Source organism: Pristiophorus japonicus, chromosome 16 (genome assembly GCF_044704955.1).
Source record: "Pristiophorus japonicus isolate sPriJap1 chromosome 16, sPriJap1.hap1, whole genome shotgun sequence".
In the NCBI taxonomy this organism is placed as follows: Eukaryota; Metazoa; Chordata; class Chondrichthyes; family Pristiophoridae; genus Pristiophorus; species Pristiophorus japonicus.
This window is the reverse complement of record NC_091992.1, coordinates 16,052,794-16,124,882: the sequence shown is the minus strand read 5'-3', so window position 1 is coordinate 16,124,882 and position 72,089 is coordinate 16,052,794. Positions and strand designations below refer to the sequence as shown.

Sequence of the window (72,089 nt, the reverse complement as noted above, 5' to 3'; positions counted from 1 at the left end):
GAGCCTGCTGAGTGCATCGCCGCAGTTTTCGGTGCCTGGTCTGTGCCGAATTGTGTAGTCATAGGCAGCTAACGTGAGTGCCCACCTCTGTATGCGGGCCGATGCGTTTGCATTTATGGCCTTGTTGTCGGCCAAAAGGGACGTTAGGGGTTTGTGATCTGTCTCCAGCTCAAATTTCCTGCCAAACAGGTACTGGTGCATTTTCTTTACCGCATATACACATGCGAGCGCCTCCTTTTCTACCATCCCGTAGCCCCTTTCTGCCTGGGACAGACTCCTGGAGGCATAAGCTACCGGCTGTAACTGACCCTTGGCATTGACATGCTGCAACACACACCCGACACCATAGGACGACGCATCGCACGTTAACACAAGTTTCTTACATGGGTCATATAGCGTTAACAGATTGTTGAAACATAACAATTTGCGTGCACTATTAAAAGCCATTTCCTGGCTGTCCCCCCAAACCCATTCGCGACCTTTGCGTAGGAGCACGTGTAGCGGCTCTAGCAGCGTGCTCAATTTGGGAAGAAAGTTACCAAAATAGTTCAGGAGCCCCAGGAACGAATGCAGCTCCGTCGTGTTACGGGTCTGGGTGCTCTCTGGATCGCTTCCGTCTTGGATGCAGTAGGGCTGATCCCGTCTGCTGCTACCCTCATCCCCAGGAATTCTACCTCTGGAGCTTGGAAGACGCACTTCGCCTTTTTCAGTCGCAGACCTACCCGGTCCAGTCTGCGTAGCACCTCCTCCAGGTTGTGGAGGTGTTCTTCAGTATCGTAACCCGTAATGAGGATGTCGTCCTGAAAAACCACCATCCCTGGAATCGACTTGAGGAGGCTTTCCATATTTCGTTGGAAGATCGCGGCTGCCGAGCGAATCCCAAACGGACATTTGTTGTACTCAAACAACCCCTTGTGTGTCGTGATGGTGGTCAGCTTCTTCGACTCACTCGCCAGCTCCTGGGTCATGTAAGCTGAGGTCAGATCCAATTTTGAAAAAAGTTTGCCACCGGATAGCGTCGCAAAGAGGTCCTCCGCTCTCGGTAGCAGGTACTGGTCTTGGAGTGACACCCGATTGATGGTGGCCTTGTAATCGCCACATATCCTGACCGACCCATCCACCTTGAGCACCGGCACAATCGAGCTCGCCCAGTCACTGAATTCGACTGGCGAGATGATGCCTTCCCTCAACAGGCGGTCCAATTCGCCTTCTATCTTTTCCCGCATCACGTACGGCACCGCTCTGGCCTTGTGGTGTACTGGTCTGGCGTCCGGGTTTATGTGAATCACTACCTTGGCCCCATGAAAGTGCCGATGCCGGGTTGAAATAATGAGTCAAATTTGTCCAGGACCTGTGAGCATGATACTCGCTCCACAGAGGAAATTGCATTGACATCGCCCCATTTCCAGTTCATGACAGCAAGCCAACTCCTCCCCAGTAGTGCGGGACCGTCCCCTGGGACAATCCAGAGTGGCAGTCTGTTCTCCGAATCTTTGTGGGTCACGACTACCGTGGCGCTGCCTAGCACCGGAATGATCTGCTTAGTGTAAGTCCGTAGCTGTGCGTCAATCGGCGATAATTTTGGCCTCCTGGCCTTGGATGCCCACAACTTTTCGAACTGTTTGATACCCATCAGGGACTGGCTGGTATCCGTGTCTAACTCCATTGATACTGGGATGCCATTGAGGAGCACTTTCATCATTATCGGTGGCGTCCTGGTGTATGAACTGTATACGTGCTCCACATGAACTTGCTGAACTTCAGCTTCCAGCGATTTCCCCCAGTGTCCATTTCTGCAATTTCTGCAGGTATTTTGCTCATCTCTGCAAACTCCGGCTGAATGTATGCCTCCACGCCTCCACGCCTCCAGCATGAGTTGCGGTTTGAAACAAAAGGTCCCTTGCCAGTCGATCGTCCCTGACTGCCCCTGTTATTGTCCTTGAGTGCACCATTAACAGGTGTTGATGGCCCCATTACTGGCCGCATTGTCCCTTGCAATGGCGTGAATCGCTTTTCAGCTTGCCATTGTCTCTGTCGAACTCCCCCTCTGGGTTCGACTACATGCTGGGGCATGCCTGACTGCCCTTGTCTGCCTGGAGAACTGTGTGCTGCTTTAACAATGTTGAATCTCTGTCCCAACCATTCCTTAACACGGTACCTCTCGTCTGTTCTGCTAGTGGCCATGCTCGCGTGGTTTAAATCCCAGTTTCTTGTCGCCATTGATACGTCCGTACTACACAGTATAAATGCACACGAGGCCCATGCTTGAGAGAAGGTCAGTCTGTGACCTGTCCTTTATTCCTTAGCACTCAAGAGATGATGGTGGGTGGAGCTTCCCCTTTTATACCTGAAGGTCCAGGTTAGGAGTGTCTCCTACTTAGTGGTCAGTGTTCTCACGGTGTACAACTTAGGTCAGTTTATACATGGGTTACAATGCTGGTTGAATACATGACAGATAACTTCTCTAAGCAAAATTTAGATGAATATTTGAAAACAATAGGTCACTTTTGCTGAAAGCAATTCGAACCAATTCTGTTGCTTGCTGTCGACTGTAAATAAGAATTCTATAACCTCCAATTTTAAATGTAATTTGTACTTGCTAGTGCTCACATGAGGGGACACACGGAAGGTACACCACAGCTTTTTATAGCCCCGACCTGCGATGTTTTCTCGCAGGTTGGGGTGGCCCGGCGCTCCAGCTCTTTTTAAAGTGTTTTGTGGCGGAGCAGCGCTGAGAGATTGTGACGGAGGTGCAGCGAGTGTTTGTGATGGAGGAGTGGCGAGGGGCGGAGGTGTGGCAAATGAGGGTACAGAGGAGCCAAGGGCCCAGGGGCAGCACGGGCCAGCCCACACTTCGATACGGATGCGCACTAGGTCCGTGCTGCAGAGCAGGTCTCCAGTCGTCCTGGTTAACCCTTGCCACTGGATAAAGACCTAGCTCTGTGAAGCCCGTGTGGTGGCTGATGTGCAACAGTCACCCCACGTTAAAAAAAATCCACGCACAGGCATCTTCCACCCCCTCAATTGGAGTTCAGAACTGGAACATCGAGTCCTTCATTGAAACACCTGTGAACTCATGTGGAAGCAAGTCATCCTCGGTCGAGGGACCGCCTATGATGATGACACCACAGCACACTGAACAGCTCGCAAGGCTGGTTACCCAGTACTGCAGCATTTCCTCTGATTGGTGCTGGGATGCACCAAAACTGGAATATTGGAACTTTTCCAACTCTTCCCAGCTGAAGCAGATAGACTGGAGGTGATAGAATTTTTAGATGAAAATGGAATGCAGCATTGTTAAGCCTGAGATCTACGAGCAGGAGTCGATTCAAACATCCACATCCAATTTTCAGCAGTCCACAATTGGATTGAAGGAGTCACATTGGGCTTGTTTGCAGAGCTAGAAAAGCCCAGACCATAGTGCCATTGCTGCCATTTCCCGATTAACCTGTTGCAGGTTGAGCGTCCAAAATCCAGAGTTCCGGAATCCGGAATGTTGCAGAATCCGGACCGGTTGGTGGCAGGGTCGTCCGGAATCCGTAAAATGATCCGGAATCCAGACCCTGCCGACCTCGGGGCCCCGCCGCTGCCTGACCTCGGGCCTCGCCTCCACTCGCCACCGCTGCCCTTACCTCGGGGCCTCCTCACCGGCCTGCCACAACACTTCCTTGGCGACGGGGCCCGCCCGAACACCTCCTGGGATGGCGGGGCCCCGCCCGAACAGCTGCACCTCGGTGGGGCCGGCCCAAATACCTCCTGGGGTGGCGGGGTCCCGCCCGAACACCTCCACGACGGTGGGGCCGGTGGCCCAAACAACTCCTCGGCGGCGACCCCCATCCCCGCCCTTCTGACGTTCCGAAATCCGGAAATACCGGAACCCAGCAGAAAGACGTTCCAAAGTCCGGAAAAACACGAAAAGCAGCTCGACCTCGGTCCCGAGGTTGCCGGATTCAGGACAGTCAACCTGTACCTTCCTTTGTTACCTCTACACCTGACTATTCCAATTCCAATTCTGCTGGCCAGTGTAATGTATTTACTTCATGGGTTCTTTGCTGAAGAATTCATAGCGACACATTGCTATTAAGAACGAGTTGGTTTATTAGCAAAGATTTAACAATCACACCACACATTACCAGTTCATCCACCAGGCTCACAACCACCTGCTTCATCGTGGATCCCCTGAGCCCAACTGACTGGGGTTTTATTGAATCTTGTGAACAATACGTGACTGGCTTAAGCCATTCACAACTCAGTAGCTCTACAAACCTGTGAGCATACTCGCAGATGCGTACATTACAGCTGGCCTCCCACCTTGCGCCCTCTGTAAACTTGAGCTCATCCAAAACTCAGCTGCCCGTGTCCTAACTCGCACCAAGTCCCATTCACCCATCAACCCTGTGCTCGCTGACCCACATTGGCTCCCGGTTCGGCAACACCTCGATTTAAAAATAGTCACCCTTGTGTTCAAATCCCTCCATGGCCGCGCCCCTCCCTATTTCTGTAACCTGCTCCAGCCCTAAAACCCATGATCGTATTAAATGGCGGAGCAGGCTCGAGGGGCCTTATGGCCTACTCCTGCTCCTATTTCTTATGTTCTTATGTAAATCTCTGCGCTCCTCCAAGTCTGCTCCCTTGCACATCCCTGATTTTCTTTGATCCGCAATTGGTGGCCGTGCTTTCACCTGCCTGGGCCCTAAGCTCCAGAATTCCCTCCCTAAACCTCTTCATCCCTCTAACTCTCTCTCCTCCTTTAAGACACTCCTTAAAATCCACCTCTTTCACCAAGCTTTCGGTCGCCTGTCCTAATATCTCCTTATGTGGCTCGGTGTCAAATTTTGTTTGTTAATCGCTTCTGTGAAGCGCCTTGGGACATTTTACTACATTAAAGGCTCTACATAAATGCAAGATGTTGTTGATAGTTCTCTGTTCCTCTTTGGAATGGCACTGCTGAAAATGGCAAAGTCATTCTCTCATGGGTGTGAAACCTTTCATTGTAAAAGAAGTTTTGTTATAAAGCACCTCATTTATTATAATAAAATTTGCTTCAAGTGTTTTGTTACAATCCCTATAAATGGTGCTTCATTTAATCAAATAACTTCTCATTTCGTTCGTATCTCATTCCAATTTTGCCCAATTCCCCTACAAATATTTCTAATGCCACTGAGGGAGCTTTTGTTCAGTATTTTATATTCTATGCCTACAATAGATTAAGCATTAGTAATTATTGCAGTAGCAATTACCTACTTCCCCACCTAAAAAGTTCATTTACTATTTCATTATTCCCATTAGTAGAATGATATAGTGAGATGTATTAAATAAACCAGACTCTCCCATGAGCAAAACCCTCTTCATTCATACAACACAAGACCATTTCTGATGACTCGCTTTCCCCATTAAGTTTGACAAAATACAGATTACTGCAGATCTTGCTTAGAAGTAACACTTATAAGTGGCTTAATATGAACTTTGTCAACAATCCCAAAGCTTACCTTTGATAAGTCGCTCATTCAAGTGCCTTATTTTTTAAAATATTCTCAGCATATTTTGCACTTCTTCTTCTGAGGCAGTCCCTCGGAGTGGAGGATGACTTGCTTCCACACTAAAAATGAGTTCTCAGGTGACTGATGAGTCCAATGCAGGACCTTTAGTCTCTATCACAGGTGGGGCAGACGGTGGTTGAAGGCACGGGTGGGTGCTTGGGTTGTCGTGCGCTCCTTCCGCTGTTTGTGCTTGGCCTCCGCGTGCTCCCAGTGAAGAGACTCGAGGTGTTCGGTGCCTTCCCCGGATGCTTCTCCTCCACTTTGAGCGGTCTTGAGCCAGGGATTCCCAGGTGTCGGTGGGGATGTTGCACTTTTTCGTGGAGACTTTGAGGGTGTCCTTGAAGCGTTTCCTCTGCCCACCTGGGGCTCGCTTGCCGTGTTGGAGCTCGGAGTAGAGCGCTTGCTTTGGGAGTCTTGTATCGGGCATGCGGATGGGGAGACGACGATTGAGGAGGATTCTTGCAATGACTTTCCCTGTGGCAGAAAACAGGGAAACTCCTCTGTAATTACCGCAATCGGACTTGTCCCTTTTCTTGAAAATGGTCACGATTACGAAGTCGCTGAGATCCCCTGGCATGCTCTCCTCCTTCCAAATAAGAGAAATTAGTTCATGTATTCACACCAATAGTGCATCCATGCCATGTTTTAGTGCTTAGGCGGGTATTCCATCTGCTCCTGAGGCCTTGTTGTTCTTCAGTTGTCGGATGGCCTTTTCAACCTCATGCCGTTCTGGGGTTGTGCTGAGATGGTGGCGGATAGCATGCTGTGGGATGGAGTTGAGCACACTCGGGTCGAAGACAGAGTCTCGGTTAAGGAGATCTTCGAAGTGTTCCTTCCAGCGGGCACTGACTGCCTCTCTGTCCTTGATGAGTACCTCTCCGTTCTTGGCCTGTAGTGGGGTAGGGCCTTGGGTGCTTGGGCTGTAGGTGGTCTTGACTGCGCTAAAGAATCCACGCACGTCGTGGTTGTCGGCTAGTTGCTGGATCCCCTGCACTTTCTCCACCCATCATCTGTTCTTTAGGTCACGAGTTTTTTGTTGGACCTCGGCTTTCAGACGTCCGTAGAGTTGCTTTCTTGCTCTCGGGTTGTGTTGCTGTTTGCGCTTGCGGCTTATTAGCTCCTGGATCTCCTGGTCGTTCTCGTCAAGCCAGTCTTCACAGGTGCTGATTATGGAGGCCTTGAGGGCAGACCAGGCGCTGTGGACACTCTGAGTCTCTGGATCTCTGGGACTCATCAGGTTGGCAGTGAGGCGCTGGCTGAATAGGGCTTTCTTAGCAGGGTCTTTGAGTGCCTCTGCGTTGGTTTTCCTGCGGCATTGTTTCTGTTGCCTTTGCTGCTTTGGGGCTACATTGATGGAGATGACAGAGCGGATTAGGCGGTGGTCCATTCAGCAGTTGTCAGCTCCTGTCATGGTGTGGGTGATGCGCATGTCCTTGTGGTCCCTCGCTCAGACGATGGCGTAGTCCAGCAGATGCCAGTGCTTGGATCGGGGGGTGTTGCTATGAAGCCTTGCACTTGTCTCTTGGACGGAACAAGGTGTTGGTAATGACAAGGCTATGTTCTAAGCATTTCGTCAGGAGGAGGGTACCATTAGAGTTGGTTTTCCCTACTCCCTCTCTGCCTCCCCATAGGTCTGTGCCCTTTCCAACTCTGGTGTTAAAATTGCCAAGGAGGATCAGCTAGTCGCCCGTTGGGATTCGGGACAGGGATTGTAGAATTCCTCTTTGGTCTCGTCTGTGGCTTCCAGTGTTGGGCATTCGCGCTGAAGACCGTAGCACACTGGTTCCGGGCTAGGGTGAGCCAAAGGGTCCTGAGGCGTTCGTTTATCCCGCAAGGGTAGTCTCTGAGACGGCCCACTGGTTCATTTTTTATGGCAAAACCCACCCCATGGAGGCGGCGTTCTTCTTCCACTTACCATAAGAATTAAGAGCAGAAGTAAGCCATTCGGCCCCTCGAGCCATTCAATGAGATCATGGCTGATCTTCGACCAAAACTGGTGTGGAATGATTTACCGCCCCGTTGTCACTGTTGCTATGGTCACCACAGTCTCCCCCCGGGCCTACCGCCGGAGTCAGGTGATAAATCCCTTTTTACCTCTAGATCGGAGGTAGAGAATGGCCATTTTAGGAGTGTGCTGGGCGGAGCGTGCTCTGAACATGCTACACCCAGCATCAGTTGGCCATCCCGTGCAAGAGGAGCCAGCAGGTAAGTTTGTATTCAGCCAATGAAGCACTTTCGAAATGTAGTCACTGTGGAAAACGCGGCAGCCAATTTGCGCACAGCTGGCTCAGTCAGCACCGCTTCTGTCTTTGAGTCAGCAGGTTGTGGTTTCAAATCCCACTCCAGGACTCAGTCCACAAGTGTGACCCCGAGCTTCCGGTCGCCTGTCACTTTCATTCTCCACTCCACTCCCATTCTGACATCTCGGTCCTCGGTCTCCGACTCTGTTCCAACGAAGCTCAACGCAAGCTCAAGGAACAGCACCTCATCTTTTGTTTAGGCACTTTGCAGTCTTCTGGACTCAACATCGAGATCAAAAATTTCAGAGCATAAACGCTGCCAATCCTTGGCTCCCTCCCCCCCCACCCCCCTCAGAGCCTGTTTCTTGCTTTTTTTCCTCCTTGTCTCTAATGGCAGTTGGTCATTATCCCACCATTTCACACCCGCCCTTCACTACTGTTTTGCTAACTCCTGGCATTACCATTTGAATTTGGGCCGTCATCCCTTTTGTCTCTCTAATCTCTCCTGTTTTCCATCCTATCACAGACCCTCCCTTTTGTTCTTTCTTCCCCTCCCCCTTTCAGTGCTTGTTAAGAATCTGCTCTTTCCGAACACTCTCCAGTTCTGACGAAGGGTCATCGACCCGAAACGTTAACTCTGCTTCCTCTCCGCAGGTGCTGCCTGACCTGCTGAGATTTCCAGCATTTTCAGTTTTTATTCCAGATTCCAGCATCCGCAGTATTTTGCTTTTGCTGAGATGGTAGTTTTATTCTTCCCGGGTGATGAAGTCCCAGCCCTGACTTGCACTTTCTCAAGAGCTTCAGCAGACCACGGGGAAGTAAGTTAAATTACTCTAAAAATGATAGAGCAGCATTAATCTCGATGAAAGGTTGCCAAAGTGAGTTTCCCTTGGAGTGCATTGGTGATGCTGTAGGTCTAGGTATGGGAATCCTGCAGCTTCTGGAGCTCCATCTAGTGGTAGAAATGTGCAGCTACAGACATGACCACATGACAGGTAGCTTTATAAAAGGGGAAAACCTAGCAAAGTGCCACCCTAGAGGCACGACATAATGCTGATGCCAAAGTGAGAAGTGCGTGACATACATACTTAATATAGAGGGACTGCCTGTGATGATGATATTATAGTTGGGGAGCTGGCAGGAGAGCGAAATTGGACTAGGTGGCTCATGTGGAGTAGAGTATCCACGCAAACTTGCTTGGCTGAATGGCTTGTTCCTATCTTGTAACAGTTTGCGATTGTATGAAATAAGGGAAGCATCATAAACTCAACAAAGGAGGTTCAAAACATTAGGCAGGGAGGGGGAAGAGAGTGAGTTCCCTTTCCACAACTTCAGATTGTCCAATATAAAAATAGGACAATTTTCTGAATGAAAAATTTCAGACCTTTTAATTCTTTGGGAGGGTAAGAGACATTGTCAAACATGTGGCACATGATGCTGGAGCAAACCTTGGTTCACACAGCACATTGTGTGTGTGTATATATAGTCTACATGCTCAAAATAATAAATATCTATGATGAGTAACACACTTTAGTTGGTGCTAGTTTTCACTTCTATTCTTTATAAAAGGAATATGTTAAGCAAAATCATATTTGTTTGAAATAGAAGGTGATTTTACATCTATGGTGCAGCCTCGATTATCGAGTAACACGAAGGATGTGATGGCTAATTAAGAGTCCCAAAATTATGCTCCTGCACGCATGCTACAGCAATACCCTAGGCATGGGGACAAAGACAAGAACCTTACAAATAACAAAAAAACATCATTAGGCTATTGAATGAGTTGACATATTTTGCAAGGCGTTGTCCTGTGAAAATTGTTATAGAGGAGAGAAGACTGAGAGGAGATTCGATAGAGGTACTTAAAATCATGACGGGGTCAGATAAAGTAAAGAGAGAAATACAAAAGCAAAATACTACCGGATGCTGGAATCTGAAATAAAAACAGAAAATGCTGGAAATCTCAGCGGGTCAGGCAGCATCTGCGGAGAGAAACAGAGTTGACGTTTCAGGTCAGTGACCCTTTGTCAGAAGTCTGATGAAGGGTCACGGAACTGTAACGTTAACTCTGTTTCTTCTCCACAGATGCTGCCTGACCTGCTGAGATTTCCGGCATTTCCTAGATAACGAGAAACGGTTTCCAATGGCTGAAAGGGTCGATAACCAGAGGGCACAGATCGAAGGTGATTGGCAAAACAGCCAGAGGCGACACGAGGACATTTTTTTATGCAACATAAGAATTTGGAATGCACTGCCTGATAGGGCGGTGGATACAGATTCAATAGTAGCCTTCAAAAGGGAATTGGATAAATAATTGAAGGAAAAGAAATAGCAGGGGAAAGAGCGGGGGCAACGGGACTAACTGGATAGCTCTTCGAAAGAGCCGGCGCAGAAACAACGGTCACGCTCCCTCTTCTGCTGACCTATTCTGTGGTTACAGATAACCAGGAGGGCAGATTGCCCTGCATTATGCCCTGCATTATGAAAGATTAAAGGCAATTGAGAAAAGCTGGAAGATTGAATGCTTTGCCTTTATTTCTTTTTCAGTCTGAACATACACAGCAAGTGAAATCAATGCATTCCCATTCAATCAGCGGCCAGCACTAGTGACATATTGCAAAAAAACTGTTATTATTGAACTGCCTGCTAATCAGATGTTGCACCACACACACAAATTTGCTTTACTTCTACCCATCTTAATGTAGCTTCATTTAGCCATAACCAAGATTACTTAATCCCTCTGCAGATATAAACTCTTTAAGATGACATGATCACATAGAAAATGCTGTTATTTCCTGTTTAAGTGGCTCAAAATTGTATTTTAGTGCATAAACCAAATGCATCAAGGTCAATGGACTAAACATTCTGTATTTTTGATGCCTACTGTATCTATCCTGTCTTACAGGGAGGTTATCAAGAGGTAATTTAGGGCCAAGAGAATGAAATGCAATTAGATTCCTTCCTCGGTAATTTAGGGAGCACACAAGGCACACTGGGGGAAAAAGATGACTATTTGCTCACGCCCTGGCTCCAATATCTGGGAGCTGCACTGGCCGTGTTGGTGATGCAAGAACGATATCCATTTTTCTAACATCGCAGGTACAGCAGGCATCTAAATGCCGCATTTTGTTTCAAACTACTGAGTAACCTAGATGAAGGTCCAAGGTCCATAGTGCAGGATCCACACCAGCGGTGTAAAGAATAGGAGGGAACGAGCTTGGGTTTGTGTTTGAGTAAAATACATCTTATTGCAATTATATAGGGCCCCGGTGAGGCCGCACCTGGAGTATTGTGCACAGTTTTGGTCTCCTTACCGAAGGAAGGATATACTTGTCATAGAGGGAGTGCAATGAAGGTTCACCAGACTGATTCCTTGGATGGGGGGGATTGCCCTAGGAGGAGAGATTGAGCAGACTAGGCCTATATTCTCTAGAGTTTAGAAGAATGAGCGGTGATCTAATTGAAACATACACAATTCCTACAGGGCTTGACAGGGTAGATGCAGGGAGGATGTTTCCCCTGGCTGGGGAGTCTAAGAGGTTACAGTCTCAGAATAAGGGGTCGGCCATTTCGGACTGAGATGAGGAGAAATTCTTCACTCAGAGGGTGGTGAATCTTTGGAATTCTCTACCCCGGAGGATTGTGGCGGCTCAGTCGTTGAGTATATTTAAGACATTGATTTTTTGACAAGGCAAGACGATAGATTTTTGGATATTAAGGGATATGGGGACAGTGCAGGAAAGTAGAGATGAGGCAGAATATTAGCCATGATCTTACTGAATGGCGGAGCAGGCTCGAGGGGCCAAATGGCCTACTCCTGCTCCCAATTCTTATGTTCTTATGTTTCAGAAACCTGCAAATTGTAGGAGAATGGGACGGCCGAGGACAGTGAAAGGGTCCACAGGTATATGGGAAAGACTGAGCAAGAGTAGGAAATAGTGAGAGGAGTCAAGATTTCAACAATTGACAGTAAATGACTCTGTTCACTGTTATATATCTGCATATCAGGGTAAAACCTGCCATATGCACCCTTTACCCCAAACAAGGCACTTTCTTTTTTAAAAAGCTGGCCAGTGCTCCTGGCATCGTTCTATGCATTTCAGTGAGCTGCAGTGCTGATTCACCCCGTGTCATAATCAGTGGCACAAAGGGCCCAAGTTTCCCTAAAGAAGAAAAATGGCGTTCACTTACCTGGACGCCCGTATTTTTTTGGCCCCTCAGCGCTGAAAATAAAAATGCAGAGTTTTCTCACCACATGCACCTTTGGTGCTGGCGCTACCCGATCCGAATCGGAGGGCGGAGCCTCCAATGTGTGCTGAATCCGCACAGCGCATGCGCTGGAAAAAAAAACGGGCATCAAATCGCGCATGCGCATCGCGCTCCATAAAAGTGTTTTTAAACCCACTGGGCAGTTGCGCACCATTTTTTTTCTTGTAAACTCACTGCACATGCAGAAGGAAAAAAAAATACCGATTTGCGCATGCGCAGTAGAAAGTATTAATAAAAAACAGCACGTGTGGGGACTGTGTGGATCACCGTTGAGAATCCATTGGTGGCAGAGGTGTGTTCGCTGGTAGGAAATACAGCTTCGATCATGAGATGGCTGCAATGGAAGGGCGCAGAGAAGACGAAAAGGGCCAGGGACGGAGAAGGGGTAACTGTAAGAGCGAAGAGATTTCGCGCGGAAGAAATTGAGCCACTGGTAGACTTAATTGAGAGTAGATGGGGAGTTCTTGAGAACAATGGGAGCTTTGGTAAAAGTAAGCTTAAACCGTCTGCACTCGCAAAGGTTTGGGGCCCGGTCGCAGTTGAGTTTAATGGAATGTCCATCACCCCGAGAACTGGTGCGCAGCTGAAAAAGAAGTGGCAGGACCTTGGACAAGCAGTGACTGTAAGTAATACGTTAAACTTACATTTATTTGGGCTTTACATAAGAATTAGGAACAGGAGTAGGCCATCTAGCCCCTCGAGCCTGCTCCGTCATTCAACAAGATCATGGCTGATCTGGCAGTGGACTCAGCTCCACTTACCCGCCCGCTCCCCATAACCCTTAATTCCCTTATTGGTTAAAAATCTATCTATCTGTGACTTGAATACATTCAATGAGCTAGCCTCAACTGCTTCCTTGGGCAGAGAATTCCACAGATTCACAACCCTCTGGGAGAAGAAATTCCTTCTCAACTCGGTTTTAAATTGGCTCCCCCGTATTTTGAGGCTGTGCCCCCTAGTTCTAGTCTCCCCGGCCAATGGAAACAACCTCTCTGCCTCTATCTTGTCTATCCCTTTTAATTATATGTATATTTATGCACTGAAATAACATCTGTAAATGTGATCCGTGTGTGTGTGTGTGTGTGTGTGTGTGTGTGTGTGTGTGTGGTCAGAAGGACCCTCTCTTAAAAAGTTCCATTTTTATCTTTGCAGAAGATGGTATCACTGACCAACCGAGAACGGTCACAAACTGGAGGAGGTCCGCCAAGTAGGCTGCAACTTACAGCCGTGGAGCAGAGGATAGCATCAATGATTAAATGCCACAGGAGAAGACCAACAATCAATGCGGAAGCTGGTCCCAGTTTTCCAATAGAGGGTAAGCCCTGCAAATGGCACAGTCTTGGTTGGCTAAATGTTACGTACTGCGTGTGCTGCCTGCGCTGCTCCTTCCTCAATGCTGCTAACCAAGCATCTATCTTTTGTTTTGCAGAGGTTGAGCATTAGGAGGAGACAGTGGGTACACCTGAAGTTGAAGGAGAGAATGTTCAAGAAAACGTCATGCCAGATATTCCAACTCAGGAGAATGATGGGCAGCAAGAAGTCATAGACAACCAGGTGGTTACCCTGGATTTGGAGGTGCTGAAGCCCTCGAGGATTCCAAGCCCTTTCATGAGCGAATCAAGCGAGAGGACTTTTCTAGATGTGATGCCTGAGGCTGCGGGTACAAGTGCCATCTAGTGCCAGTCAGCAATGAGTTCCCCAATCCCATGCTGTTGTGTTGAGCAGTAGGGATCACATCGGGGTACAAGAGTGCAACTGGCAGACAGAATAATATGAAGCCATTGCTAAGCAGCATGGAGGAGTAACTTAATATTGGTCAGGGGTCAGTGGTGTATATTGACCCCCAGACATAAATAGATTTGGTTGGTCCCATGTGTACATCATTACTCCACAAAGGGGTTTTCCTCATGGTGAACACAGAAGGTGCTTCACTAAAAATTAATTAACATCTTCATGCTGCTGCCTCGGTTAGTTCACCAACACTGCCTCTCACCCTCCTGCCCCCGCCACAACACAAACAAAAAGAAGAGACCAGGTTAGGACCTAAAATTTGCATCATGGCAACGTGCCTTTGCATTTTGTAACTTGGCCTTTGTATTTCAAAATGCAAACTACAAATAAGATTTATTCTATGCCTTGCCCTTTGTAAAAACAGAAGAGTCCCGAAAACAAAATGGGGAAAGAAAGAAAGACTTGCATTTATATCGCGCCTTTCACGACCACCGGACGTCCCAAAGCACTTTACAGCTAATTAAGTACTTTTGAATATATTAACCCCAAGAGTTAAGCTCTTGCCAACCATTTAGACAAATGTGGCGAAATAAGAACATAACAACATAGGAAGCAGGAGTAGGCCATACAGCCCCTCGAGCCTGCTCTGTCATTTAATACGATCATAGCTGATCCAATCATGGATCAGGTCCACTTCTCTGCCCGCTCCCCATAACCCCTTATTCCCTTATCGGTTAAGAAACTGTCTATCTCTGTCTTAAATTTATTCAATGACCCAGCTTCCACAGCTCTCTGAGGCAGCGAATTCCACAGATTCGCTCATCTCAGTTTTAAATGAGTGGCCCCTTATTCTAATATCATGCCCCCTAGTTCTAGTCTTCCCTATCAGTGCATCCACCTTGTCAAGCCCCCTCATAATCTTATACGTTTCAATAAGATCACCTCTCATTCTTCTGAATTCCAATAAGTAGAGGCCCAACCTACTCAACCTTTCCTCATAAGTCAACCCCTCATCTCCGGAATCAACCTAGTGAACCTTCTCTGAACTGCCTCCAAAGCAAGTATATCCTTTCTTAAATATGGAAACCAAAACTATACACAGTATTGCAGGTGTGGCCTCACCAATACCCTGTATAACTGTAGAAAGACTGCCTTGCTTTTATACTCCATCACCTTTGCAATAAAGCTCAAGATTCCATTGGCCTTCCTGATCACTTGCTGTACCTGCATACTAACCTTTTGTGTTTCATGCACAAGTACCCCCAGGTCCCGCTGTACTGTAGCACTTTGCAAATTTTCTCCATTTAAATAATAACTTGCTCTTTGATTTTTTTTTTGCCAAAGTGCATAACCTCACACTTTCCAACATTATACTCCATCTGCCAAATTTTTGCCCACTCACTTAGTCTGTCTATGTCCTTTTGCAGATTGTGTGTGTCCTCCTCACACATTGCTTTTCCTCCCATCTTTGTATCATCAGCAAACTTGGCTACGTTACACTCGGTCCCTTCTTCCAAATCATTAATATAGATTGTAAATAGTTGGGGTCCCAGCACTGATCCCTGCGGCACCCCATTAGTTACTGATTGCGAACCCGAGAATGAACCATTTGTCCCAACTCTCTGTTTTCTGTTAGTTAGCCAATCCTCTATCCATGCTAATATATTACCCCCAACCCCATGAACTTTTATTTTGTGCAGTAATCTTTTATGTGCACCTTGTCAAATGCCTTCTGGAAGTCCAAATACACCACATCTACTGGTTCCCCTTTATCCACCCTGTTCGTTAAATCTTTAAAGAATTCCAGCAAATTTGTCAAACATGACTTCCCTTTCATAAATCCATTCTGACTCTGCTTGACTGAATTGTGGTTTTCCAAATGTCCTGCTACTGCTTCTTTAATAATGGACTCCAACATCTTACCAACCACAGATGTTAGGCTAACTGGTCTATAGTTTTCTGCTTTTTGTCTGCCTCCTTTTTTTAAATAGAGGTGTTACAATTGCAGTTTTCCAATCTGCTGGGACCTCCCCAGAATCCATGGAATTTTGGTAAATTACACCCAATGCATCCACAATCCCTGCCGCTACTTCTCTTAAGACCCTAGGATGCAAGCCATCAGGTCCAGGAGATTTATCCGCCTTTAGTCCTATTATCTTACTGAGTACCACCTCCTTAGTGACTGTGATTGTGTTAAGTTCCTTCCCCCCTATAGTCCCTTGACTATCCACTGTTGGGATATTGTTAATGTTCTCTACCGTAAAGGCGGATACAAAATATGTGTTCAGAGTTTCTGCCATCTCCATGTTCCCCATTACTAATTCCCCAGTCTCGTCCTCTAAGGGACCAACATTTACTCTAGCCACTCTTTTCTTTTTTAATATACCTATAGAAACTCTCGCTATCTGTTTTTATATTTCGTGCTAGTTTACTTTCATAGTCTATCTTCCCTTTCTTAATCATTTTTTTAGTCCTTCTTTGCTGGCTTTTAAAAGCTTCCCAATCTTCTGTCTTCCCACTAGTTTTGGCCACTTTGTATGCCCTTATTTTTAAATTGGATACCGTCCTTTATTTCTTTAATTAGCCACGGATGGCTATTTTTTCTTTTACACCCATTCCTCCTCACTGGAATATATTTTTCTTGAGAGTTGTGAAATATCTCCTTATATGTATGCCACTGTTCATCAACCGTCCTACACTTTAATCTATTTTCCCAGTCCACTTCAGCCAACTCTGTCCTCAGACCTTTGTTGTCTCCTTTATTTAAGCTTAGTACACTGGTTTGAGATCCAACTTTCTCACCCTCCATCTAAATTTGAAATTCAACCATGCTATGATCACTCATTCCAAGGGGATCCTTTACTAGGAGATTGTTTATTAATCCTGTCTCATTACACAGGACCAGATCGAAGATAGCCTGCCCCCTGGTTGGTTCCGTTGCTCAAGGAACCTGTCCCTTATGCACTCTATGAACTCTTCCTCAAGGCTACCCTGACCAATTTGATTTGTCCAATTAATATGGAGGTTAAAATCATCCATGATTATTGCTGTTCCCTTTTTACAAGTCCCCACGATTTCCTGGTTTATACTCCGACCAACAGAGCTGCTACTGTTTGGGGGCCTATAGACTACGGCCACAGTGACTTTTTCCCCTTATTATTCCTTATTTCCACCCAAACTGTTTCAATATCCTGATCATTTGAACCAATATAATTTCTCAGTATGGCAGTGATTCCATCCTTTATCAACAGAACTACTCCACCTCCTTTTCCTTTCTGTCTGCCCTGAAATTGTAAACATGCTCTTTATAAATGGATATGTACAGCACACAGAGGAATTCTTCCTTCCATGATCCACTATTTTTGATATAATCCCAGCTTTCCTTGCTTAAAACCCTCATTAAGATCACCAACTCTCTTTGGCAGAGTGAAGTCTATCTCATGGGGGTCCTATGTGGAACCTGCTATAACAAGTTAAAAACTACAATGCCGTTTTGAAAAAATATTGCAAACATAATGAAATAAGCATTCCTTTTCTATCAGGATATTGAACATAGTGAGCAGCATTACACCAAATGTCAACAGTGAAAAACATATCTGGTCTACTGAAACGATTCCATAAGACGAAATCACTGTACAAAACCGGTCTTTTAAATCAGTACATAATAATATGTTGACACTTCAGTCTATATTCAATCTTCGTATGAATTTAATTGTATTAAAATGTAATGAAAATTCTATCAAATGTAAATTATAATTGTAATTATAATTATACGGGATGGCAGAACTGACATATGAAGAAAGACTGGATCGACTAGCCTTATATTCACTGGAATTTAGAAGAATGAGAGGGAATCTCATAGAAACATATAAAATTCTGACGGGATTGGACAGGTTAGATGCAGGAAGAATGTTCCTGATGTTGGGGAAGTCCAGGAGCAGGGGTCACAGTCTAAGGATAAAGGGTAAGCCATTTAGGACTAAGAGGAGGAGAAACTTCTTCACTCAGAGAATTGTGAACCTGTGGAATTCTCTACCACAGAAAGTTGTTGAGGCCAGTTTGTTAGATATATTCAAAAGGGAGTTAGATGTGGCCCTTACGGCTGAAGGGATCAAGGGGCATGGAGAGAAAGCAGGAATGGGGTACTGAAGTTGCATGATCAGCCATGATCATATTGAATGGTGGTGCATAGAAGCATAGAAAATAGGTGCAGGAGTAGGCCATTCGGCACCTACTCCTGCACCTATTTTCTATGTTTCTATGTAACGTAATGTTATAGACATGGCTGTAGTATCTGTAGAAATGACATTTCGATTATATAGTTTTAACTAGATCCTGGGCTCATAAACACAAGCAAGAGTTTTAATATAAACAACAGAGCATAATTCACAAAACATTCGGAAAACAAGAGAGTCACACTTCAGTCAGATATTGCTTATACCATATTGTTTTGAACTGAATCAATATATTGGGACACATGGAAAGCACTGATCCATTTATGTGATTTAACACTGCCCCTGTCTCACCCACCCCTACACCCCAATGTGCTGTTTTGAGCAGCTCTAGAACTTTATTTACATGAGGATTTATAAAACGGAAAAGAAACAAAAATGCTCTTAACTAAATGTGGGGATCTAAGTACAGGAACAGCTGCGGGCTTCGAGTCACATCTGCAAATCTGTTCATTTCATTGAACAGCCGCTAGAATCAGAAACCCACACAGACCTCCGGAACACAGCTCAGTCATTTCTGGCCTCGGCTTAAAAGAATTTAGCAATCGTTTTTCTTCTTCATTTCAGCTGCTCAATGTGGACTTGGAACCAGTTAAACATCTGGCCAATGATTCCTTAAATACTTCTCTCCCTCTGTTTAAATAATGGACAAGTGATGTGACTCAAATTCAGTTTGCTTTTCTGTCACCTCGGTGTTTGACCAATGTAAGAAAAAGGAGACGTCCCCACTATTAAATGCAGAGCTAATGTGACATTTAAAGCCATATAGCTGCAGAAACCATAACTTAACACTTGGCAGCTTCTGAATCATCCTTCATTTAACGCGATGCAGGTGCTCAGCCATCGCAAGACAGAAAATAAATGATTCAAAGCTGAAAGCCTCACTCACCATTTAACAAGTTCCCATTTTGTTTCTCCTGGTTGTTTTTTGCTTGCCATAATTCAGAGTCGTTTCCTTACTCGGATGGAATTGCCTGCATCTGCACAGCAGCGAGTCTGAACAGCCCAGTCTGCAGCACAGGGTAAATCTCCATCAGATTAGCACATCAAATTCTGTCCGTTTTTCCTCTGGTCCTAGTGGAAGATTAGAACAGGAAACAGGCTGGGTTGTACCAACTTAACTTTGTTGCTCTGCTACAGCAACAACAACAACACAGGACCCAATAGCACCGCTTACTGAGCTCGGAGGCTGCCGGAGACGGTGCTTACCTTTCTCAGCAGCTCTTTCTGCTTCGATGACATGTCATTCTGGCTTTTCAATGCTGCAAGGGAGCAAACGGTCCACAGAAAGTGGTACGGGCCGATATCCACCCATTGCAATAATGCTCAGATAATCCGAGATTGCATAGAACATCTCTCCAGAAGGGGAGAGAGGCTGAGAGCAAAGGAGACACTTGGACTTTCTAGGATATATAGCCATTGATTTTAAGACAGCTTTTTAATTATATCTTTTTTTTTGAGAATTTAATTTTTCCTCCTGTCTTGCCAAATCTTTTGGGAGAACAAGTTTGGGATTTAGATTCTAGCAATTTTCCCCACTGTCTAATCTAACCGATTGCCAGAGAACAAGGCCATTTCCTTCGCTGTGGCATGAGGGAAAACAGACATGTCTTCACGATACCTGGCACCACCTGCCTGCATGACTGATAAATTTACCATCATCATCATAGGCAGTCCCTCGAAATCGAGGAAGACTTGCTTCCACTCTAAAAATAAGTTCTTAGGTGACTGAACAGTCCAATATGGGAATGGGAATTACAATCTCTGTCACGGGTGGGACAGACAGTGGTTGAGGGAAAGGGTGGGTGGGACTGGTTTGCCGCATGCTCCTTCCGCTGCCTGCGCTTGGTTTCTGCATGCTCTCGGTGATGAGACCCAAGGTGCTCAGCGCCCTCCCGGATGCACTTCCTCCACTTAGGGCGGTCTTTGGCCAGGGACTCCCAGGTGTCGGTGGGGATGTTGCATTTTTTCAAGAATGTTATCAAATCCACCAGTACAGCAGGGAGAAGAACACGGACTCCGATACTGGGTCACAAGGAATCAGGCATGGCCACAATTGCCCAATATTCCTGGCCGTGAGTGAGGGCCTCCATCACTCGGAAACCCAGTGAGTGAATGAGAAACCAAGTAAGCCCCTTGAAAAGCAAAGGGAATTTTTGTGGCAAGATAGTAAAATGCACTCTGTGTTTGTGAGTCCCGAAGTATTTATTGATGGATTGTGTTGTAGTCGATTATATTTGATCCACTCAGCATGCGTTGCCCCCTATAGACACACATCAGATGCCAAACTTTTAATTGTATTGATTAATGCACCCATTTGAGAATTTGAATAGCCAAGAATGAAACTGAAAACACGCAAATTGTTCACTTCAGATCTCAAAGCTAACCAGATACTTGAATTAATTCAGTGAGTATCACCCTCACCTCTGAGTCAGAAGGTTGAGGGTTCAAGTCCCACTCCAGGAACTTGAGCATAAAAATATAGACTGACAGTGCAGTGCTGAGGGAGTGCTGCACTGTCGAAGGTGCCGTCTTTTGGATGAGATGTTAAATCAAGGCCCTGTCTGCTCTGTCAGATGGATGTAAAAGATCCCATGGCTCTATTTCAAGGAAGAGCAGGGGATTTATCCCTGGTGTTCTGGCCAATATTTATCCCTCAATCAACATAACAAACACAGATTATCTGGTCATGATCACATTGCTGTTTGTGGGAGTTTGCTGTGTGCAAATTGGCTGCTGTGTTTCCTACATTACCACAGCGACTACACTCCAAAAGTACTTCACTTGAGTCGTCCGGTGGTCTTGAAAAGCGCTATATAAATGCAAGTCTTTCTTTAACACTTTATGGCCAGCACCAATATGGAATTAACCCTTTACAGTCAGCGGCAATATTGCATTAACTCAGATGTTAACCCAACGTTATGCACCAAGACAAATAATTAAGAACAAATTTTTTTTTCAGTGAAATATCTTGTTTTATTCCAGTCATCAGAATTCAAACTTTGTAGGAGATCTTTGTGACTCCAACTCACTTGGGAGAACATTCGATGAAGAGCCATGCAAAATCATCTCAGGATTGGGAGAGGGCCAGAGAGAGGAAACGCAGGTGACCTTACTTGACCATCACGAGAGATTCTGTCACAGAGAAAACCACAGCCCAAAACCTCCATCCTCCCAGCAGAGGTGGAGGGGGGGGGGGAGCTGGTGGTGAACAACCGAGAAAATGGGGAAGGGCATTGTTATTTGAATCAATGTGGTGGCTGTTACACCAGAGAGAAAGGAATGGATGTAAATTGTGAAAATTAGAAGAAGTAGTTCTAATTTTTTTTTTAAACACAATTTTTGAAGAAAAAAAAGCCCTAGAAAGACAGACTGGACAAAAGCTGAAGTAACCGGAATCATACTTGGGAGGCACTGGATGGTGATCAGATGGAAGGAAAACTAGAGATTTTCCTTAAACTGCTCCCTGCATCTCCCACCAGCCAGTAGTAGAGCAACACTCACAAAGGCATAGAAGGCAGGCTGGTTTCTCACCTTCTCTCCCCTCAACAGAGAACGATGCATGGAACTGGGAAACCCAAGATAGGGGAAGGGGAGAAAATATCTTTTAAAAAAAGAGGCAAAGAGGCAATCCACCACCCAAAAAGTCCACTTAGTAATAAAAGAGACTTGGATTTATATAGCGTCTTTCACAACCACCGGATGTCTCAAAGTGCTTTACAGCTAATGAAGTACTTTTGGAGTGTAGACTTTGAAATAGTGCCATGGGATCTTTTACATCCACCTGAGAGAGCAGACAGGACCTCGGTTGAACATCTCATCTGAAAGATAGCACCTCCGACATTGCAGCACTCCCTCAGACTGGAGTGTCAGCTGAGATTTTTCAGGCTCAAGTCCCTGGAGTGGGACTATGAACCCACAACCTTCTGACACAGAGGCGAGAGTGCTACCCACTGAGCCACAGCCGACACAATATCAGCCTACCTCTCAACAGAAAGATGAAGAAAGACGTGCATTTATAGAACATCTTATCACGTCGCTTCGACATATCCCAACGCACTTCACAATGGAGACTTTGTAAAGCAGGGACTATTGCCATGTAGGCAAAACTCTGCAGTTCATTTACACACAGCAGGATCCTAGATACCATCATCATCATAGGCAGTCCCTCGAAGCATGGATGACTTGATTCCAGGCCAAAAAAGGATGACTTCACAGATGTTTGTGAAATGTATTCATTCAGGACAGACAGCAGGAATTATTTGAGGGAATAACACAGTGCAGTGAGAAAGGAAATGCAGTGGATGTTGTGTAGATGGATTGTCAAAAGGTGTTTGATAAGGTGCCAGACAGGAGGCCTGTTGATAAAATTAGGGCTCAGTATTAAAGGGAGTGGGGCAGCGTGGATAGGAAGTTGGGTATAGGGCAGAAAACAGAGAGTAGTGGTTAATGGAGGTTCTTCAGACTGGAGGGATATAAACAGTGGAGTCCCCCAGGGTCAGTGTTGGGACCATTGCTCTGCTCAATATAGAGAAATGATCTGGGCTTGGGTATATGGGGCACACAATCAAAATCTCCAGGCAACGGCAAAAAGGGATCATGGCCAACTGTAAAGTGACTTTAAGTGCCTTCATCCTAGATACAGCAACTGGATGAATGGCCTATTGATCTTTTTTTTAGTTGAGCGGGGAACTTTTGGCAAGTTAAGTTCTCGCACTTCTTCAAATTGTACTGACGCATCCCTTGTGCACATACATTGTAACTGAGGTGCGTTAAGTGTACAGCAGAACCGGAGGGCAAGGTCACATATGTAAGGGCAGGATGAGGCGATGGATTCGACAACATGTTATTTCACTGGTCTGGTGCCTCAGTGTGGTGTAGTAGTCACAAACAGGAAATGATACATCTCCTGTACAAGCGTCGTCCATCTCCGATATAAATGGCCAGCAGCTTCTATATGACATGTGTGTGATACAGCACTCAAACCCTACAATCTCAGGAACTAAATATGCTGCACCTCAGAATGCGGAGATACAAGGCCATGCGGTGATTGCCCCGTGCTCCGAGTTGCTACTGCGGAATTGCGCTGAGGCAGATATTTAACAAAAGGTGGCACGAACTTAATTCAAAGAACGTATGAATAGATACTGCATTACGTTAGTAGAATACCTTCTTCTGTGGCGTGCTTGATGAATTTCCGGAGGCCCAAGTTGATCATACTACCATGGAAGAGGCGAGAAGCAGAGACTAATATAGACCAGGAGCTTCCAGAAACTTGATCACAAAATCTAGGCTGACATTCCAGTGCCAGTACTGAGGGAACATAAGAACATAAGACATAGGAGCAGGAGTAGGCCATATGTTTCTATTTTCTATGTTTCTATGTTTCTATAAGACATAGGAGCAGGAGTAGGCCATATGGCTCCTGGAGCCTGCTCCATTTAATACAATCATGGCTGATCGGATCATGGACTCAGGTCCACTTCCCTGCCCGCTCCCTATAACCCCTTGTTCCCTTATTGGTTAAGAAAGGGAGTGCAGCACTGTCAGAGGTGCCATCCTTCAGATGGGACATTAAACCAAGGCTGCTTCTGCCCTCCCGAGTGGACGTAAAAGATCCCGTGTCACGATTTGAAGAAGAGCAGGGGAGTTATCCCCCGTGTCCTGGCTAATATTTATCCCTCAATCGACATCACTAAAACAGATTATCTACTCATTATCACATTGCTGTTTGTGGGACCTTGCTGTGCGCAAATTAGCTGCCGTATTTCCCTACATTACAACAGTGACTACATTTCAAAAGTACTTAATTGGCTGTAAAGTGCTTGGGACATGCGGTGGTCATGGAAGGCGCTATATAAATGCAAGTCTTTTCTTTTTTGTTTGAAGTAGACATGCTAGTCAACAGTGACGACATTTCAAACGTACTTAATTGGCTGTAATTGCGACATCCTGAGGTCATTGAGGGGGCTCGACAGGGTAGATGCAGAGAGGATGTTTCCACTCGTAGGGGAATCTAGAATTAGGGGGCATAGTTTAGGAATAAGGGGTCGCCTGTTTAGAACTGAGATGAGGAAGAATTTCTTCCCTCAGATGGAGGATAAATCTCATGGCCAATCTCAGCTGGCAGTCAGTAACACTTGGCCAGCGTCAGAGGCATTGTTCTGCCCTGCAGGTCCGGGAAACCAAGAGAGATCGGGAGAAATTACACCAAATATGAGAGGTGAACACGAGAGAACATGCAGGAAACAGCTGTTGAGCGATTGGAGGGAGCTGCGTGAATGCTTAAGATTCACACCAGAAAGACTGAGGTACAATTTTACATCCATGTGCTTTTTAGATCACACACTCCTCATTCGATCCCACTAGCCATCAGCCATTTGTAGGCTTCATCCTTCAGTCAGAAGAGTTCGATGATCTGGAATGCAGACATCTTCATCACCATCAATGTTAAATCGCCATTAGCCATCAGAAGGAATGCCTCAGTAGAGCAAGGCTGTTAAGAACATAAGCACATAAGAAATAGGAGCTCTGCCATTGAATAAGATCATGGCTGATCTGATCTTGAGCTCAGCTCCACTTCCCTGCCCGCTCACCATAACCTTTCATGCTCTTATCTTTCAAACATCTGTCTATCTCCACTTTAAACATATTCAATGATCCAGCCTCCACAGCTCTCTGGGGCAGAGAATTTCATAGATTTACGACCCTCAGAAGAAATTCCTTCTCATCTCAGTTTTAAATGGGCGACCCTTTATTCTTAAACGATGCCCCCTAGTTCTAGGTTCCCCCACGAGTGGAAACATCCTCTCTGCATCTACCCTGTCAAGCCCTGTAAGAATTTTGTATGTTTCAATGAGATCACCTCTCATGCTTCGAAACTTCAATGAGTATAGGCCCAACCTGCTCAACCATTCTTCATAAGTCAACCCCTTCATCTCCAGAACCAACCTCATGAACCTTCTCTGAACAGCCTCCAATGCAAGAACATAAGAATTTAGAACATAAGAATTTGGAACAGGAGTAGGCCATCTAGCCCCTCGAGCCTGTTCCACAAGTATATCCCTCTTTAAATAAGGAGGCTAAGGAGGCTAAAACTGTACGCAGTACTCCAGGTGTGGTCTTCCCAATACCCTGTACAGTTGTAGCAGGACTTCCCTGCTTTTATACCCTATCCCCCTTGCAATTAAGGCCAACATTCCATTTGCCTTCCTGATTACTTGCTGAACCTGCAGATTAACTTTTTGTGTTTCATGCACAAGGACCCCCCAGGCCCCTCTGTACTGCAGCATTTTGTAATCTCTCCCCATTTAAGTAATAATTATTTTTCCTACTAAAGTGGATAACCTCTCACTTTCCCACATTATACTCCATCTGCCAAATGTTTGCCCACTCACTTAGCCTGTCTATATCCCTTTGCAGATTCTTTGTGTCCTCCTCACAACTTGCTTTCCCACCCATCTTTGTATCGTCAGCAAACTTGGCTACATTACACTTGGTCCCTTCATTCAAGTCATTAATATAGATTGTAAGTAGTTGAGGCCCCAGTTCCGATCACTATTTACCGTTTGCTAACCGGAAAATGACCCATTTATCCCGACTCCCTGTTTTCTGTTAGTTAGCCAATCCTCTATCCATGCTAATATATTACCCCCAACCCCGTGAACTTTTATCTTGTGCAGTAACCTTTTATGTGGCACCTTATCGAATGACTTCTGGAAATCCAAATACATCACATCCACTGGTTCCCCCTTATCCATCCTGCTCGTTACATCCTCAAAGAACATAAGAACTAGGAGCAGGAGTAGACAATTCAGCCCCTCGAGCCTGCTCCACCATTCAATAAGATCATGGCTGATCTTCTACCGAAACTCCACTTTTCTGCACTGTCCCCATATCCCATGATTCCCTTAATATTCCAAAAACTATCGATCTCTGTCTTAAATATACACAACGACTGATCCTCCACAGTCCTCTGGGGTAGCGAATCCCAAAGATTCACCACCCTCTGAGTGAAGAAGTTTCTTCTCATCTCAGTCCTAAATGGCCAACCCCTTATTCTGAGACTGTAACCCCTGGTTCTAGACTCCCCAGCCTGAGGAAACATCCTCCCTGCATCTACCCTGTCAAGCCCTGTAAGAATTTTGTATGTTTCAATGAGATCACCTCTCATTCTTCTAAACTCGAGGGAATATAGGCCTAGTCTACTCAATCTCTCCTCATAGGACGGTCCCCCCATCCCAGGAATCAATCTGGTGAACCTTTGTTGCACTCCCTCTATGGTAAGTATATCCTTCCTTAGGTAAGGAGACCAAAACTGGACGCAATACTCCAGGTGTAGTCTCACCAGGGCCCTATATAATTTCAGTAAGATGTCTTTACTCTTGTACTCAAATCCTCTTGTAATAAAGGCCAACATACCATTCACTTTCTTAATTGTTTGTTGTACCTGCATGTTAACTTTCAGTGAATCTTGTACAAGGACACCCAAGTCCCTCTCAACACCAATGTTTCCCAATGTCTCACCATTTAAAAAATACCCTGCTCGTCTATGTTTCCTACCAAAGTGGATAACTTCACATTTACATTTCCATCGGCTGCCAAAAATAGAATGATCAGCCATTGCCAGAATTCTCTACCCCAGAGGGCTGTGGAGGCTCAGTCATTGCAGAATCTGTTGCATCTGACCAGGCAACCTTCTTCTTTATATGCAATACCAATGTTATCATAGCAGAGCTCAGATTCATCCTGAAATCTAACCTCTGGCCACTGCTATAAAGCAACTAGGTTATGGTTTTTGAATTGGAACCAGGTTAACCCAAACTCAACTCAGAGGTAGGTGTTGTGTTAAATAGGGCGAATGCCAAAATAAACTTTCAGTACAGTCACAACCAAATCCCCTCTCCCCAACTTTTTTTTTGCCCACCACACTGGTTCCCATTCCCATAACACTTGTCCATCACATATCTGCCTGTGGTCCATTCTTGCCTCCATTTCACCTGAAACGTTAATGGTTTCTGCGCAATATTATAAGGAGACCAACCCCTTGCAAGGGCAATGAAGCTGTTCTCCTGAGGACAGATCCACTCAACGCACCCACACAAATGAATGCACTGGATTATGGAACTGATACTCAGCATGACATTTGATAACTTTATAATGCGGCATAAATAACCAACAGAAAGGCATTCTGCTTTTATAATTAACCGCTCCTTTAAGCTTTCTATATGAAGATAATATATTTGTTATTCCTGCCAAGAACTGAGGCTCCCTTAATGAGATATTCTATGTATTCATTTGCTTTCTATTTTAAGCTCACCAAGTGATGCATGGTGTGGAGTAGCATTTCTGCGATACATTTATTCACCAAGAGCTGAACCTACCCTCGCAATGTACGTTGGGCGGCTCGACTGACCACTGGGCATCATGGCATGTCCAGAAAGACTCCTGCTGACCTGCCGAGTCGAGCTTATCCGCAGCCTGTCCAGAAACATTCCCACTTTACTGGATCATATGCAAGCTGAAGAACTGGTGACCGGTGAAGACAAGCAAATCATCAATTCCAAGATTACAGACACGGAAAAGGCACGAGAGATCCTGGACCTGGTACAGGCCAAAGGTGGAAATACCTGCCAGCTGTTTGTAGATATGCTGCTGAAGTTACATCAAATCTGGCCAGACCAGGTCTCGCTCTTCGGTCAATGTGTTGAATATTTGAGACCCAACAGTCAGAAATACACCGCAGGTATGTTATATGTAAGACTTTGGAGAAGTTTGTCCGAGGTAGTTAGTTTACTTCCTTGGAGATAACATTGCAACCCAAGTTTACTTTGCCTGATGCTTCACTTAGAGTCTCACGTATCCAAGGCAGTGTACTTATAACAGGTATAAACATTGGGCTGTATTTGAGACTTGGTACAAAAGTGCAAGTAATGTTACTGATGCACGTTTAAGTCTCAAACTGGATCAAATGAAAGGTTTGCTCCAGCACTAGCACCAATGGCAGCAGGAATATTATCGAGCTAAAACCTACATTATACAGGCTCAATTTTCCCCAATTATCTGCGCCGTTTTTTTTGCATGAGCCATTTTTTTTTTTGAGTAAATTAAAATCTCCAAGTTTCCCCAAAGTTTCTGCGCCAGCGTAATTCACTTAGGTAGGATTTTTTTCGGCTACGATTTGTTTACCTCATTGGGGGCGTAACCTGCCACCCGTGCCAATTCTGGCCATTTATGCAAGTTTGGCCAGCTCCGATTTTTCTTAAGACGGCGTATGTGTCCCCTCTGAAAAACCTTCTGGGCAGTTAACAAAATCAGCACAGGCAAGAGAATCAGTGCAGCAGATCCAGTTCCACGGCTTGGGACAGCAGCAGCAGAGAGGGTGAGAGAGTGGGTAATTATAACCTCTTACTCACCGGTTCTGTAGTACTGTAACAATCTCCGTTTTGTCTTTAATCTTGAATTAACTTTAATCTGGGGCTTTTGGTCTGGTCTGTCCGCCCTTTTGATCCGGGCTAGGAGCAGCACCGGGCACCGGTGGGGGGGGGGGGGGGGAGACAGGGGGGCCTTTCCAATTCAGTTTACTTTTGGCACGAAGACTCTTTAATATTTTCATGTTGGTAAGTTGCAAGGTACTTGTGCAGGTTGCTGTGAGCTGGCCAGAATGTGTTGTATGTTTCACTTTCCAGCCTCAGCCCGCAGTGTGTCCCTCGTTACCCTGGCAACCCGATCTTTTTGGCGCAGATCTTTGGCTCCACCCACAGAGCTTAAGGACAATGTGCGCCGGACCACGTTCACAAGTTAAAATGGAGAAACTTTCAACTTTTTTTTTGGCGTAGTCGGGCCCAAATAAAACAGGCGTAACTCTTCAAATACGCCAAAAAACGGCATTGGGGAAAATTGAGCCCTACCTGATAGCGAGGGACCAGTCAATTACAAGTAGGATGTTTTCCTTGGATTTCACAGAGGATTACATAGAATATACAGCACTGAAACAGGATATTCGGCCCAAACAGTCCATGCCGGTATTTATGCTTCACTCGAACCTCCTTCCATCCTTCCTCATCTAACTCTATCAGCATAACCCTCTATTCCCTTCTCCCTCATATGCTTGTCTAGCCTCCCCTTTACATGCACCTATACTACTCGCCTTAACCACTCCCTGTGGTAGCGAGTTCCACATTCTCACCCCTCCCTGGGTAAAGAAGTTCCTTCTGAATTCCCTATTTGATTTCTTGGTGACTATCTTATATTGATGGCCTCTAGTTTTGCCCCCTCACCACAAGTGGAAACACACTCTCTGTATCCACTCTATCGAAACCTTTCACCAATTTTAAAGACCTCTACTAGGTCCCCCCTCATCCTTCACTTTTCAAGAGAAGAGAGACCCAGCCTGTTCATCCTTACCTGATAGATATGTGCTCACTTTCTTTGTGCTAGTGTTCTGAATAGCCACTCCTCTGAAAACAAGACAGCACATTTACTGCAACCAACATCAGCCAAGAACTGGTGCCAACGCGCATACATGAATGGTGGTGAGAATGTAAGGGTGAAGTTGAACAAGATCTAGGCTAGAGTAGTGGATCTAGGCTCGAATAGTAAATCTGGTGCTCAATCGCGGCAGTGCAGAAATCAACAAAGCAAGTATACTGCCAAACTAACCAGACACAGTCGAGTACAAGTTATTTTCTTATCGGGACTTTGTATCAAGAGAAGAAAGAATTGACATTTTGACGAAGTAACAGTTCACTCCGTGACTGACGCCCAATTTTACAACAGCCTGGCTCCAAGGCCACTCCACCAGAGCAGAGCAATAGCTGCATTTCAAAAGCTTTAATATTTTTTAAATTGGTGCCTAATTATTTTGTAACAAAAATTCCAATTTTTGCTGCCCAGTCCCACTGCGAAGGCTGGGATCCATGCTAGGCCTGTATTAATGGAAAATTAATGCATGTGTGTAACTTAACTCGCACCAAGTCCTGCTCACCCATCACCCCTGTGCTCGCCGGCCTACATTGGTTCCGGGTTAAGCAACACCTCGATTTCAAAATTCTCATCCTTATTTTCAAATCCCTCCATGGCCTCGCCCCTCCCTATCTCTGTAATCTCCTCCAGCCCCACAACCCCCCCAGAGATGTCTGCGCTCCTCTAATTCTGCCCCCTTGAGCATCCCTGATTATAATCGCTCAACCATTGGTGGCCGTGCCTTCTGTTGCCTAGGCCCCAAGCTCTGGAACTCCCTCCCTAAACCTCTCCGCCTCTCTTTGCTCCTTCAAAACGCTCCTTAAAACATACCTCTTTGACCAAGCTTTTGGTCACCTGCGCTAATTTCTACTTATGCGGCTCAGTGTCAAATTTTTTTAATCTCATAATACTCCTGTGAAGCGCCTAGGGACATTTCACTATGTTAAAGGCGCTATATAAATACACGTTGTTGTTGTTAACCTTTATCAATAGCAATGCTTTTATTACAGATTTCCAGAATTTACAATTATTTTCTTCATCCCTCAGTAAGAGAGAAACCATTTAATGCTACACACTATTGGACAACAACAGCCACTGCTTATATAATTCCTTCACTAATACAGTAACCACACAATACATGGTCCCTATAACACAGTTTATGAGTTTATGGAGACGGCCTTATAAATATGATCTGTTTTTAATCAATTTGAGATGGTTAAATTGGCTGCTTTATAAGCTGCTAACTAGTATTCATTTCCTCAATGAAGCCCTCACACGCCGATTTGTAAACCTGCAATTTCCCGCTATGGTGGGATCCCATACCAGAGTGCTGAGGTGCTGGGTGAGGTGCTGGCACTTAGTGCCAAGAAGGGAGGGAGGACTGGAGGGAGCAGCCAGCCTAATTGCCAGTTACAGAGTGGCACTGGCAGAAGCCTGGAAAACAGGTAACCTGTCTGTTGTCTCGACAAATATTGGCTGAGAGGAATGAAGGAGGGAGGGATTACTTCACCAGACAGAATTTCCGATAATTTCATGTCATCCTACGACCAAATTTAGATAAACTAATCAAAAGGAAGACAAATTATTGGTTAATACTGAAGGACATTTCCCCACTATTGACTTCACATGAAGTCAAATGTTCCTCTCTCTCTTTTCCCATGTTAAGTCATTTTCAATGTTGAGACTCATCAGCTCCCTTCTAACTGGTTTGAGTTCAGGCCAAAATAAAAGGCTATGTTTACAGTTCAAGGCCTGTCATCAATCCTACTCCTTTTCAGAAATCAGCTCCGTTGCAGAAAAGAACAGGAATCACATCAAGAAAAAACTTGTGACAGAAGATCTCATTCTCCATTGTAATTGCGTTCCAGCGGAGTTGGTTGAATGCCATCATCGAACCAAATTCCCGCTGGAAAAGAAAATAAAGGTACAAGAGATGTTCACCCCAGCTTCTTCAAGGGGAGATGGGGTTCCCAGACTTGTCATCATAGAAGGACATCCAGGTACAGGAAAAACCACGTTAGTTAAACGCATGATCTCGGATTGGGCATCATCTCAACTGTACACAAATTTCAAGTTTGCATTCTATGTCTTCTTGGAGGAGTTGAGTCCCGGTGTTGACATCAGCCTCGTGGAACTGATCAGGAAATTCTGTGACCATCTGACCTCTGAAGAGGTCCTCTGCGCTTTAGCAGACGACGCTGTCTTGCTGATATTTGATGGGGTGCAAGATTTTCTCAACCCCCCAAACGCCAGGGAACCGGCTAAGCGTTGCAATCCGTTGCAGCCGATGCCAATGAGCAACCTGGTGGACCACTTGATCCGAGGCTCGTTGCTCGCAAACGGTTCCATTTTGCTTCTGACCAGACCCGAGGGGGTGTCACGTATCCCTGCCTCGCAGCTCGGCAAATTAGTGGAAATAAAGGGGTTCTCGGATTCTTCAAAACTCCAAGTTTGGGCACAGTCCATGGATGAGGCGCAGAGAAATGCCATCGCAGGGGATCCGTTGTTATGGGACATGTGCAGCATCCCTGCTTTCTGCGCGTTCCTCCACTCCACCGTCCTCACCTACATCCATGAGATAGGCTCCATCACCACATCAGAAATTCTGCTGCACTATTTTAGATACTTCATCGCGCACCACGTCAGCCCTTACAGGTACCAGAGTGAGGACCTCACGTTTCTACAGATGCACTGCATTTTGAAGACAATCTCAAGCGACCTCCTCAGCATCGCCAAGGTGGCTTCACGGAGTCTGGGAGGAGATCCGCCCCCTTCGGCGAAGAGTGCCCCTGACATTCCATGCCACCAATCCAGCACCGCCACTAATTTTGTGGCGAAGCATTTAATACGAGACTCATTAACTTTGGTCAGAACGCACTATGCTTTCCCGTGCAAAGCTCTGCAGGAGTTCTTTGCATCCATCGATCTGATCCATGAAATTGTTTCAAGAGGAGGTGACGGCGATTACTCAGACATCCTCTCAGCAACTACAAGCAACCTCATTGCGTTGACCTGCGGCTTTCTCTCCACAAGCTGCAGCCACCTGCTGGAAGGGCTCCTGGACTTTGACCAAAATCAGGCGGATGACAAGTTCTGTAGTTTCTTGGTGCAGTGGATCAAGAGGAGCTACCACGAAGCACCTGAGGAACAGGAAGGAGATAAGCTCTTCACCGTCATGAAGTGCCTCCATGCTAACACCGCATTACAACTGATTCCAAACTTCTTTAGTGGTGTAGGGCCACTGATTGACCTCAGTCTTGTTCGCCGGTCGCCTGCAGACTGTGCTACCATTGCTTACACCTTATCAAATGCCAAAGACACTACACATTTGGATCTATCAGAGTGCAAGATAGGTCCAGAAGGCTATGTGGCGCTTTCATCGGGGATAACGCACTTGCACTCACTCAGGTAAGACATTTGTTATCACTCCAATTCCCAACCAACTTGGGTCAGTGCTGACTGACTGACAGGTGTTCAAATAATCCAGGGGACATGATGGTGAAGACAAACGTAGGTCCACTGCAGTCAGAATCAGGGGAAGTCATAACGGGGAACAAAGAAATGGCGGACCAATTGAACAAGTACTTTGGTTCGGTATTCACTAAGGAGGATACAAACAACCTTCCGGATATAAAAGGGGTCAGAGGGTCTAGTAAGGAGGGGGAACTGAGGGAAATCTTTATTAGTCGGGAAATTGTTTTGGGGAAATTGATGGGATTGAAGGCCGATAAATCCCCAGGGCCTGATGGATTGCATCCTAGAGTACTTAAGGAGGTGGCCTTGGAAATAGCGGATGCATTGACAGTCATTTTCCAACATTCCATTGACTCTGGATCAGTTCCTATGGAGTGGAGGGTAGCCAATGTAACCCCACTTTTTAAAAAAGGAGGGAGAGAGAAAACAGGGAATTATAGACCGGTCAGCCTGACCTCAGTAGTGGGTAAAATGATGGAATCAATTATCAAGGATGTCATAGCAGTGCATCTGGAAAATGGTGACATGATAGGTCCAAGTCAGCATGGATTTGTGAAAGGGAAATCATGCTTGACAAATCTTCTGGAATTTTTTGAGGATGTTTCCAGTAAAGTGGACAAAGGAGAACCAGTTGATGTGGTATATTTGGACTTTCAGAAGGCTTTTGACAAGGTCCCACACAAGAGATTAATGTGCAAAGTTAAAGCACATGGGATTGGGGGTAGTGTGCTGATGTGGATTGAGAACTGGTTGTCAGACAGGAAGCAAAGAGTAGGAGTAAACGGGTACTTTTCAGAATGGCAGGCAGTGACTAGTGGAGTGCCGCAAGGTTCTGTGCTGGGGCCCCAGCTGTTTACATTGTACATTAATGATTTAGACGAGGGGATTAAATGCAGTATCTCCAAATTTGCAGATGATACTAAGTTGGGTGGCAGTGTGAGCTGCGAGGAGGATGCTATTAGGCTGCAGAGTGACTTGGATAGGTTAGGTGAGTGGGCAAATGCATGGCAGATGAAGTATAATGTGGATAAATGTGAGGTTATCCACTTTGGTGGTAAAAACAGAGAGACAGACTATTATCTGAATGGTGACAGATTAGGAAAAGGGAAGGTGCAACGAGACCTGGGTGTCATGGTACATCAGTCATTGAAGGTTGGCATGCAGGTACAGCAGGCGGTTAAGAAAGCAAATGGCATGTTGGCCTTCATAGCGAGGGGATTTGAATACAGGGGCAGGGAGGTGTTGCTACAGTTGTACAGGGCCTTGGTGAGGCCACACCTGGAGTATTGTGTACAGTTTTGGTCTCCTAACTTGAGGAAGGACATTCTTGCTATTGAGGGAGTGCAGCGAAGGTTCACCAGACTGATTCCCGGGATGGCGGGACTGACCTATCAAGAAAGATTGGATCAACTGGGCTTGTATTCACTGGAGTTCAGAAGAATGAGAGGGGATCTCATAGAAACGTTTAAAATTCTGACGGGTTTAGACAGGTTAGATGCAGAAAGAATGTTCCCAATGTTGGGGAAGTCCAGAACCAGGGGTCACAGTCTGAGGATAAGGGGTAAGCCATTTAGGACCGAGATGAGGAGAAACTTCTTCACCCAGAGAGTGGTGAACCTGTGGAATTCTCTACCACAGAAAGTAGTTGAGGCCAATTCACTAAATATATTCAAAAGGGAGTTAGATGAAGTCCTTACTACTCGGGGGATCAAGGGTTATGGCGAGAAAGCAGGAAGGGGGTACTGAAGTTTCATGTTCAGCCATGAACTCATTGAATGGCGGTGCAGGCTAGAAGGGCTGAATGGCCTACTCCTGCACCTATTTTCTATGTTTCTATGTTTCTATGGCTCGTGAGGTGGGGAAGTGGCGAAGAGACACGGTTTGGAGACAGCGCCATAGGGCTAAAGATGTGAGGATAGATTAATGTTCTGGGGTGTTACTTGGTTACTTTAGGGACGAGGGAATACTTGTAAAGAGATTTCGCCTCAGGAGATTAAGCGGCTAGTCTAGGCCTGTAGTAAGGTACATTGATCTGTGGAAGCACCAGGCCCGATTAGAGGCCTGATGGGCCTGGGGCAAATGATCCAAATGGTCCTATAGTTATATCTGTTCATGTTCATTACATTACGTACATGATTCTGATTCTGAGTATGAAAACATAGGCCAGTATATTCAACAATGAAAGCATATATTCTGTATCAAGTAGGTATATATTCTGGTTCAGGTAAAATTGCAATACTAGATTCCTATACATATATGCAAATTTCTTCCAATAACATGTGAAATAAAACAGGCTAGTACATATTCTGTTCTGTATATAGGTACAATAGTGTATATAGGTACGTCTGTATATAGATACATTAGTATATATAGGTACATTAGTGTATATAGGTACTTCTGTATATAGCTATAAACAAGTGAATCTATTTTCCTCGGTCTTGTTTTTCCTCTCTTATTGTCTATTCTATTCAGTCTATTTGGGAGGCCTTATATTTTTTTCCTACATTTATTTGGTGGGCCTGTGTTCTTTGGTGGTCCTGGGGCTGCAGCTCTATCCACCCCGTGGTTAATCCGCCCCTGGGAAGGACCATACTTTGATGAATCTAACAACCTTGTCTTATTCCCTGCATTCTTATGTCCTGATAGGGAACTTTGCTCTTGCAGCATGTGTGTCTGTCTAACTAATCAAATGATATGCACGTACTGTGTTGCAGGGGAGGTCATACTGTTTACACAAATCGGATTCAGTACATGCCGATTTGCAGCAATACAGTCACACCCAAGTAAACATGTTCAGGCCATCGCCACAGCGCCCACAGAAATATGAATAGTTGGATATAAGCAATGCAATTTAATTAGAGATACTGTAAAGCATAACAGTAAATCTCAAAGTGTTTTATGGATTTCATCAAAAACCTCAAGTTTGAATTTTATCCTTTTACTCATCCTTTATCGTTTCTGATGATCTCACTAAAGTGCCAAGGACAGTTAAAAACCATGCTGCAATAACCCTGAATGAAGAATGAGAGAGACGACCGTGATGTTAACAACAAAGGGACTGTTTGGAAGCTGGCTAAATATTCTGTAGCACCATTGCTGGAAGTGAGGTGGTGCAGACTTTGTGTCCCCCACCCCCAGTCAGCTCTCGCAGGTGACAGATAGCCGAGTGTCGTACAGGCCAAAGTAGAAGCGCTCGGCAAAGCGGTCACCAAATCAGCATTTGGTTTCCCCAGTGTAAAGGAGACCGCACAGTTGCAGCAAATACTGAATAGAATAGACAATAAGAGAGTGGTGGAGGCAAAGGAATGGGGTCCTTACAGGAGTGGAATGGGAAGGAATATAATCCAGGTAGGCATGGGAGTAGGCAGGGGCGGATTAACCATTAACCGCAGGGCGGATTAACCATTAACCGTGGGGCGGATTAACCATTAACCGTGGGGCGGATTAACCACGGGGTGGATAGAGCTGCAGCCCCAGGCCCACCAAAGAACACAGGCCCACAAAATAAATGTAGGAAAAAAAATACAAGGCCTCCCAAATAGGCTGAATAGAATTGGGTACTATTGAACCGGGAGACATCATTGAGAAATTTTCTTATAGGAAGTCTCGCAATGTTATCTTGTAAAGTATCTACAGGATGCAAGGGAGGTAGTGCAGGGGTCCCCTGTGGTCATCCCCCTGCAAAACAGATACACCGCTTTGAGTACTGTTGAGGGGGATGACTCATCAGGGGAGGGCAGCAGCAGCCAAGTTCATGGCACCGTGGCTGGCTCTGCTGCACAGGAGGGCAGGAAAAAGAGTGGGAGAGCGATAGTGATAGGGGATTCAATTGTAAGGGGAATAGATAGGCGTTTCTGTGGCTGCAACTGAGACTCCAGGATGGTATGTTGCCTCCCTGGTGCAAGGGTCAAGGATGTCTCGGAGCGGGTGCAGGACATTCTGCAAAGGGAGGGTGAACAGCCAGTTGTCATGGTGCACATTGGTACCAACGATATAGGTAAAAAAAAGGATGAGGTCCTACGAGACGAATTTAAGGAGCTAGGAGCTAAATTAAAAAGTAGGATCTCAAAAGTAGTAATCTCGGGATTGCTACCAGTGCCACGAGCTAGTCAGAGTAGGAATCGCAGGATAGCTCAGATGAATACCTGGCTTGAGCAGTGGTGCAGCAGGGAGAGATTCAAATTCCTGGGGCATTGGAACCGGTTCTGGGGGAGGTGGGACCAGTACAGATCGTACGGTCTGCACCTAGGCAGGACCGGAACCAATGTCCTAGGGGGAGTGTTTGCTAGTGCTGTTGGGGAGGAGTTAAACTAATATGGCAGAGGGATGGGAACCAATGCAGGGAGACAGAGGGAAACAAAATGGAGACAGAAGCAAAAGACAGAAAGGAGATGAGTAAAAGTGGAGGGCAGAGAAACCCAAGGCAAAAAACAAAAAGGGCCACTGTACAGCAAAATTCTAAAGGGTCAAAGTGTAATAAAAAGGCAAGCCTGAAAGCTCGGTGCCTCAATGCGAGGAGTATTCGGAACCCAGGAGAGGGCTCTGAGCTAGTTAGAGTGGGTGAGAGCTCAAATGAACAGGACCCCAAGAAAGAATGCAAAAGGCAGGAGGCAACAGAGCAGAGTAGCACTGGGGTAAGTGTAAACCACAAGGTGATAGGAAGGGACAATATGTATGAATATAAAGGAGCTGCAGGAGGGGTCAAAACTAAAAATCATGGTTTAAAAACTAGTATTAAAACACTCCACCTAAACGCACGCAGCATTCGAACTAAAGTAAATGAGTTGACGGCACAAATCATTACAAATGGGTATGATTTGGTGGCCATTACAGAAATGTGTAGGGTGGCCAAGACTGGGAATTAAACATACAGGGGTATCTGACAATTCGGAAAGATAGACAAGTAGGGAAAGGAGGTGGGGTAGCTCTGTTAATAAAGGATGATATCAGGGCAGTTGTGAGAGACGATATTGGCTCTAATGAACAAAATGTTGAATCACTGTAGGTGAAGATTGGAGATAGTAAGGGGAAAAAGTCATTGGTGGGCGTAGTTTATAGGCCCCCAAATAATAACTTCACGGTGGGGCGGACAATAATCAAGGGAATAATGGAGGCATGTGAAAAAGGAACGGCAGTAATCATGGAGGATTTTAACCTACATATCGATTGGTCAAATCAAATCACACGAGGTAGCCTTGAGGAGGAATTCATAGAATGCATACGGGATTGTTTCTTAGAACAGTATGTTACAGAACCTACAAGGGAGCAAGCTATCTTAGATCTGGTCCTGTGTAATGAGACAGGAATAATAAACGATCTCCTAGTAAAAGATCCTCTCGGAATGAGTGATCACAGTATGGTTGAATTTGTAATACAGATTGAGGGTGAGAAAGTAGTGTCTCAAACGAGCGTACTATGCTTAAACAAAGGGGACTACAGTGGGATGAGGGCAGAGTTGGCTAAAGTAGACTGGGAACACAGACTAAATGGTGGCACAATTGAGGAACAGTGGAGGACTTTTAAGGAGCTCTTTCATAGTGCTCAACAAAAATATATTCCAGTGAAAAAGAAGGGCGGTAAGAGAAGGGATAACCAGCCATGGATAACCAAGGAAATAAAGGAGAGTATCAAATTAAAAACCAATGCGTATAAGGTGGCCAAGGTTAGTGGGAAACTAGAAGATTGGGAAAATTTTAAACGACAGCAAAGAATGACTAAGAAAGCAATAAAGAAAGGAAAGATAGATTACGAAAGTAAACTTGCGCAAAACATAAAAACAGATAGTAAAAGCTTTTACCGATATATAAAATGGAAGAGAGTGACTAAAGTAAATGTTGGTCCCTTAGAAGATGAGAAGGGGGATTTAATAATGGGAAATGTGGAAACGACTGAGACCTTAAACAATTATTTTGCTTCGGTCTTCACAGTGGAAGACACAAAAACCATGCCAAAAATTGCTGGTCACGGGAATGTGGGAAGGGAGGACCTTGAGACAATCACTATCACTAGTGGGGTAGTGCTGGACAGGCTAATGGGACTCAAGGTAGACAAGTCCCCTGGTCCCGATGAAATGCATCCCAGGGTATTAAAAGAGATGGTGGAAGTTATAGCAGATGCATTCGTTATAATCTACCAAACTTCTCTGGACTCTGGGGAGGTACCAGCAGATTGGAAAGCAGCTAATGTAACGCCTCTGTTTAACAAAATTTGCAGACGACACAAAGATTAGTGGGAAAGCTGGTTGTGTAGAGGACACAGAGAGGCTGCAAAGAGATTTGGATAGGTTAAGCAAATGGGCTAATATTTGGCAGATGGAATACAATGTCGGAAAATGTGAGGTCATCCACCTTGGGAAAAAAAAACAGTAAAAGGGAATATTATTTGAATGGGGAGAAATTACAACATGCTGCGGTGCAGAGGGACCTGGGGGTCCTTGTGCATGAAACTCTTTTAGATCCTTGTGCATGAATCCCAAAAAGTTAGTTTGCAGGTGCAGCAGGTAATCAGGAAGGCGAATGGAATGTTGGCCTTCATTGCGAGAGGGATTGAGTACAAAAGCAGGGAGGTCCTTCTGCAACTGTATAAGGTATTGGTGAGGCCGCACCTGGAGTACTGCGTGCAGTTTTGGTCACCTTACTTAAGGAAGGATATATTAGCTTTGGAGGGGGTACAGAGATGATTCACTAGGCTGATTCCGGAGATGAGGGGGTTATCTTATGATGATAGATTGAGTAGACTGGGTCTTTACTCGTTGGAGTTCAGAAGGATGAGAGGTGATCTTATAGAAACATTTAAAATAATGAAAGGGATAGACAAGACAGAGGCAGAGAGGTTGTTTCCACTGGTCGGGGAGACTAGAACTAGGGGGCACAGCCTCAAAATACGGGGGAGCCAATTTAAATCCGAGTTGAGAAGGAATTTCTTCTCCCAGAGGGTTGTGAATCTGTGGAATTCTCTGCCCAAGGAAGCAGCTGAGGCTAGCTCATTGAATGTATTCAAATCACAGATAGATAGATTTTTAACCAATAAGGGAATTAGCAGTTATGGGGAGCGGGCGGGTAAGTGGAGCTGAGTCCACGGCCAGATCAGCCATGATGTTGTTGAATGGCGGAGCAGGCTCGAGGGGCTAGATGGCCTACTCCTGTTCCTAATTCTTATGTTCTTATGTTCTTATTGTTCTTTTATATAATTGTTTATACAGGCTAGATTCACTTGTTTATAGCTATATACAGAAGGACCGATATACACTAATGTACCTATATACAGAAGTACCTCTATACACTAATATACCGATATATAGAACAGAATGTGTACTAGCCTGTTTTATTTCACATGGTATTGAGAGAAATTTGTATATATGTAAAGGAATCTAATATTGCAATGTTACCAGAACCAGAATATATACCTACTTGATACAGAATATATGCTTTCATTGTTGAATATATTAGCCCATTTTTCCATACTCAGAATCAGAATCATATACGTAATGTAATGAACATGAACAAACATAACTATCGGCCCATTGGGATCAGTTTGCCCACAGGCCCATCAGGCCCTAGATCCGGCCCTGGGAATAGGTGGGATTATTACAGATGTTCATGGAAGCCCATTACCAGAAATAGAGCAAGAGAAGTCCAGAAAAAGAAGAGATGGGCCGCATCGTGCATGTGTGTGTGTGTGTGTGTGTGTGTATGTGTGTGTGTGTGTGTATGTATGTGTGTATGTGTGTGTGTGTGTGTGTGTGTGGGGGGGGGCTCTTCCCTTTGTTCTGTTCCTTTCTAACTTCAGTTCACCTGTAATATCCCCCAGTTCTGATGAAAGGTCCCCAACTGAATTATCAACTTGCTCATTCTCTTCACAGATGCTGTCTGACCCGCTGAGCCTTTCCAGCTTTTTCTGTTTGTGTTTCAGATTTCCAGTATCTGCAGTTTTGTTGTTTTTTTAAACAACAACTTGTATTTACATTTATATAGCACCTTTAACGCAGTAAAATATCCCAAGGCACTTCACAGCAGTATTATAAGACGAAACAAATAAATTTGACACCGAGCCACATAAGAAGAAATTACAGCAGATGACCAAAAACTTGGTCAAAGAGGTAGGTTTTAAGGAGTGTCTTAAAGGAGGAAAAAGAGGTAGCGAGGCGGAGAGGTTTAGCGAGGGAGTTCCAGAGCTTGGGGCTCGGGCAGCTGAAGGCACAACCACCAATGGTTGAGCAGTTATAATCAGGGATGTGCAAGAGGACAAAATTTGATTCTGGAAAAAAAAAAGACTTTATTGTACAAGATGAGATCTTCTACAATAGCTGACTGATGAGCTGACTAGGAAGCCTTCAGTATGGGTGGCATTATCCCTTAGGTTTTTGGCACTGTGAAGGTTATCAAGGGCTACTGAATCCCTGTACCCTCTCCCAAGTGCCCTTGTGTCTGTGGCCTATGCAGCATCTACAATGACAATATTGATGAGGGAGTCAAGGGTTATGGGGAGCGGGCGGGGAAGTGGAGCTGAGACCAAGATCAGATCAGCCATGATCTTATTGAATGGCGGAGCAGGCTCGAGGGGCCAAAGGGCCCTACTCCTGCTCCTATTTCTTATGTTCTCATGTGTGTGGGATACTTGTTATTGAATCCTACAGCAGAGGGAGGCCATTCGACCCATCGTACCTGTGCCGGCTCTTTGAAAGAGCTGTTCAATGAGTCCCTCTCCCCTGCTCTTTCCCCATAGCCCCTGCAATTTCTTCCCTTTCAAATATTTATCCAATTCCCCTTTGAAAGTTACTACTGAATCAGCTTCCACCGCCCTTTCAGCCAGTGTGTTCCAGATCATCATAACTCAGAGTAAAAAATTCTCATGTCGCCTCTGGTTCTTTTGCCAATCACCTTAAATCTTATTAAAGCTGTGCTCTTTGTTTCCAGGCCTCTTTAAATGGCTACGATTGGCTCTCTCATGTTCCCCCTCTCTCCAGAGGGAAGCAGCTGGCCTCAATGCAGCGCAGTTCCCCCTCGCCCTCTGCCCCTCCTGCCCCCCCCGCCCCATCCCAGCGTAACTGCTGAGGGCGGCAATTTAGTGAGGCAAAGGATTGAGTCTCCATCTCCGTGTGCTGCAGGACCGGTGGACTGTGCTCTGACACAATGCCGGCCTTGTGTATGTGAGGCAAGCTCTTCTCACTGGGGATTTGACACCGTTCAGAAAGTTCAGCACAGTGCCGTAAAACCAACGGCTTCCTTCTTTGTGTCAGCTGTGGCCCAGTGGGTAGCACCCTCGCCTCCGAGTCAGAAGGTTGTGGGTTCAAGTCCCACTCAAGCGACTTGAGCACACAAACCTAAGCTGACACTCCACGCAGTGCTGAGGGAGCGCCGCACTGTCGGAGGTGCCGTCGTCTCGGATGAGACGTTAAACCGAGGCCCCGTCTGCTCTCTCAGGTGGACGTAAAAGATAAATATTTCGAAGACGAGCAGGGGAGGTATCCCCGGTGTCCTGACCAATATTTATCTCTCAATCAACATAAAAACAGATCAGCTGGTCATTCTCACATTGCTGTTTGTGGGAGCTTGCTGTGAGCAGATTGGCTGCCGCGTTTCCCACATTACAACAGTGACTACACTTCAAAAGTACTTCATTGGCTGTAAAGCGCTTTGAGACGTCTGGTGGTCATGAAAGGCGCTATATAAATGTAAGTCTTTTTCCTGTGCGCAGGTTACGCAGCAACTCATTGGGCAACCTGGGGATCTCTTGCCTCGCCCAGACGCTGTTGGAGAACACCACCATCAGGGAGGTTGAGTGAGTACTAGTCTCCGCATACGCTTGTCTTCATCCACCCTCCTTTAAAAGCAGTGATTGGCGCCGACATGCGGTTTTCCCGTTGTTATGCCTCAAATAAAGCAATGTGACTGAGTACTGTGGACTTGAGTAAGTGTGACCTTGGTCTCTTTATTCTGACTCCAGAGTGCTGGCACAGCATGGGAGACCTGCTTATATGCAGTGCTCCCAAGGGATGTTGGGATCCCTTGGGACTCCAACAGATGCGCCCTCTGGTGGCGGTAGAATGCTGGTTACAAGGTGTTGCATAAATAACACCCGCCACTCGCGATCCTCTTGTACATCGACCAAGTGGCCAGTCATTCATGTGCGAGTCCAGATAGGTCATTCAACCATGGCGGGGTGGGGAGCTGCAATATAACCAAGTATGGTCCTGCCCTCACACCATGTCCACACACTTTGTGTCAGCCATCCCTAGACTTCATCAGAATGCTGCAAAACACATTCAAAGGTTAAAATGTTATTTGTCCCTCTTTTTTAAAAAAAAATTCCTTTACGCCACTTGCCATTGTGACACTGCCTCTTGAGATACAGAGAGAAGAAGGGACGGAGATGGAAACACAGCAGCAAGCACGTCTCCATATATAATCCAAATGTTGCTGTGTTGTCAAAGGTTTGTCCTCAGAAGCAAAGGGAGACTGTGTTGCTGTGCTGAGCGATACGCGATACAGTTACATTGGGAATATATTGCAGCTTCACAGTTTCTTTCAGAGGACCAGCACACAGCATGCTTCAGCAAGCAATACTAGTTTATCAAAATTGCAGTGTGAACACTTCCCAGCACTTGCACTCACATGGTGAGAGTTTTGAAACCCTTGCATCCACATTTGATTTAAGAAAACCTCTCCGACAGTAATGGATAATCAGTAAATTTGTGATTCAGATTGAGAGATGTCAAAGGAAAACACGACCAATGTACACAGAAAGCACTTGAAATACAAGACAGGCCTCTAAGTATCTCAAGGAAAAAAAGCTTACTTAAGGTTTCGGAGGCCCGTAAATTGCCAATTCTCTTCCTGCGAACACCAGCATAACAATATCTGATGTGCGTTTAAACAGGGAATCAGTCATGATTGTCTTTAATGATTCTCTTTTTCTTTCTTTAACCTGAATCAGAAGGTTGTGGGTTCATGTCCCACTCCAGAGACTTTGAGAACAAAAATCAAGGCTGACACTCCAGTGCAGTGCTGAGGGAGTGCTGCGCTGTCGGAGATATCGTCTTTTGGATGAGACGTTAAACCGAGGTCCCATCTGCTCTCTCTCAGGTGGATGTAAAAGATCCCATGGTACTATTTCGAAGAAGAGCAGGGGAGTTATCCCCGGTGTCCTGGCCAATATTTATCCCTCAATCAACATAACAAAAAACAGATTATCTGCTCATTATCACATTGCTGTTTGTGGGAGCTTGCTGTACTCAAATTGGCTGCTGCATTTCCCACATTACAACAGTGACTGCACTTCAAAAAGTACTTCATTGTCTGTAAAGCACTTTGGGATGTCCAGTGGCTGTGAAAGGCGCTATATAAGTGCAGGTTCTTCTTCATTTCCCCTCTCCTCCTTCCCCTTCATGCCGCTGACGTCCCTCATGCCATGCCCGAGAGTTGGTCTGCTGGTGGCCTCCTTCAGTGGAGCCGTGGAGCTGGATGCTAGCTGGTTATAGGAGAGCAGTGGACTCTCCCTCCGATCTCTCCCCTCATCCCCCCCCCTCCCGAGGAAGCCCCCGACAGCAGCGTATGGAAAATTGGAGACACGTGCCGTTAAATTCCGCAGGGAAGCACTCTCCCCCCCCCCCCCCCCGATCATCTGCCGTGCCTTTGGCCGAAAATCCGGCGTAAACCCCTCCCCGGAGAACGGTAGTGCCCAACGCAGCACGAAGCCATGCAGAAGCAAATGCCGCAGGTTCCCTTCCCGGTCTGTGCTGGATCCGTTGCTCTCATGCAGGTCAACAGTTGGAGGCACCATCATCATCATCATGGGCAGTCCCTCGAAACGAGGATGACTTGCTTCCACGCCAAAAAGGACGAGTTCACAGGTGTTTCAATGAAGGACCTAATATTCCAGGTCCTGAACTACAACCTGAAGGGTGGAAGATGCCTGTGCGTGGATTATTTTAAAGTGTGGTGGCCGTTGCACACCAGCCACCACACGGGATTGACAGAGCCAGGCCTTGGTCCAGTGGCAAGGGTTATCCAAGACGACTGGAGATCAGCTCTGCTGCACGGACCTAGTGCGCATACATATCGCAGTGTGGGCTGGGCCCGTGATGCCCCTGGGCCTTTGCCTCTTCAGGGCCGTGAACTCACGCCTCTCCTGAGCCCCGATCACGTCCCTCTACAGTCTCTCGCCGCTCCTTCGGCCCGACCTCGCCGCTCCTGCTGTACCTGCCCACGCTCCAATCACCGACCTGGACCTTGATGACGTCACTCTTCGCTGCCGTCGCCCTCCTGCACCAGCTCGCGCTGTACCCTGCCGTGGTACACCGCCACGCTGCCCATTGGCCGCCGCTCCACAAGTGGCATTACAGCATCAGAGCTAAGTAGGGAGAAAATATAAAAAACAGCCAGGGTTCCTGCTCTCGATCGTGTCTAGTGACTCCTACTGAAAACTGCTCATGTGACCATCGGGTTACAACTTGTGTTTGTTGTCACACCATCAACTCAGTAAAACGTCCCAAGGTGTGTCACAGGAGCCTAATCAGACAATAATTGACACTAAGCCAAAAGAAGGAGGCATCAGGACTGTTGACAAAAAGCTTGGTTGCTGAGGTTTTAAGCAGCGTCTTAAAGGGGTAGAGGGGCGAAGGGGCTTAGGGCAGGAATTCCAGAGTTTGGGGCCTAGACAGCTGAAGGACTGTCCGCCAGTGCTGGGGAAAAGGAGGTCGGGGATGCACAAGAGGCCACAATTGACGGAGCGCAGAGATCTCAGAGGGTTGTAGGGCTGGATTGGGCTTGGTTGTCGTGCGGAGCGGCGAGCGGCCTCGGGAGCAGCGTGGAGGCGCACTACTCCAGGGAGCAGCGCGAGCTGGTGCAGGAGGGAAACGCCAGCGAAGAGGGACCAGGTCCAGGTCGGTGATTGGAGCGTGGGCAGGTACAGCAGGAGCGGCGAGGTCGGGGGCGAAGGAGCGGCGAGAGACTGTAGAGCGACGTGATCGGGGCCCGGGGGAGGCGTGGGTTCGGGGCCCAGAAGAGGCGAGGGCCCAGGGGCAGCACGGGCCCAGCCCACACTGCGATACGTGCGCGCACTCGGTCCGTGCAACAGAGCTGGTCTCCAGTCGTCTTGGGTAATCCTTGCCACTTGGACCAAGACCTGGCTCTGTCAAGCCCGTGTGGTGGCTGGTGTGCAACGGCCACCACACGTTAAAATAATCCACACACAGGCATCGCCCACCCTTGAGGATGTAGTTCAGGTCCTTCATCGAAACACCTGTGAACTCATCCTTTTTTGGCATGGAAGCAAGTCATCCTTGTTTCGAGGGACCGCCTAAGATGATGATGGTTGTTGTGCAAGCTTCCCCCATTCCCCCACACAGTCAAATAGCATGCTGACACTCGGCGGGGCGGGGGGAATTATCGGAGTTTGCGCTACCTATGAGCAGCCACACCGTCTGGCAGTTCCGACTGGAAATTCAGGTATGCACTGCCCTCGATTTCCCATCCATTCTGCAATGGAGAGTGATGAGCGTCGCACGGCCAGATCTCGGTTTGGCACCGACGGCGAACGAGGCCCAATGGCCCCCTCGTTGCCGACGCTCGCACGTGATACTGGAGGGGAGCTGGCTCTGGAGGAACAGGGTGACCCAGCGGGGAGAGAAGGAAGCAACACAACAACGAATGCACACTGGGCGGAACCAGTCCGAGCCACTTGTTCGACATCAGTGGCTGCAACGTGATGCGATTAATAAAGTAACAGGAGACACCATCCCCGGCACATTACACGGCTTCTGATCAAATAAATCTCTCTGTAATTGACATCGATGCTTTTCTGTCTAATACGAATGCGAAGTGTATGCTGGGACAGTACGATTAATTCGGTAAACTGACTCGATAATTGATGGCCTAAATAGCATAGTTAGAGTCCCACTTCTTCTGGGTTATTTACAAATTCATATTAAGATGCAAAATAAATACAGAATAATCAATGTGTAGCAGTGAGCTTGAAAGCACTTAAGACAATCAAGGTTATCGGCTGATGTAATGAGTGGTTTGCATAGAGAACAATGGATTTCTGGGTGATGGTTTAAAAGGTACTAATCTCATTGAGGGGTCACATGGCACCATAATCCATCATCTCAACTCAAGACTGGACCACCTCTTGGGATTCTTGTCTCAAACACCATACAGTTATTTCATTTTAGGCAGGGGCTTTATTCAGTTTTGGGTCTCCTTTTAGTGCTACAAACTAGTCGATATGCCATTCGCAGCTCTCAGTCAGCTGACGGGCGATGATGCCAACCGTGTTTCCTACCGACCCCGCCTTAAACCTTTGTCGTCTCATTTTAGCTCTCAATATATAATTCACACCCATCCCCTTCCATGGTTTAAAAAAGAAAGACTTGCATTTCTATAGCGCCTTTCACGACCTCAGGATTTCCAAAGCGCTTTACAGCTACAATGAAGTACTTTTGGAGTGTAGTCACTCTTGTAATGTAGGAAACACGGCCGCCAATTTGTGCACAGCAAGCTCCCGCAAATATCAATGTGATAATGACCAGATAATCTGTATTTTTTTTTAAGTGATGTTGATTGAGGGATAAATATTGGCCAGGACACTGGGGATAACTCCCCTGCTCTTCTTTGAAATAGTGGCATGGGATCTTCTGCGTCCACCTGAGAGGACAGACGGGGCCTCGGTTTAACGTCTCATCTGAAAGACGGCACCTCCGACAGTGCAGCATTCCCTCAGCACTGCACTGGAGTGCCAACCTATATTTTTGTGATCAGGTCTCTGAAGTGGGACTTGAACCCACAACCTTCTGACTCAGGTGAGAGTGCTGCCCACTGAGCCACGGCTGACACAGTAAAATGGTTGAAAGTCCCAAAATGGGACACAAGTGCATTAAAGCTACTGGTGTCCCACTGTTGTTCTACAAGACACTTTTCAATATACAGCTGGAAACTTAGCTAATTAAAAAATAACTGTTGCGCTGAGGGCAATTTTAACCTAACACGCGCATCGGGAAATTGATTGGGCATCGGGCACAATACTGGTTTTATACCTCGCCCGATTCTACTCTCCATTGAAGTCCCTCAAGCCTGTCCGGAATATCATCAAATTCCTGCAGCAGAGTTTGAGATCGGCACTCCATGGCTCCACTTCACCCTGATCTCTGTCTCTGTAATTGGTGGGAGCACTGGAACAGAGCTGATGAAGTAAGCGCACAAACTGTTTATCAGTGAAATGAGCCTGGGCTACGTTATGGATGACGTTGACTATCCATTTTAAGCAAGTTGGCTTCTAACATTCAACCATCGCCAAATCCCCCACCATCAACATCCTGCGGGTCACCATTGACTAGAAACTTAACTGGACCAGCCACAGAAATAATGTGGCTACAAGAGCAGTTCAGAGGCTGGGTATTCTGTGGTGAGTGTCTCACCTCCTGACTCCCCAAAGCCTTTCCAACATCTACCAGGTACAAGTCAGGAGTGTGATGGAATACTCTCCACTTGCCTGGATGAGTACAGCCCCAACAACACTCAAGAAGCCCGACACCATCGACAAAAAACAGCCCGCTTGATTGGCACCCCAGCCATCATCTTAAACATTCACTCCCTCCACCACCGGCGCACTGTGACTGCAGTGTGTATCATCTACAAGATGCACTGCAGCAACTCGCCAAGGCTTTTTCAGCTGCACCTCTCAAACCTGCGACCTCTACCACCTAGAAGGACAAGGGCAGCAGGCGCATGGGAACACCACCACCTGCAAGTTCCCCTCCAAGTCACACACCATCTGACTTGGAAATATGTCGCTGTTCCTTCATCGTCGCTGGGTCAAAATCCTGGAATTCCCTCCCTAACATCACTGTGGGAGCACCTTCACCACACGGACTGCAGCGGTTCAAGAAGGCAGCTCACCATCATCTTCTCGAGGACAATTAGGGATGTAAATAAATGCTGGCCTTGCCAGCGACGCCCACATCCCATGAACGAATTTTAAAAAGCTCTATGTCAGAACAACCTGACTGAAAGGGTAGCGGTGTGAACTGCAACTTTAAGCACTGGACTACGCAAACCTGAATATTCTTAATAACCAGCCACATTATAGCTTTAGAAATACAAGTGAGTTGAAATGTAGAAATTTCCCGCCCTAAATTCTCTTTATCTTTTTCGACAGACTTCAGTGGAATGGCATAGGAGACAAAGGAGCTAAAGAAATAGCCGCCGTTATAGAACAGAACTGTACCCTCACTTATATTGGGTTTGTATGATTCTATCACCTTTAACTAGTGTTTACAATGCTAGTGTTAACAGTGGCTGTGGAATGCTGCAACCTCAGGTTGGAACCTTCTTTTTTCTACAGCTTGGGGCCCGTGAAAGAAAGAAACATAGGTCACCTTGACGATCAAGCACTCTATTGATTATTGATTGGACTATTTGGATACATTAAATTCTTAAAATTAACCATTCGGTCGAACGTGCCCTCAAGTTCTTGCATGGTAATGGGTTCATGACCCACAGAGTGAACCTGAGCTTGTTTAAGTTGCTTTTCGTCAACTGGCTCTGTAAACCTTATTAAGGCAAGTGGTCTTGTTTGGCTCAATATTCTGCAACAAATCAAATTCCTACATTTATTGCTTGTAGCTCGATTTGCTACCCAAGTGCTCCAACGTCCTGAAGACAGTCTAAACGCCACATTCTGAGTAGACCAGACTGATAACAAATTAACTGATCGATTTATTATTGATTGGTCCTTCTACCCAATCGTGTCATAGTGTCAATCTTCTAGTTTCAGTATCTAGGGAGGAGGAAAACAAAAAAATGTTTCCTGGTGGCCAATAATGTCGTGTGTTAACAAATGATGGGAGCGATAACCAATGCTGGGGCGTGATGACAAATGATGGGATGTGGTGTCCAAGGATGGGATGTGGTGTCCAAGGATGGGCGTTGTGGCCAAGGATGGGCGTTGTGGCCAAGGATGGGATGTTGTGTCCAAGGATGAAGCATGGTGGCCAAGGATGGGCACAATGGCCATGGATGGGGTATGGTCGACAATGGTGGGCACGATGGACAATGATGCACTCAGTGGACAATGGTGAGCGTGGTGGCTAATGGTGGGGCAGTGATGGGGTTTGGTGACACAGCACAATGGAATTCCAGTAGGCGATGCCATTGCTAGTAAAGAAAGAACTTGCATTCATATAGCTCCTTTGACTGCTTCAGAATGTCCCAAAGCACTTCACAGCTAGTGAAGCACTTTTGAAGTGTAGTCACTTAAATAGTAGCAAAGCACAGCAGCCAATTTGTGTACAGCAAGATCCCACAAACGATAATGAGATAAATAACCAGCACCTCCCAGCCTTGCTACCACTAATGTCAAGGAGGGCCAGAGCAGCAAAATCATGGGAACACCATGACCTTCAGGTCATTCACAGCTGCCCTTTGCTTCCCATCATTATCACTGGACAAGGCCTTAACAATCCGCTCACTATTCCTTTGTCCACGAATTTAGCAGAGGTGTTAACCCATTTATAATAAACCGTTTACAACAAGCAATGTCTGCATTTAGTTGCGGACAGAAGAACCTCGTGCGAACGTATTAAGCATTTGGCTGCCAATCTCAGCAGCGGTATCTCCCAGAGCTTATGTCTCCTTCAGGCACAACGACAGGGTGTCTTGTGCCTTCAATTTACCAACTCAATCAATTGTGGAGCTTATGATGAATTTTTGTGCGAGAGAACTAATTCTGTTGGTGTTTTCTACTGCCTCCCAGCCAATGTGGATGGCTGTCCCGTTCACCGCAAGCAGCCTCACATAATCTGAAGTAAGTAAATGATCGCTGACTCTCACATTCTTCTTTGTCATTAACAGGTTGGCAGAGAATGTGATTGAAGATGAAGGCGCCTTTTACTTGTCCAAAGCATTAATGTCCAATACAGTTCTTAAACAACTCAAGTAAGTGATGGATAAACGTTCCCTACAGCCATAGTCTGTGTACAGGTTTCCTACTCTTGATGCTGTATTTATGGATGTTCTCCAGTGACGGAAACCCCAGTGATGGAGGGCTTTGGGAACCATAGGTCCAAAGTCCCCTGTATCTCCTAGGCCTGCTACACTCAACACATCATGTCTCAAATTATTCATACATTATTTTCCAAATGACAGCCCTCATTCCCCCCCCCCCCATCCTCACCCCCCACATTTCTTGGCCCCTGGCTGATTGGGTTCTGTCAGGAGAAGTGCTTCTATGTTGGGAATAATCTACTACGACAAATCGCGGGGGCTGTTCAAAATACAATTAGATGGGAGAGTTCATGTACTGGCGGATGAACCCTCTCAGGAAGGCCAGTTAAAATCACAATGAATGAGCCCAAACTGCTCACACGCCCCCTGGAGGCTGGCCACTGAATGGCATCACCAGAGGCCTGTTGGGGATGGAACACGAGCTGAAAGATGATAAAGAAACTAGAAAATACCTAGAGCATGGAAATGTTGAATTAGATCATTTTGCTCTAAGAAATGGCATCCTGCTACTGACTGCAATAATGAAATGTCAATGCTATCTTTCTTTGTTAGTTTGTACAACAACCACTTTGGACCTCTGGGAATAGAAGAAATGGAGAAAGCGAAGGGAAAGAAGCGAGATCTGATCATCATGACGTGAAGTTTATCTCACTTTAACTATGTTGGCAGCATTTGCCAATGATGACATTAAGACAATATATTAATCTGCCAGTAAGGTAGTGTAGTGGTTATATTACTGGACTAGTAATCCAGTGAGTTTCAGAACTTCATTTTTAAAATCTGGAAGTAATCACAAAAGGTTGTCGTAAAAACCCAACTGGTTCACTCACGTCCTTTAGGGAAGGGAATCTGCCGCCCTTACCCGGTCTGGCCTATCTGTGACTCCAGACCCACAGCAATGTGGTTCATTCTTAACTGCCCTCTGAAATGGCCTAGCACGCCACTCAATCGTATCAGACACCATCTTCTCAGGGGCAACCAGGGATGGGGAAATAAGTACCTGCCTTGCTAATGACGCCCACATCCCGAGAATGAAAAAAATATATGAAAAGTGATATAAATACATCTTAACAGAGATGTCCTGTATCCAGAATCAGTCACAGGTTGAGCTACAGGTTTTACAATTATATCATGCTCACCGAACCAGGGCATTCTTTTTTTAACCGAGAGAGATTCGATGTCTTCAGTTTTGATTTTTTGAAAACATTTCCGAGGAGTTCCTTAGGACTTTCGGGATGAACAAAGTCAAATGCTGAGTGGAAAGAAGTAAACTTAACACAGTTCAAAAGGTTGGGTGCACGAGGCACGTTCCCTGTGTGCTCCTTGTATGTGCGAGTGCGTAAAGGTTAAACTTCTACACTGGGGTCGAGAAATAACGGCTGTCGTTATTAAAAGGTGAATGTTTAACAACTTCATAAGACATTCTTCTTACTGCTATTTTAATGGAGCTGTTAACCTGGTTAAAAGGAACGTACTTGTGGCCTGTGCTGAAATAATGGAGAGAGATATGCCCATCCCCAACATGACAGATAGCTTCCGAGATGTAGGACTCCACGGGGGAGAAATTCAGCTGGATAGCGCCCCTCGTAAGAGACATTACAGGGGCGCCACAGGATTTGCTGCCGCGAACGCCGCTCGGCAAATTCAGTGTGCCGGTACCGGCGGCGCTGAGGAGTATCGCCCGGGAGCGCCACGCCGGTGTGCAACGCCCCCGGTATCGACAGGGATACAACATTTGGTCTGCACTGCACCCGTAGCACCTCCTAGCGACCCCGCTAGAGAAAGCTGGCGTGCAGAGCTGTCCCGGGGAGCTAAGGGAAGGAATAACGGCATGAGGTAAGTGTGAGTGAGATATTTTTTTTGCGATTTAACTTTCCATAAAGGACATTAGTGAACCAGATGAGGTTTTTTTTTTAAGACAATTCGGTAGTTTCACGGGGCTAGAACCTCCACTTTTGAGCTTATCGCCCAAAAACGGGCATTATTTCCGGCGTGGGTGGTAATAAAGGGTTTTCAGATTGTCGGCTTCTCGCCCACTCTCAAAACACCTAGTTTCCATTTTTGAAAATGGGTGTTACCGCGAGCGATGTCAAATGGGCGGCAGCGTTAAATTTTTTTGACCTTCTGCCGTAAAGTGTGGCCGTCCTTAGCAATGGCATGGCAACGCTCGATTCCCGCGATTCAGGAGGTCAAGGGTCATCATGACATGCGCAGAAGAAGAGACAGAGAGAGGGGGAGCTCAGAGGCACTGAAAGAATGTGTGGCTGTGGTGTGCGCTTGTCTGGCTGTTGTGGGAGGAACGACAGAGATTCACCAGTAGCAAAAAGCCTACTCAGCACCAAGAACATAGTTGGCACCGAGTTTTTGTCCAGCAAATAAGATACAACATGGAAGGGATGTTCCCAGCAACACTGGTGGCAGAGGGCTCCCAGTGGTCCCGGAGCAACGCATTGCACCCCAAGGTGCCGCACCCCCATTGCCAACCACATGAGAGCCAGCAGCAACATCTTGCTTCTGGCTCGATGCACGTTCCCACCTCGGGACCGTCCTCTCCCGTATTCGTCCAAGCAGCGATTCGGCCGTCAGCACCCCCCCCGCCCTCCCCCACCCCCCAATGAATCATCGCCTGAGGACCTCCTCGGCCAGGCGGCTTGGAGTCAGGAGGGGAAGGGGTCGAGGTGGGGAGGAGAAGTGGGGGGGGGGGGGTGGAAGGGTTGGTTTGTACAGAAATACTGGTGATTTCAGACTGATGTTCGGCTTAAATATTTTTTATTTAACAAAACCTTGTAGCACATTGGCTCAGATAGCTGCACCATTACACGCTGGTGATTCCTTTACATCAAAAGGGTATAATCACACTTAACTTCAATCAACTTAACCTTTAACTATCACCAAGGTGATGCCCACCATTGATGTATGACCTGCACACCCAGCAGTGTGTCAGCCTTGTAAATAACACCAACGCTCTTTCAGGCAAAGCTCCTGATGTAAGGCTCTTGCAGCTATCATTTCACCATTGGCCCTTTCATGCAGTCTACAGGGGGGGCGGGGGCATGGCTTCAGCGTTAGCCTGATTGTCTGGGCCGATGTCAGCGTCCGCCTCCTCATCCTCCTCTTCCTCTCTCTGGTGAGGTGGACTGTCAGACTCATCGGGCAATTCTTGTCCCCTCCTGATGGCCAAGTTGTGCAGCATGGAGCACAAACTGAGCTACCTGATCAGGGTGGTATTGGAGCTCACCTCCTGAGTGGTCCAGGCATCTAAAGCGCTGCTTCAGCACTTTAGCGTGGTTTTCTCCACGATATTGCGAGTTGCTCTGTGGCTCTCGTTGTATCGCCTCTCGGCTTCGGTGTGGGTGTCACGCAGGGGGGTCATTAGCCAGATGGCGAGGCCATATCCTTTGTCACCAAGCATCCAGCATTGACTTTGTGGCTCACTGTTAAACAAGTCAGATACAGTGCTCTCATGCAGGATGTGAACATCATGGATGCTGCCCAGAAATTGCACATTCACTGCCAATATAATTTGCTGGTGGTCGACAGCCAGTTGGACATTCAGGGAGTGGAATCCCTTGCAGTTCCTGAAAACCTCTGCATCCTGAAAAGGTGCCCGCATCGTGATGTGCGTACAATCTATTGCTCCCTGCACCTTGGGGAAGTTTGCAATTCTGGAGAATGCTAGAGCCCTCTCACTCTGTGCCTCCCTGGTCATAGGGAAGCTGATCAAGTCCCTCCTGCGTGCGTACAGAGCTTCAGTGACCTGTCTAATGCAGCGATGTGTGGCATGCTGAGAAAGTCCCCAAATGTCTCCAGCTGTGGCCTGAAAAGAACCCGAGGCGTAGAACGACAGTGCCGCGGTGACTTTGACCTCGACGGACAGTGCAGCATTGATGGTGCTGGTAGGCTGCAGATCTGCCCTTATCAGTTGGCATACCTCAGTGATAACCTCTTTGTGGAAGCGCAGTCTCCGAAGGCAGGTGGTGTCGGGCAAGTCGAGGTAAGAATGCTTCTTCTTTTACTTGCGAGGGGGAGTAACGTCTGGTTCTCCTCATTTGTCTGTCACGTCTTACATTGGGCACACGATGCAGTGGAGCGTTCCTTCGGTGATGGAGTCTGCTGCATGTAATTGGTCAGCAAGAGAGGGTGAGAAAGGACAGGCCCCATTGCAGTAGCTCTCTGTTTTCCATCGATTGGTTACAAACAAGGAATGCCCTGACGAAGACGCCTCTTCAATTCCAATCGGTCACAGTACGGTCAAGATGTTTTTACAAATGTTCACATCAACTCCAATGACCTGCAGAGTATATCTGAACTCTGCTGAGGTTGAAGCACAGCAGCCTTTTAGAGGACGCGATATGTGATCTAGAACAGGGCGTCCATAACGCTGTGATTCGTTCCGATTAGTTCCACTTTTTGTGGCCGTTTTTTTGGGCAAGCGATATTGTGGGCGCTATGTGTGCGAGGTGATGAAATTGACAGAGGGCGATCTCATGGCCGCCAATTTCGGTAAATATGCTCTTTACGACAAAAAAAAGTGGGCGGGCGTTAATATTGAATCTCGGCTTTAAATCCGTGCGGAAAGTAATGCTGGGCGATATGGGCGTTGAATTCGCCCATTCTGCTGATTACGCCCCAAAAAGTGGGTGGGCGGTGATATTTATTCCCGCCGTTAAGCACATGAGGAAAGTAACGCTCGGCGATAAGTTTCCTAAAAATGCCCACCAGTTTCCATTTTGTGCCAAAATAGGCGATATATGGGCGTTATAGGTCATTTCAGCGGTAAAGTGGGCGTTAAGCATACAAAAAAAGTGGAGGTTCTAGCCCATGGTCACCATTACTGATTCATGCTTTTTATTCCAGATTAATTTAATGAACTAAATTTAAATTCCCAGCTGCTGTGGTGGGATTTGAACTCTTGTCACAGAGCTCAGGATTACTAGTCCAGAAACATAACCATTATGCTACTGTTCCCTATTGCAGATTATTGGGAAGTCAGAAACAGCATTTACAGTTCAATCCCTGGTAAAATAAATAGAAAATCCAGGTTTTTATTGGGGGATAATGTGGTGCTTCGAAAGGACAAAGGTCATGGCTGATCTTCGACCTCAACTCCACTTTCCTGCACTATCCCCATATCCCTTGATTCTCTTAATATCCAAAAATCTATCGATCTCTGTCTTGAATATACTCAACAACTGAGCCTCCACAGCCCTCTGGGGTTGAGAATTCCAAAGATTCACCACCCTCTGAGTGAAGGAATTTCGCCTCATCTCAGTCCTAAATGTCCGACCCCTTATTCTGAGACTGTGACCCCTGGTTCTAGACTCCCCAGCCAAGGAAAACATCCTTACTGCAGCTACCCTGTCTAACCCTGTAAGAATTGTGTATGTTTGAATTAGATCACCTCTCATTCTTCTAAACTCTAGAGAATATAGGCCTAGTCTGCTCAATCTCTCCTCATAGGACAATCCCTCCATCCCAGGAATCAGTCTGGTGAACCTTTGTTGCACTCCCTCTATGGCAAGTATATCCTTCCTTAGGTAAAGAGACTAAAACTGTGCACAATACTCCAGCTACAGTCTCACCAGAGCCCTATAGAACATAGAAACATAAAAAATAGGTGCAGGAGTAGGCCATTCGGCCCTTCTAGCCTGCACCGCCATTCAATGAGTTCATGGCTGAACATGCATCTTCAGTACCCCATTCCTGCTTTCTCGCCATACCCCTTGATCCCCCTAATAGTAAGGACTTCATCTAACTCCTTTTTGAATATATTTAGTGAATTGGCCTCAACAACTTTCTGTGGTAGAGAATTCCACAGATTCACCACTCTCTGGGTGAAGAAGTTTCTCCTCATCTCGATCCTAAATGGCTTACCCCTTATCCTTAGACTGTGACCTCTGGTTCTGGACTTCCCCAACATTGGGAACATTCTTCCTGCATCTAACCTGTCTAACCCCGTCAGAATTTTAAACATTTCTATGAGGTCCCCTCTCATTCTTCTGAACTCCAGTGAATGCAAGCCCAGTTGATCCAGTCTTTCTTGATAGGTCAGTCCTGCCATCTCAGGAATCAGTCTGGTGAACCTTCACTGCACTCCCTCATTAGCAAGAATGTCCTTCCTCAAGTTAGGAGACCAAAACTGTACACAATACTCCAGGTGTGGCCTCACCAAGGCCCTGTACAACTGTAGCAACACCTCCCTGCCCCTGTACTCAAATCCCCTCGCTATACATCTATACAAGATGTACAATTCCTAATCTGAGGATGGAGAGGTAAGTTATCATCAATTCTCTGCCACCGATCAGCTCAGTGGGTACAGGCATTCAGGGTATGAGAGTGACTCAGCTTTCGGCTCTCCCTCTCTTGGACCGGCCTACTTCCTCCCTCAAACAATGAGGATGGACAACGACTGACGTTGCAAAAACAACAGCCACTGATATCATGTGGTAGATTGGAAAGAGTCCCGAAACACGGATACCAGCGCTTTAAGAGTAATTGCTTGCATTGTCTCATCTTTCAAAGCATGAGGCTAGAGAGCACAATAAAAAAATACCGTTCCTGGGCACTCTCTGCTGCTTTACTCCCATGCTATCGCATCGGATTTAAAAGCAGATCAATCCAGATGGGGAACATATAGCTTTATAAAAGGGAACTGACAGGCAAATCCCATTCAACCAGTCTCTGTGCACCTAGGGTTGAGAAGCTGGTTACTTTCATGGAGCGAGCTACAAACTGCCTGACTGTGTAGTGGGCAGAACATTTATAAGCTCCACAGAGGGAAGGAAATTCATTGTGTATTAGATCACAGAAACAATAAAATACAACACAGCCAATCCATTCTTCATCTTCACCTTGACAAGCTGCTAGTAGGAAGTTGCAATGGATGTAGGAATATATAGAGAATACTTTTCTCCTTTATTCCTTAATCCAGTTCGAATCAATGTCACAATAAATAGATATGGATGAGGAAGAGCATTTGGAAGCTGGGTCATTGAATACATTTAAGACAGAGATAAACAGTTTCTTAACCGATAAGGGAATAAGGGGTTATGGGCAGCGAGCAGGGAAGTGGAGCTGAGTCCATGATCGTATTGAATGGCAGAGCAGGCTCGAGGGGCCGTATGGCCTACTCTTGCTCCTATTTCTTACGTTCTTATGTTATGTATGGCTCATCCTATCGCCACCATCCAGTCCTCCCATCAGTGTTCCAGATATTTCTTAAAAACAGTCCAGGGTTTTTGCCTCCATTACCCTGCCTCACGGAACGAGCTTTTGGCTTAATGGTAGCATTCCTGCTCCTTGAGTCAGAGGGTGCAGGGTTTGAACATCGCTTCAGACATTCCCAGCGAGTGGAGGCTGAGCTACAGCTCTGACTCCTGGGTTAACATCCAGCGGGATGCTTGTGTCCGTCATGGGTCTCCCCCCCTCATCGTATAGGATGGGGGAGCCCCTAAAACCTACCCGCCCCATGGGCTACCTTATTGGCTGGTATGAAGTTGTTTACGACCATGGAACTAGTGTTAATATGACCAGTCAGACTGTTAATCAGCCTGCGAATCCTTCCACTACAAGACACAAGTTGTGATGAACCTTTATAAAACACTGGTTTGGCCTCAACTGGAGTATTGTGTCCAATTCTGGGCACCGCAGTTTAGGAAGGGTGTGATGGCCTTAGCGAGGGTGCAGAAAAGGTTTACATGAATGGTTCCAGGGATGAGGGACTTCGGTTACGTGGTAAGACTGGAGAAGCTGGGGTTGTTCTCCTTAGAGCAGAGAGGGTTGAAGAGCAAAATCACGAGGGGTCTGGACAGAGTAGAAACTGTTCCCATTGGCGGAAGGGTGGAGAACCAGAGGACACAGATTGCAGGTGATTGGCAGAAGAACCAAAGGCGACACGAGGAAAAACTTTTTTACGCAGCGAGTGGTTAGGATCTGGAATGCACGGCCTGAGAAGATGGTGGAGACAGACTCAATCATTGCTTTCAAAAGGGAATTGGATAAGTATCTGAAGGAAAAAAATTTGCAGAGCTACGAGGAAAGGGTTGAGGTGCTCTTGCAGAGAGCCGGCACAGGCTGGATGGGCTGAATGGCCTCCTTCTGTGATGTAACCATTCTATGATTCTATTCTCCAAGGGAAGAGGATGGAGATACAAAAACAACAAAAGCCCTACCTCATAAGTTGATTGCTCTTTGATTGACAAACTTCATGCCATCAGTTCTAAATTTGAAGCTTGCTTGTTTGAACTTGTGCTCCCTTGTCCGACTAATGTGCTGTCATTTTAAGGAGTTATTTTGCATTTAACTTTTCTGTACCATTTACTATCTTGCATATCTCTGTAAGGTCATCTCTATTCAAAAGCTGAAAGACACAAGACTTTTCAGTTTTTCCCCTTAACCTAGTCTTTTAATGCTACGGATCAGTTTGATGGAAGTGAAACACTCAGGGGCCGAAATTGATCACAGGCAAGTTCCGCCCATTTACCGTCGAAAAGACCGCTAAGATCCTGACGGTACATTCGGCAGAAGTTGGTCATAAAAGGAAAAAAGCGCCCGGTGGCAAAAATGGGCGTTACACACCGATTCTGGGCAGTAGAGGGCGGTAGGTGGAATTCCGGGCAGCAAATGCAATCCTGGAGAAAGTTACACCGAGGCTGGAGTCGGGCCCAGGGAGGGGAGAGCGCACAAAAACAAAGTTACAAAAATAAAAAACAAAACATCACAAAACCTTCAGAGGACCCCTTTCAAACAAAATCGCTGCGAAAGAAGGAAAGAAAAAAAAATCTCACTTACCTTTACTTGCAGGTCTTCATACCTACCGGCTCTGTACGACCTGCCTCCACGTGGCGGTCTTTTCCCCTGCAGGAGCGGAGGACCGCTCAGATGAATCTCGGGCGGGAGGACTTTTATCGGCATTGCACGCTGGCACAGGCCGGCGGACACTCCCCAGCGGTCCTTCCAAACCACCGACGTGAGAGTCTCACCAATTTCCCATGGAGAGCGCTGAAAAAACGGGGAGACCGGCAGCCAGTGTTAGGGTCACCAATTTCGGGCCCTAACGATTTATCGTGCTGAGTTGGAACTACACCTGGGCAACACAGGGCACACAGTGAGTTGAGGTTTCAACCCAAATAAACAAAACTCCACAAGGTAGGAGGTTTACACCAAGTCTTGATTGCACCAATGGTTTATTGATCAGTAATTCAGATGGCAAAATAAGGGGACAGGGAACTGGACAGTGCATCGGATTCGAGCAACTCTTTTGCTTCTGATAGGGGGATGTGATTCCAGCCCATGATGAGCTGAAAGTCTCCTCTATCCAACACCTCCATCAATATCACTAAAAAAAAGATTATCTGGTCATAATCACATTGCTGTTTGTGGGAGCTTGCTGTGCGCAAATTGGCTGCCGCGTTTCCTCACAGTACAACAGTGACTACACTTCAAAAAGTACTTCACTGGCTGTAATGCGCTTTGAGACGTCCAGTGGTCGTGATAGGCGCTATATAAATGCAAGTCTTTCTTTCTTGAAGAGATCTATGTGAAAATATCTTTGTTTGAACCAGATTCCAGTGGGACAGGTCCACGGCACAAAACTGCTTGTAATTCTATGCAAATTGGCACTGAATTGGTAAACTGACTCACGGGATACGGTAGCAAAGATACAGAAGCTCGGACTAATGATCCAGCGAGACATGAGTTCAAATCCCACCACAGCAGCCAGGGAATTTAAACTCAGTTAATTAAATAAATCTGTAATAAAAAGAGTTATTAAAGAGTATCAGAAGCGTTGACCATGACACTATCGGATTGTTGAAAAAACCCATCTGGTTCACTGATGTCCTTTCGGGAAGGAAATCTGCCGTCCTTACCCGGTCTGGCCTATATGTGACTCCAGACCCACTGCAATATGGTTGACTCTTAACTGCCCTCTGAAATGGCCCAGTGAGCCACTCCATTGTTCCAAAGTCACTGTGGGAGTACCTTCACCACACGGACTGCAGCGGTTCAAGAAGGCGGCTCACCACCATCTTCTCAAGGGCAAATTAGAGATGGGCAATAAATGCCTGGCCTTGCCAGTGACGCACACAACTAATAAATTTTTTTTAAAAGAAAGGACACAAAGACAACTTGTCCGGGAACCAGGAAAATTCATACTAGTGCAGTAAAGGACTCTGATAAGACACCTTCGAGGAAAGAATTACTGGTAAATGTATTGAAACAGATTGGGCCAGATTTTGTTTGTGCATGTTTAGGTTTTGAAAAAATGTCCACAAAGTTGCCGGTAATGCGAGCTGATAACAGCGCAGCAAGGTGAAAGTGGGGCTTTCAAGCTCTGCTTCAATCAAAGGATTAAGAATGGGTCTCGGGACTAAAAAAAGCTAAATAGGCTTTTGTAGCGGTCAGCTTTAGAAGTTGTTTAATGGGCAGAAGAGATAACGCTAAGAATAACATGTCAGAATGATTGACTGTTGCAAGTTGTGTAACTTGAGGACAATTACAAATAGCCAAACTGTTGAACCACAGGAGGCCCAGAGAGGCAATTAAACAGAACAAGGGATCAGAGGTAACACGTTGGAGAAACTCCACCTGGTATGAGACATAGGCCAATGATTGTGTGACACGAAAGGGAATTAGTCAAGGAGCGACTGTGCATGCGGGCTTTGGGCCAATTAAACGGCGTAGGGAGATCATGCATGAGGCTGACATGCATCATTAAGTGTATAAAGGATTGCTTGGCATTTTGTATCATCGGAGAAGCCTGGCCACAGACAGAGAGCAGGCGGTCTGCCCACTGGTGCAAAATAAAGACTACTTGCATCTTCGAACCCAGACCTGGTGTTGGGTGTTTATTTTAAATACCCCATTACAGAGGGCAAGGGAGGGTATCTAGGGCCTTGGTGAACAACGGGCCCAACAGTGTATCTCCTCAACCAATGAGATTTAAGAATTGAGAAATAAACAGAGCAAGGACTGAGAAGGAGGGTGAATTAGAGTTTGTGAATTCAATGTCAAATCAGACACAGGAAGTGAAGTAAAGAGAGGGAAAGAAAGATTGGATTAAGAGAGAGAGAGAGACAGACAGAAACTAAAAGTAAGAAAAATAAGTAAAATTTAAATTTGACATTTTTTTAAATGCGCTAAACAAATTCACAACCTGAAGGCATAAGAGTCACACATATAATTGTTAACTTTCTGGGCATGGGAGGTTGATTGGCAGCCATTAACTACTGTATCACATTGTTGAAAGGGTACTTACATTGTTAACGACCAGACTTAACGAGTTTAATGGGCAATTACTGTGCAAATGCTGCAAATTTATGAAAATTACAGGGAGGTTAAGCGCGAGATGCCATTTTCACAAAGCTAACGGCAGAGCGGTGCAGATTGAGCAGCAAATTGTGGCGGTTCGCAATTCACGGGGTATCTCGTCCTCCCTACAAGTTTCTGGCCAATTTGTGCATGGACAGCGGCCGGTGTGTGTCATTTATCAGCAAAATTCGGCCCGATGTGTTATTCATTTCATTGCACGTAGCGACCAGAACAAATCTTTTCTCCCTGCCCCCACTCTCATTGAGTAAAATGCATTGTTGGGGAAGTGCATCGATCGACCCTGAACTTAACCCGTGGTGAATGAGGTGTGCTCAAAGCTGCCACGGCCTGCCAAAGTGGAGAAGTGGTCCATTCCTCGAGACTGAATTCCTCAGATCAGCAGAAAATTCAGCCAAACTGTTGCAGAATAAAGAATATTTTTGTTGCAGTTATTTCGCTGGGTGTAAAATAAATATGAAAGAAAGACTTGCATTTCTACAGGGTCTTTCACCACCTCAGGACTTTACAGCCAGTGACGTACTTTTTGAAATGTAGTCGCAGTTGTAATGTGGTAAACGCGGCAGCCAATTTGCGCACAGCAAGCTCCCACAAACAGCAATGTGATAATGACCAGATAATGGGGGTAAATTGCGGTCGGAGGCTCTCTTTGTACGAACGCCTCTGACCCGAAAAAAATCGACAAAACTACCTGGTGGTCCCGGAGTAACAGAGATTCTGGTCGGAGGCCGAGGTTTGCTGCGCAGCGCATGGGGAGATGTCTTTCAGGTAGGTATGTACGTACATGTTGGAGCCACCAATCACTATGCAGTATTCTCATTGATAAAAATGGGAACTCCGTTTGTACGGACCCCCATTACTATCAATGAGAAAAACCCCTAAAACACCAAAACACAGCATAATAAAGAAATAAAACACCTCACATATTAAAAATGAATTGAAATTAAATGTAATTAAATGTTTTAGAAATTAAAAATATTTGAGGGATTTTTTTAATGTGTTGTAATAGCGGATGCATTGACAGTCATTTTCCAACATTCCATTGACTCTGGATCAGTTCCTATCGAGTGGAGGGTAGTCAATGTAACCCCACTTTTTAAAAAAGGAGGGAGAGAGATAACAGGGAATTATAGACCGGTCAGCCTGACATCGGTAGTGGGTAAAATGATGGAATCAATTATTAAGGATGTCATAGCAGTGCATTTGGAAAGAGGTGACATGATAGGTCCAAGTCAGCATGGACTTGTGAAAGGGAAATCATGCTTGACAAATCTTCTGGAATTTTTTGAGGATGTTTCCAGTAGAGTGGACAAGGGAGAACCAGTTGATGTGGTATATTTGGACTTTCAGAAGGTCCCACACAAGAGATTAATGTGCAAAGTTAAAGCACATGGGATTGGGGGTAGTGTGCTGACATGGATTGAGAACTGGTTGTCAGACAGGAAGCAAAGAGTAGGAGTAAATGGGGGCTTTTCAGAATGGCAGGCAGTGACTAGTGGGGTACCGCAAGGTTCTGTGCTGGGGCCCCAGCTGTTTACACTGTACATTAAGGATTTAGACGAGGGGATTAAATGTAGTATCTCCAAATTTGCAGATGACACTAAGTTGGGTGGCAGTGTGAGCTGCGAGGAGGATGCTATGATGCTGCAGAGCGACTTGGATAGGTTAGGTGAGTGGGCAAATGCATGGCAGATGAAGTATAACGTGGATAAATGTGAGGTTATCCACTTTGGTGGTAAAAACAGAGAGACAGAATATTATCTGAATGGTGACAGATTAGGAAAAGGGGAGGTGCAACGAGACCTGGGTGTCATGGTACATCAGTCATTGAAGGTTGGCATGCAGGTACAGCAGGTGGTTAAGAAAGCAAATGGCATGTTGGCCTTCATAGCGAGGGGATTTGAGTACAGGGGCAGGGAGGTGTTGCTACAGTTGTACAGGGCCTTGGTGAGGCCACACCTGGAGTATTGTGTACAGTTTTGGTCTCCTAACCTGAGGAAGGAAATTCTTGCTATTGAGGGAGTGCAGCGAAGGTTCATCAGACTGATTCCGGGATGGCGGGACTGACCTATCAAGAAAGACTGGATCAACTGGGCTTGTATTCACTGGAGTTCAGAAGAATGAGACGGGACCTCATAGAAACATTTAAAATTCTGACGGGGTTAGACAGGTTAGATGCAGGAAGAATGTTCCCAATGTTGGGGAAGTCCAGAACCAGGGGACACAGTCGAAGGATAAGGGGTAAGCCATTTAGGACCGAGATGAGGAGGAACTTCTTCACCCAGAGAGTGGTGAACCTGTGGAATTCTCTACCACAGAAAGTTGTTGAGGCCAATTCACTAAATATATTCAAAAAGGAGTTAGATGTAGTCCTTACTACTAGGGGGATCAAGGGGTATGGCGAGAAAGCAGGAATGGGGTACTGAAGTTGCATGTTCAGCCATGAACTCATTAAATGGCGGTGCAGGCTAGAAGGGCCGAATGGCCTACTCCTGCACCTATTTTCTATGTTTCTATGTTTCTAAAAATAAACGTATCTTAATAAGACAGAATTTTTTAATATAAAAATGAGTTGTTAAATTTAATTTTTATATGTTTTAAAACTCTTATGCTGGTAAAAGTAAGCTATGCGTCTGCTTTTACCAGGCGTAAAAGTTTGAAGGACATTCGCTGGGCATGAGTTGGGCAAATAGCCCAATCTCTTCCGCGTGGATGTCCTTCTCCCAGAGATGCGGAGCACCTGTCTAGAGAAATCTTGACAGATCGGAAAAGCCGTTTCCTGGCGCATGCGCATCGCGTCCCGACAACCGTTATTTGCAAGGCCTCGCTGGGTCCGTGCGCACTTTGTCCGGACCCAGCAAGGCCGGAATTTTCAGCCCAATCTGTTTTTTAGGAATGTTGTTTGATAGATAATGGCCAGGACACTGGGGATAACTCCCCTATTCTTCAAAATCATGCCATGGGATCTTTTACGTCCACCTGAGGGGAGACGGGGCCTCAGTTTAACATCTCATGCGAAAGACGGCACCTCCGACAGTGCAGCACTCCCTCAGCACTGTACTGGAGTGTCATAGAATCATAGAATGGTTATAGCACGTGCTGACTCTCAGCTAGTCCCACTCTCCTGCCCTTTCCCCGTGGCCCTGCAAATTATTTTCCTTCGATACTTTTCCAACGCCCTTTTGAAAGTTAAAATTGAGTCTGCCTCCACCGCTTTTTCAAGCAATGCATTCCAGATCTTAACCACTCGCTGCGTAAAATAGTTTTTTCTTACATCACCTTTGGTTCTTTTGCCAATCACCATAAATCTCTGGTTCTCGATCCTTCTGCCAATGGGAACAGTTTCGATCTAAGATCAGCCTAGATTTTTGTGCTCAAGACGTGACCTTCTGACAGAGGCGAGGGTGCTACCAACTGAGCCACAGATGACCCGCCACACTTAGAATTGTTAACTTTCTGGGCAAGGGAGGCTGGTTGGCAGCCATATCTGGCAGACTAAAGAGTATTTTTGTTGCTGTTGTACAATAAATATGTTACACAGTTTGCAAAATTCATTTTTTTTCCGATGGTGTATGATCCTTGTTAATATTGATGATGCATCTGGGGGATTATGTGAGCTGCACAACATTCGGTTCTCTTCATCGGAGCCATGTTCCTGATCCATCACTTTGATGGCGAATTTAACTCAAACTCCTGTCTACCCCTTGGCAATGGTCAGCTGCTGAAATAGAGGATCTGACATCGTTTTCTGGAGACCAGGAGACAAGCTGCAAACTCCATGCTCTCCCAGGTCTAACCTGGAAGCCTAACATTGAGAGTTTACAGGTCCTGCAAAAAGGTCCCAACAAAGCAGAAGTTGTTTGCAATCTTATGCAGTGAAAGGACTGCCCGCCAGAGGGCGCCATGCGATTAAGTACCTGCAGCGAAAGTCCCCTGTCCAAGGTGCTGAAACTCGTATGTTTTGTTGTTTATTGTTTCAATTTCTTTACTTCATTGTTTAATTAGGGAGGGGAAACAAGCCCGAATTGTCACCCCCCCCAATACTCCCTGTTGGAAGTGGACATTGCATGAGGTAATTATTGGGCTGAATTAAAATGTGTCAGTTGTGACTCAGTGGGTAGCACACTCGCCTCTGGGTCAGTAGGTTGTGGGTTCAAGTCCCACTCCAGGGACTTGAACACATAAATCTAGGCTGACACTCCAGTGCACTGCTGAGGGAGCTGCAGTCTGTCTCTTGGATGAGATGTTAAACTGAGGCCCCGTCTGCTCTCTCAGGTGGATGCAAAAGATCCCATGGCACTATTTTCAAAAAGAGTTCTCCCCAGTGTCCTGGCCAATATTTATCCCTCAATCAACGTAACAAAAAACAGATTGTCTGGTCATGATTACAGTGCTGTTTGTAGGAGTTTTCTGCGCGCAAATTGGCTGCCGTGTTTCCCACATTACAACAGTGACTGCACTCCAAAAGTACTTAATTGGCTGTAAGTGCTTTAAGACATCCGGTGATCGTGAAAAATGCTATATAAATGCAAATCTTTCTTAAAATGATCCTTTTTCCCCCGGTAATGGATAGGCTGCCAATGTCCAGGCTCAGAGATTAAGAATGATCCCTGGGGGGTCTCCGCCGAACTGTGGTCCACAGGAGCCAACACCTTCAGAAGAGGGGACAAAAGAAACAGTTTATGTTGTATTAGTGTCAACAAGATTCAGTTGTGGGAAAAGTCTATTTTCAATTGTTCCAAAGGCAATTCAGAACTTCATTTAAATCCAATTAAATCAGAGAATGAAAGAGTAACTGTGCTAAACGTGCCTGCATATTGCTCAGATTTGTTCTCAGCTCTGCACACCAGCCCCTGGGGCAGTTTCAAGGTAAAGGAAGGATGCAGACCTCATGGGGATGTGAAGCACAGCCCATGCCAGAAATACACAAGGATTAGATGGAGATATATGAGGAATTGGGAGAGAAAGGAAAGAGCAAATGATGGATTGTTAAAAACATTAAAATTAACAATAAACTAGAAATGCAAGTGGAGGTGTAGGTTGTTATGTGCCTCAGAGTGAGGAGTGTCAGTATTAGGAGTGGGATATTATATTTTCCAATTTTGACACCAGAATTAACCAGCCTCTGACCTGCTCTAGAGTGACCTTAATGAATCAAGCAGATTTAGTGGAAATGTTGCCTTTTTAATTTGTGTGTTCACTGCCCTTCTGTGGCATTGCTCACAGGTAGTTTGAGGTCTGCGGGACAGCTGTGATATTTTGCGGCTAAGATGGAGCTACATTTATCCTGGCCTGTCCCGTACAGGCTAACACTTGGAGGAAACCAATCTAAATAGACAGACCCCCAAGGGCTATTAGATTTAAAGTAATTGGTAGGAGGTTTAGAGGGGATTTGAGGAGAAACGTAGAGGGTGAAAGGGTGCTAGTGGCAGAAACCCTCATAGCATTTTTAAAATTCTTGGATGTGCACTTGAAGTGCCGTAACCTACAGGGCTATGGTCCAAGAGCTGGAAAATGGGATTAGGCTGGATAGCTCTTTGTTGGCCGGCACGGGCACAATGAGCCAAATGGCCTCCTTCTGTGCTGTAAATTTTTATGATTCTAACAGTTGAGGGAAGTTTCTGCACGTCGGCCACTAATTATAACCCTCCAGCTTCCATCCTTGGGGAGAAGCCAGGGGATCAGGATCAGAACAACCAGCATGAATTGACTGGCTTTCTGAAACAAATATGTTTAACACTTTGCAGTGCAATACCTGAAGTGTGTTGGATGCATGCCAGACACAACATTTTTATACAGAGTGCCTTGGTGAGACCGCACCTGGAGTACTGTATACAGTTTTGGTCTCCTTACCCAAGGAAGGATATACTTGCCTTAGAGGGTATGCAACAAAGGTTCACCAGACGGATTCCTGGGATGGGGGGATTGTCCTATGAGGAGAGATTGAGTAGACCAGGCCTATATTCCCTAGAGTTTAGAAGAATGAGAGGTGATCTTATTAAAACATACAAAATTCTTACAGGGCTTGACAGGGTAGATGCAGGGAGGATGTTTCCCCTGGCTGGGGAGTCTAGAACCAGGGGTCACAATTTCAGAATAAGGGGTCGGCCATTTAGGACTTAGATTAGGAGAAATTTCTTCACTCAGAGGGCTCAATTTTGCCCAACCCCTTTTTTCGGCGCACTTATCTTAATTGCACCGACTTTGCGCGCTGGAAACGGTGCCGGAAAAAAGTCGCCCCATCCTGGCTGCTCTTCCAAATCCCCGGAGTCCCAGTGTGGCGTGTATTGTGCAGTGGGGGGGGGGGGGGGGGGGGCGGAGCAACAGGCCAGCGCAGAAAGCATTGCTGGCAGCTGCGCACATGCGCAGTGAAGTCTGCGCGCATGCTCCTGACCTCCCAGTGTGTCCTGCGGGCTGTGAGCAGGATCCGATGCTCGCAGCCCTTATCCCCGGCCGAAGGGACGCCCCGATATCACCGCACCCTATCCCCGGCCGAGTGGCCTCCCGCACCGGCCGGCTGACCTGCTGAGTTCCCGGGCCGAGGTGGGACTTGAGTTTTATTTTTTTATTTCTTGATGGTTGTGCTTGAGAATTTTGATTGGGGTGGGGGGAGGAGGAGAGTTTGCGGGGTGGAGAAAGAGTGTTTTTGGGGGGGGGGAGGCGAACTTAAAAAAACAAACTTGATTCTGGCATAAAGATAGGACTTCTATTTTTTATTTGTTATTGATTGATTGTTTATTACTTGTTGGGCTTTGTTTAGTGCTTTGTAAGTCTTGGTGCTTTAAATATACTAACCTGCGTCAATTTCTTAACTGCCCGCAAGGTTTTTCAGAGCTGGCCACGTACGCTGACCTAAGTCGATTTGGAGTAAGTTTTTGCTGGCCAAAGTGGCATAAATGGCCAAAACTGGCGTAAGTGTCTGGGAACGCCCCCTTTTGAAAAAAAAAACTGAACTAAAAAAAAAATCGTACCTAACTGAGTTACTCTGGAGCAGATTTTGGGGGGAAAATGGAATTTTTTTAAACTTACGCCAGACAAAACAATTTACTCCAAAAAAATTGATGCAAGTCATCGCCAAAATTGGGCCCATAAGGTGGTAAATCTTTGGAATTCTCTACCCCAGAGGGCTGTGGATGCTCAGTCATTGAGTATATTCAAGACAGAGGTTGATAGATTTTTGAATATTAAGGGAACCGAGGGATATGGGGACAGTGCAGGAAAGTGGAGTTGAGATCGAAGATCAGCCGTGATCTTATTGAATGGTGGAGCAGGCTCCAGGGGCCGAATGGCCTACTCCTGCTCCTATTTCTTATGTTCTTATTTCTTACCCACACCTTCCATTTTAATTTGTTTAATTTTCTCTTTCTCTCCCCCCCCCCCCCCCCGCCCCCCATAAATTCCACCTCCTGGAATGCACCACTCGTGCAGCAATAGCAGAGATATGTAACGATCCCTGGCCGTGCCGCTGTCGGAAGTGTATATTAGCAGCACAGCTTGAGATGCTCCCCCACTTCTCTCAGAAAATGGTCCTTCCCTCTTCTCAGTCGGCTCTGGCTGAGATTAGGAATTCGCCATGTGAGATATTTTAGGGGAAGGGCTAGTGTCCGACCACTCAGCAGCCCAAGGCACTAATGCCCAGTCACTGTACGGGCCACGTTCATAAACGCTCACCTTTCAATAGCACAAATCAGTTTACACCGAACTCATACTGCCGGAAGAGAACTTTCATTAGTCATTTACCTTGCCCTTGCTCCAACTAAAAGGTGAAAGTTGATTCAGTGTCCTTCTACCATGTAGTGTCTGTGTAAAAGAAAAGACTTGCATTTATATAGCGCCTTTCATGACCTATGGACGTCTCAAAGTGTTTACAGCCAATGAAGTACTTTTGGAGTGCAATCACTGTTGTAATGTGGGAATTGCAGCAGCCAATTTGCACACAGCAAACTCCCACAAACAGCAAAGTGATAATGACCAAATAACTGTTTTTTTTTTGTTATGTTGATTGAGGGATAAATATTGGCCAGGACACTGGGGATAACTCCCCTGCTCTTCTTCGAAATAGTGTCATGGGATCTTTTACGTCCACCTGAGAGGGCAGACGGGGCCTCGGCTTAACATCTCATCCAAAAGACTACACCTCTGACAAGGCAATGCTCCCTCAACACTGCACTGGAGTGTCAGCCTAGATTTTAGTGCTAAAGTCCCTGTAGTGGGACTTGAACCCACGACCTTCTGACTCAGATGCGCGTGTGCTACCCACTGAGCCACAACTGACATGTAGACAAGATTACTGCCTCTTCTCGTCCTCGTTGCTCTGGAGCCTGTCTACTCATTGTTCAACCTTTCCTTTAAATTTCATATCTAGTCACTGAAACGAAGCTAAGGCTCCTGTCACCGGCAGATAAACGCCAAAGTGCTGAGAAAAACATATCTGATATTGAGTACATCAATCTAAATGGAAATCTGCTGTGCTTATTTAAAATACCCCTAAATATAGTTCATCTATATTCAACAGCAGTCCCGGAATAGCCTATAGAGGAACACGTAATACCACAAATTGATGCATGGCTTTGGCTCAGTGCCACACACTCAATATTCATTTGGCACATCATATCGAGGGGACCAACAGCCAACGTATACTGTGCAATCACTGCCAGGTCCCCCAATATCTCAGTGAGCAAAAGTACCATGCTGCGGTACGGAGAGTTCTGATCCGGACACTGCCTGGAGAGGATCGGGCTTGCGAGTGATGATGATGGTACCCGCTGTTGAATAGCTGCCAAATTTCTCTGCCCAAGGCTCACACAAGCACGGGCACTTGGCAAAAGTACGGAAGAGCTGCCGGCATCTGTGGAATCAGACCCTCTGAATGTCGCCACTTTTAGGAGCGAATGCAAGAAACGGGGGCAGAATTGGGGTGAGGGGAGCATTGCTCCTGGGCACTATTCCGATGGCAAGAGTTGCATCACAGACCCCCACCCCCCCACCCCCACCGAGAGTTGACTTAACCAGTAGGGAAAAAACATCAATCGGAAAGGGGGTAGACATTAAGTACAAACTCAGTATCACTCCTTACCCAGTCCCAGCCATCTACACAGTCCACGCTTCACTCTAGTGTGTTTAGAATAGTGCATTTATACAGTGCTTTTCACCTCAGGGCGCTTTACAGCCAATGAGCACCTTTGAAGTGCCCTTGTAAATGTGCACTGTTGTAAATGTAGGAAATGCGGCAGCCAATTTGCGCACAGCAAGGTCCCACAAACAATGTGATAATGAGCAGATAATATTTTCGTGATGATGGTTGAGGGATAAACGTTGCCCACGATATCAGGGAGAACTTCCCTGTTCTTCAAAATAGTGCCATGGAATCTTTTACGTCCACCCGAGAGGGAAGACGCGGCCTCAGCTTAACATCACATCTGAAAGGCGGCACCTCCAACAGTGCAGCACTCCCTCAGCACTGCCCTGGAGCGTCAGCCTAGATCTTGTGCTACAACCTCTGACTCAGAGGAGAGAGTGCAACCCACTGAGCCACGGCTGACATTCTATGATTCATACGTAACCACAAGCTCCAAGGGGTCAAACTGTCCAGTGCACGTGAGGAATACAGCAACATATCATTAAACTATTTTTTTTAAGTTTATGGCAAATAAGGAACCCCGAAATTGTGAATGCATTCTACATTTAAAAAATGAACAGACAGGAAACAGTTTTACCAGATTCAAAAACCCATCGACATTGAGGCCAGAAATGGGAATAGTTATCTAGAGGACAACCATTTCCTGCTGGGAATGCAGGGTCTGCTTTTCT

At 46.1% G+C, this 72,089-nt stretch overlaps 1 protein-coding gene across 1 annotated transcript; it reads left to right on the top strand.

The window, feature by feature from the left end:
* The first annotated feature begins 27,438 nt into the window (after window positions 1-27,438).
* Window positions 27,439-51,591, top strand: LOC139226919 (NLR family CARD domain-containing protein 3-like). Its single transcript, XM_070858011.1, has 5 exons — window positions 27,439-27,757; window positions 31,254-32,883; window positions 49,105-49,188; window positions 50,799-50,882; window positions 51,504-51,591. Exons 1-5 carry the CDS (start codon window positions 27,439-27,441, stop codon window positions 51,589-51,591), a joined length of 2,205 nt encoding a protein of 734 aa, XP_070714112.1.
* Window positions 51,592-72,089: the final 20,498 nt, after the last annotated feature.

What these genes read in the sequence shown, in the direction of transcription:
- LOC139226919 (XM_070858011.1), top strand. Translation starts at nt 27,439, where the DNA reads ATGGCATGTCCAGAAAGACTCCTGCTGACCTGCCGAGTCGAGCTTATC. An exon ending in CAGTCAGAAATACACCGCAG is followed by an intron (nt 27,758 to 31,253) that starts GTATGTTATATG and finishes ACTCCTTTTCAG; the next exon opens with AAATCAGCTCCGTTGCAGAA. An exon ending in ACGCACTTGCACTCACTCAG is followed by an intron (nt 32,884 to 49,104) that starts GTAAGACATTTG and finishes CTTTTTCGACAG; the next exon opens with ACTTCAGTGGAATGGCATAG.